The 60,948-nt window shown below is 32.8% G+C and overlaps 8 protein-coding genes and 1 long non-coding RNA gene across 9 annotated transcripts; 3 read left to right on the top strand and 6 right to left on the bottom strand.

Annotated features, from left to right (window-relative positions):
- Nucleotides 1-6,194: 6,194 nt before the first annotated feature.
- LOC146941536 (two-component response regulator ARR17-like) lies at nt 6,195-7,643 on the top strand. The gene is made up of 5 exons (XM_085755348.1): nt 6,195-6,488; nt 6,685-6,764; nt 6,905-6,982; nt 7,093-7,163; nt 7,257-7,643. Exons 1-5 carry the CDS (start codon nt 6,359-6,361, stop codon nt 7,363-7,365), a joined length of 468 nt encoding a protein of 155 aa, XP_085611474.1. The 5' UTR covers nt 6,195-6,358; the 3' UTR covers nt 7,366-7,643.
- A 12,554-nt stretch (nt 7,644-20,197) lies between these two features.
- LOC146941535 (uncharacterized) lies at nt 20,198-22,430 on the bottom strand. Its single transcript, XR_015032427.1, has 2 exons — nt 21,968-22,430; nt 20,198-21,728 (listed from the first exon to the last, which is right to left on the bottom strand). It is a non-coding gene; the product is annotated as an uncharacterized LOC146941535 (long non-coding RNA).
- A 411-nt stretch (nt 22,431-22,841) lies between these two features.
- On the bottom strand, nt 22,842-25,052 carry LOC146941534 (putative WRKY transcription factor 70). The gene is made up of 3 exons (XM_085755346.1): nt 24,623-25,052; nt 24,357-24,458; nt 22,842-23,535 (listed from the first exon to the last, which is right to left on the bottom strand). The coding sequence occupies exons 1-3, from the start codon at nt 25,000-25,002 to the stop codon at nt 23,043-23,045; spliced, it is 975 nt and encodes a 324-aa protein (XP_085611472.1). The 5' UTR covers nt 25,003-25,052; the 3' UTR covers nt 22,842-23,042.
- Nucleotides 25,053-29,931: 4,879 nt separating this feature from the next.
- On the bottom strand, nt 29,932-32,853 carry LOC146941533 (uncharacterized). The gene is made up of 2 exons (XM_085755345.1): nt 32,567-32,853; nt 29,932-30,157 (listed from the first exon to the last, which is right to left on the bottom strand). The coding sequence occupies exons 1-2, from the start codon at nt 32,662-32,664 to the stop codon at nt 30,055-30,057; spliced, it is 201 nt and encodes a 66-aa protein (XP_085611471.1). The 5' UTR covers nt 32,665-32,853; the 3' UTR covers nt 29,932-30,054.
- Nucleotides 32,854-34,248: 1,395 nt separating this feature from the next.
- On the top strand, nt 34,249-37,378 carry TFIIS (transcript elongation factor IIS). Its single transcript, XM_085755343.1, has 3 exons — nt 34,249-34,324; nt 34,425-34,611; nt 36,183-37,378. The coding sequence occupies exons 2-3, from the start codon at nt 34,441-34,443 to the stop codon at nt 37,119-37,121; spliced, it is 1,110 nt and encodes a 369-aa protein (XP_085611469.1). The 5' UTR covers nt 34,249-34,324; nt 34,425-34,440; the 3' UTR covers nt 37,122-37,378.
- A 1,971-nt stretch (nt 37,379-39,349) lies between these two features.
- Nucleotides 39,350-42,073, top strand: LOC146941531 (Nucleic acid-binding, OB-fold-like protein). Its single transcript, XM_085755344.1, has 5 exons — nt 39,350-39,524; nt 39,688-39,898; nt 41,176-41,302; nt 41,457-41,579; nt 41,726-42,073. Exons 2-5 carry the CDS (start codon nt 39,709-39,711, stop codon nt 41,928-41,930), a joined length of 645 nt encoding a protein of 214 aa, XP_085611470.1. The 5' UTR covers nt 39,350-39,524; nt 39,688-39,708; the 3' UTR covers nt 41,931-42,073.
- Nucleotides 42,074-42,226: 153 nt separating this feature from the next.
- On the bottom strand, nt 42,227-46,356 carry LOC146941530 (uncharacterized). Its single transcript, XM_085755342.1, has 3 exons — nt 46,116-46,356; nt 45,498-45,755; nt 42,227-45,043 (listed from the first exon to the last, which is right to left on the bottom strand). The coding sequence occupies exons 2-3, from the start codon at nt 45,616-45,618 to the stop codon at nt 42,552-42,554; spliced, it is 2,613 nt and encodes an 870-aa protein (XP_085611468.1). The 5' UTR covers nt 45,619-45,755; nt 46,116-46,356; the 3' UTR covers nt 42,227-42,551.
- A 2,523-nt stretch (nt 46,357-48,879) lies between these two features.
- LOC146941529 (uncharacterized) lies at nt 48,880-50,910 on the bottom strand. The gene has a single exon (XM_085755340.1). It carries the CDS (start codon nt 50,710-50,712, stop codon nt 49,054-49,056), a length of 1,659 nt encoding a protein of 552 aa, XP_085611466.1. The 5' UTR covers nt 50,713-50,910; the 3' UTR covers nt 48,880-49,053.
- Nucleotides 50,911-57,570: 6,660 nt separating this feature from the next.
- Nucleotides 57,571-59,662, bottom strand: LOC146941528 (uncharacterized). Its single transcript, XM_085755341.1, has 2 exons — nt 58,346-59,662; nt 57,571-58,013 (listed from the first exon to the last, which is right to left on the bottom strand). The coding sequence occupies exons 1-2, from the start codon at nt 59,660-59,662 to the stop codon at nt 57,657-57,659; spliced, it is 1,674 nt and encodes a 557-aa protein (XP_085611467.1). The 3' UTR covers nt 57,571-57,656.
- Nucleotides 59,663-60,948: the final 1,286 nt, after the last annotated feature.

Here is a 60,948-nt window from a genome sequence, read left to right as displayed (position 1 = left end):
TTTTATGCTTATTTGTTTATTTCATTTTGTTTGATAATGACAAAAGGGGGAGTATATGTGACAAGTATTTAAAGGCTCTGAGCCCCATTAATGGCATTTGAAATTTTTGAAAAACTTCTATCATTGTGACCTTATTGGTATAAGCTATGAACGAACTAAGAAGTATCAAAATTCAAGTAAAATTAATTGAACCATTCTTCTTTTCTATAAGTTAATTCTTTCATTGATTCAATTTTTTTTTAAAAGCTCTGATATTTTTTATTATGCGAAAAATGAATTTAATTAACCTGGATAGAACTTAGGGGGAGCTTACAAACCTCACCTTAAAGACTATCAGACTCAGGGGGAGTTTGAGCTTGCAAACCTCAGACTCTGAGCTTACAAACCTCAGAACCCCAAAGTCAACTTGTTAATTAGATTAACAACAATTGATCAATTTTAAATACTTTTGTTTGTCATCATCAAAAAGGGGGAGATTGTTGGAACAAAATGTGTTTAACAATGAACCTTAAAGAGTTTTGATGATAACAAGGTATTAAAAATTGTAAATTGGACTAGCTAATTTTTGTTCAAGTGTACAGGACCATAATTATAAAGTTACATCATCATTGGTTCTGAATGAGCAAATAAAGAGCAAAGGAAACAACAAAAATTTGAAGCTTGGACGCTCCTGAAGGCAACTTGTTGCTGAAGAGAAAAAGCGCTCCTGAAGATAAAAGTCGCTTCTGAAGTAAGGATAATGCTCCTGAAGTTAAGACGCTTCTGAAGTAAGAATAGTGCTCCTGAAGACAAGAAGTCTAGAAGTCATATCATCAGAAGCTGCATCATCAGAAGCTGCAAAAGTCATATCATCAGAAGCTGCATCATCAGAAGCTGCCTCATCAGAAGCTATTTCACCAGAAGCTGAATCTCAACTGGATTTGCAAAAGATTCAAGAATTGAAGAATTATCAATGCAAAAGCTGTCCATTGGATTCGAAAACACAAACAAAGGATTAGTGGAATTTTGCAACGGTCATTTCAAAGGTGTTTGAAGGCTTGTGCTTGCATTTTGGACGAAAGCGTTGACATTGTACTTTGTACGAATTGTACAACCACGTTCTCCACTACTCTGTTTTGTGTCCACGCTTCAAGACAAGAAAACAGCTCCAGAATACGGTCTCGCCTGCATATATGTTCCTTTGGATAAGGAATGGATTTCAAATTGGTTCTTCATAGGACAACAGCCAAATCAGGCAAAAGATCATTGGTGAAAGATCAAGCTTCAACAAACGACTCTTTGGTGTGCTGGCAATTTCACAACGTCTCTTTCACACCTCTATATAAAGGAGTGAAGACCTAGAGTTTTGGCAATGCAAGAACGCTGAACGAAAGACTCACAAGATTTTCACAAGTACCAAACCTCTGCTGAAATTGTTCTGCATTCACTTAGAATTTCTGTGTCTCAAAGTCATATCTTAGAAATTCTTAAGTCCATTGAGTCTGTATCTGATTTGTATTGTGAGCACCTCTGATTGTATATCAAGTGTTCAACCTTAAACAATTTTCTGTGTAATTTTGTTTAGTTAGGAAGTCTCTTGCAGTTGTGCTTGAGCAGGAAGTCTCTTGATTGTGTTCTTGAGCAAAGGAAGTCTCTTGCTTGTGTGCTTGAGCATTGGAAGTCTCTTGCTTGTGTGCTTGAGCATTTGTAATCAGATATTACTCATAGTGAAATCTCCTTGGAAGTGCAAGGGGGACTGGACTACTTCCGGATTGTGGAAGGAACCAGTATAATTGCTTTGTGTCGTTCTTCTTCTCTCTCTCTGTTTTATTCCGCTGCATTTAGATTCTGATTATCACTTCAGAAGCTGTCTCACCTAGCTTCTGATCAGTGTGTTCAGTTTTTAGGAGAAACGAAGAATTTTTCAAAACACAATTCAACCCCCCTTCTTGTGTTTTTCTCACCTTCACATACAAGGAGGTTCATTGGTGGACCTTTTTTTGGGAGGTCCATATTAGGGGGCACCTATATATATATATGGGTTAATATGTCTTTACCCCCCTGTAATATAGGCGAGTTCCGGTTTTCCCCCCTGTAAAAAAGATTCTTTCGATTCCAACCCTGTAATATAAAGATTCCGTCGAAAACCCCCCTGAGCACATTTGAGACCCCCCAGCTGATGACGTGGCATGACGTGGCGCGCTGAGTCACCCTTGTCTGATGACGTGGCATGACGTGGCTTGCTGACTGTATAATTAATTTTATTTTTTATTTTTTTATAGGGTACACGTGGCATTTGTAATATTTTTATTTCTTTACCCCCCTGTAATTTAGGAGAGTTCCAGTTTTACCCCCTGTAAAAATTTTAAAAATAAAAAAAAATCTGGAAAATTTAAAAAATATTTATTTTTTTTAAAAAAATGCTGGAAAATTAATAAAAATAGAAAATAATTAAAAAATACAAAAAAAAATTTAAAAAATTAAAAATCTGGAAAAAAATGCTGGAACGATTTTTGGGTCCTCCAAATCTTTATCACTAAAGTTTGGATTTTTTTTGAAATTTAGAAGATATTTAAAAATACTGGAATTTAATTTTCAAAATAAAAAAGTTTAGATTTTTTTTGCGAAGTTCAAAAGACAATGGAAGAGCAACTTAAGGTACTCACTTTTTAAATTTTAATGTCTCTTAAATAAGACACTTTTTAAATTTTTTTAAGTAAAAAGAAAAATACATTAAAAAAAAAGAGAGAGATACAGAGACTGGGGGGACATAAAACCTAACCCAGTTAAAACCCAAAACGGGCATACATCATTATAAATCAGACCAAGCGAAACAGTCCTAAAATATCCTAACAAAAATTCACTAACCATGAGCATAACATAGCGAACCCGCGTACGGGGACGAAACCAGATTACAAAAAAAATATGAATAGTGAACATTTGCCAAAAACAATTAGGATTTAATTTTAGCGAATGGATTGATTGTAATTGGATTTTAAAAAAATATATATCCAGATTTTTAAAATTTTAAATATTTTCTAGTTTTTTTATTTCGCAAAAAATCTAAACTTTTTTATTTTGAAAATTAAATTTCAGTATTTTTAAATATCTTCTAAATTTAAAAAAAATCCAAACTTTTTTACAATTTTTTAAATTTCGAAAAAAATCTAAATGTCTTTTCTGCTTTTTTATTTTCTTTTTCGAAAAAAATAATCTGATTTTTTGTTATTTTTAAAATTTAAAATAAAATCAATCTTTTATTTTTTTAAAAAAATTCTGATTTTTTGTTATTTTTAAAAGATTTTCAGTTTTTAATTTTTATTATTAAAATGATTTAATGATGTGGTATGTATATACACACATGTCATGCGAAATTTTTTTTCCAGATTTTTATTTTTTTTTATTTTTTAATTATTTTCAATTTTTATTAATTTTCCATAATTTTTTTAAAAAAATAATTTTTTTTTGAAAATTTTCCAGATTTTATTTTTTATTTTTAAAATTTTTACAGGGGGTAAAACTGGAACTCGCTTAAATTACAGGGGGGTAAAGAAATAAAAATATTACAAATGCCACGTGTACCCTTTAAAAAAAATAAAAAATAAAATTAATTATACAGTCAGCAAGCCACGCCAGCAGACAAGGGTGACTCAGCGCGCCACGTCATGCCACGTCATCAGCCGGGGGGTCTTAAATGTGCTCAGGGGGGTTTTCGACGGAATCTTTATATTACAGGGTTGGAATCGAAAGAATCTTTTTTACAGGGGGGAAAACCGGAACTCGCCTATATTACAGGGGGGTAAAGACATATTAACCCTATATATATATATATATATATATATATATATATTCCTTTTATTAAAACTTGTGGTTTCAAAAGGAGTTTTAGGAAAATGAATTTTTAAATTAATCGAATGATATTTTTGGAATAATATCATTAAACATAATAGAACTTGTTTGAATTCTTCCTATATTTAAAATTTAAAACCTGTTTAAAAATTTAAGTATGAAACTTTTTAAACTTTTACAATATTTATCTAGTTTTAAATTGCAATATTTTGTTTGTAAGAATTAACTCAACTACAAATGCCTATATTGTTATGTTAAACATCTTCACTGGGTTCAAACTCAAGACCTCACAATTGTATGTTAGAGTTTGAGATGATGTTTGCCACTTCGTTTACGGATAAAAATTTAAAATATTTTATAAATTGTAGATAAAAAACAATAATGGCCTATTTAGGCAAATATTGTATTTTTTTTAAAAGAATTTATCTTTTGTTTCTTAATTTTTTTCATTAATTTATTGCGATTTTTAATAAAACCACAATTTATATAAAGAAATTTACCACAGTTTAGCTTCAAAGTAGTTTATAAACCAGAAAAAACTAAAAACCACCAAACAACCCAACTCTCATTGTTTTTTTTTATTTGGTACAAAAAGCTCCTAGTTGTAATTTTAACTTTAATGCAGCTTATTCCTTAAAAAAAAACTTTAATGCAGCTTATGTGCTAAAAATAGCTGGCCAAACAATCATTTAATAAGAAAAAAATTCTTATTTTTTCTTGGTTACAGAAAAAGTTCATTAGACGTACACTATCATTAAATAAATTTACATTGACATTCGATAAAAAAAAAGGAAAATGCTAGATATCAAGAATGAATTTTCTTGATGAATTCAAGAATGACATGGCAGAATAATCACCCTTAAATTTTAATCTTATTTATTAAAGTTTCATAAAAAAAATATATATAACACCCACCACCCCATGATTTCCGGCCATGCTGAGATTAATTGGCTAACATTAATTTCGGGACAATTTCTTGATAAAATCTTTCTTGATAAATAGCATTGCTCAAAAAAAAAATGGAATGGGGGCAAAATGCTAAATTTGCATAATATATGCATGTAAAATTGATTAACGGTGCAAATCATTTAAATTTATACTATATATAAAGAGAATGCATGAGTTTAGACAACCTTTTTTCTTATCTATTTTACCCTTCATTTAAGCTATTTTATTTACTATTTTATTATTTAACGATATTATTTTAATTTTTAATTAAAAAATTGAATATCATTAAAATAGGACTATCCCACGACAATAAAAACAATATTATATAAACTATATATATATAAAGGGATATGGATTTTGCGCTCACTATTTTATTATTCCAATTATACCTTTAATTAAAAGATAAATATAGTTTGTTAGATTTGTTACAATTTGAAATTCACAAATATTCGTACTTGTAATTTTAATAAAAATTATAATTTCATATAAAATACTATTTTGAAACAAAAATAAAATAAAATACCGTTCATAATTTACACGTGTTAACGTAATAAAAAAAATGAAAAAACAAATACTCGTCTTTGCACTAGTCATAGTAATAATAACTTTCCAGTCAATCCTTTAAAAAAACTTTCTTGTCAAAAAAATAATAATAACTTTTTTACTCGGATATTAGTAAATTAATAGTAAAATAATTTCAATCGTCAAATTATTTATTATTTTTCTTATTTCTTGTAAAAAAATCCGAAATAGTTCTTAATATATAAAAGAAGAATCGTTTTCAATTAATAATTTTAATTTTATAGTTTTCTTTATACGTCTTAACTTATCGGTATTCAAAACAACGGCGCCTCACGTTTTGATAAGCGGTTTCTTTGACTAAATAATTATGATATTTTGATTCCCTATAAGCGTAAAAGTGTAGTGTTTACTATATCCATCAAAGTTCAATTATATAGTTTTTTTTCCGTTCAATGATTCTCTTTAAGCGTAAAAGTGTAGTGTTTACTATATCCGTTAATGTTTGAACATAGAGTTTTTTTTCGTTCGAACTCAAACCTAGGATCTCAAACTTCTTTAGGTTTATGTCAAACAAGTAACCATATACAAATGAAATGAGACAGATAGAGATTTGATGAGGAGAGTGTAGTAGGATTTGGTTATGTTATTGAATACAATGAGTACAGGGGTGGGGACTGAATCAAATCCTTAGATACCCGAAAAGGATCACGAAATATCTGTGACCAGCTGATAAAAACTTTCTCTCTCTTTCTCTTTTACCAATCTTTCCATAATTTATTTTTTTCTTTCTATAATTCTTCTTCACTCACCAACCACATCACCTTTGAATTCATTTCCATTTCCTTTTGCACTTTTTGCACACACATATATATATAAGATAGGACAGGACATCCTTCATGTATCTCTTGTGACTTTCAAGTCTTTGTGTTCATTTATATGAGTCTGCGTTTTGTTTTTCTTTTTGTCCTCTTCTATTCTCTACATTTAATATTATAGTACCGTCCTCTATTTATTGCAGCTACGTTACCACCTTCTTATAACTTCTTCATTGTCATTACTCATGGCTTCTGATTCCTCTTCTTCAAAGTGGGTGATGGAAAATGGTGACATTCCTCATGTTCTTGCTGTTGATGACAATATCATTGATCGCACACTTGTTGAGAAACTCCTCAAGAATTCCTCTTGCAAAGGTACGTACACCTATCTCTCACTCAACCATTTTCTGTTATATTCTTTTTCACTTTTTCAAACTAACTAGCTTTACACTGCACGTATATCTTCTCTTCTCATTTACACACATGCTTTTGATGTTTGATGTTTTTTTTTTTGGTCAATATTTTGGTGATTCTGTTTGATTGAATGGGCTTTTTGTTGGATACACTACAGTTACCACTGCTGAAAATGGGCTGAAGGCATTGGAGTTGCTCGGCTTGTCAGGTGGTGAACAGAACACTTTGGAGAATGGAGTATGTTTTCTCTTTATGTGCATACATTTTACCAAAATGTTACTAACAAAACACACAATGACACTGAATTTGACATCAAATTTTGATGTTTAAAATTCATTTCTCACTTGCTAACAAGTGACTATTTCTGGTTTTTGTAGGGACCCAAAGTGAATTTGGTCATCACAGACTACTGCATGCCAGGGATGACTGGCTATGAGTTGCTTAAGAAAATTAAGGTACTTGCTGCAAAATCTTGTATATTACTATTTTTTTCACAATACAGTATTGCTGCATTATATATATGATATAGTAACACTAACAACCCCAAATTGGATATTATTTTCAGCAATCATCTGTGATGAAGGAGGTTCCTGTTGTGATCATGTCATCTGAGAATATACCAACAAGGATCAACAAGTAATTATTTGTCTCCAGCACTAACAATGCCATTTTTTTTGTATCTTTTTCTTTTGTTTAACCTACTCAATCATTGTTGTGCTGAAAAAGCAGGTGTATGGAAGAAGGGGCTCAGATGTTCATACAAAAGCCTCTCAAACAATCTGATGTAAAACAACTGACAGGCCAGCTGATGAATTTGGGAAGGTTGCAAAAGAATTGAAGAAAGAAGAAAGCAATGCAAGATATCACCCTTAGGCCTTAATAAGATATGCTTAGGAGTAGGAATGCATATCATTGTTTTGAGGATGTTGTACTCTAGTTTAGGCCAGTTCTTTTTCCTAGAGTATACTTTAAGTCTTTTTTTTTTTTTTTTAAAGTTGTCCTGCTTCACCATGGTGGAGGTTAGTTTTATATGTTACAGTTAAGAATAAAAAATAAAAGGGTGTTACAATTAAGAAGTTAGTCTTTTTATAGTTAATGCAAACATTTTCCATTTCATTTATTCTCGAATCTAAAGTTCATCACGAATTTTCTGTCTATACCTTCATAATACATGAATAGTACAATTTTCCAATACCAAAAGAGTGTGAGTGAAAGAAGTGTTGTGTCTTGCAAATTTTGTGTTACACCATTGGAACAATAAATCTTACCATTGGATTAAGTGAGATGTGATATCACTTATTGATCTAGTGATGTAAAACAAACTATTGCATGATAAACACTATCTTGTATGTGCACCATAGACTTATAGGCTGCTTGGTTTGGCGGTGAAAGAGAGATTCATGTGTTCCAACACCAATTTTTTGAGGTTTTAACAAGCTACAAATAGTAGCTTCTCCTCAAACGCAATATTCCCTCGCGAAACAAACATATCATTAGTCCAAAGAGAAGTGACGATCAACGCAAACACTTTTTAGTTTCACATCTAGGGATGATTATTGGACTCAGGCCCGATGGATACCCGCGAAAAATACCTGCAATGGATAGGGTGGAACCCTGCTTTCATGGGTCCGGGTAAGGGTACTATACTGCCCAAGCCTACAACCCGCATATACATATGTATATTATATGATAAATATTTTATTTATTTTTTATGTATAATTAATTTATTTATTTTGCTATTTGAGCCTTAAACTAAATCTAAAAACTACTTAATACAGTAACCGCTCCCTCCTATTGGTGTACAATTTTTTAGGGATATCTTGGTTTTTTATTTGGCTAAATACTACGATTTGTTCTATTTTATGAGTTGATTTGAAATTTTTTGGACCATGATTTTATTTCAATTGTGATGTTTTATTGTCTTTTCACAGTTAAAGTGCAGGAAATGAATGCGGGTATGACCACTTATGTGCACATAGGATATGGGGAAGGGCACTAAAGTTTGTTGCCCACGAAGGTACAATTGTTTTTTATAGATGCGGGTATGGGAAAGAGCGTTGTAGTACCCTGCCCATAGAGTACCCATTGCCATCCCTATCAATCACATTTCCTGATTCTGAAAACCAGACATGAAATTTCCTTGCATTTGCCTCCGTTGTCCTAGGATAGAAGAAAAATTCCAAAACCAAAAGAGATGGCTACATTAAGAAATGTAGTCATGCTTTTTGCATGATACAACACTATCTTGTTTGTGCATCATAGACTTATAAAATGCTTGGTTTGGCGGTGAAAGAAGGATCCATGCGTTCCAATTCCAACACTAGTTAATTTGTTGTGGTTTTAACAAGCTATAAACAATAGTTTCTCCTCAAACACAATATTCCATTGCGAAACAAACACATCATTATTCCCGATAGATGCGACGATCAATGCAAACATTTTCGTTCCACATTTCCCAAATCTGTAAACTAGGCATGAAACTTCCTTGCCTTTGCCTCCGTTGTCCACGGATAGAAAAAATTTCCAATACCAAAAGAGATGGCTACATTAACAAAACACAATATAGTGGCTCTAAATAGGTAACTCGTTAATAAGTTAAGAAATATCGAAAGAGTTATAAAGAGATTCATAGTTGAAACCCTAAAAATTAGAATAATCACTATCTTACTAACATTTACATGTAAGTAGTTTTAATTTTAAAGAAGATTTAGAGTTTAAACGCCCTTACAAACATTTGTCTTTTCAAAAATAAAATAAAATACAATATCATAACTTACTCTTACAAAATTTCAAATTGTTTACACAATCATGTGAAGAATATGATCAAAAGAAATGAATAAGTGTTGGAACACTAGTCATTCTAGTGAAGAAAATTGGAAAGAAAAACACTATGAAAGAACTAGTGTGTAGGTGTGACTTAAAAATGTCCCACATTGGAGGGTCACCCCAACTAGTAAGTGTTTATATATGGGCAAAGTGACCTCCAAGGGTGTGCCCTTGGGGTACCCAATTTTGTGAACGGGTGAACGCTTACAAAATATATATAATATATCACGCGCGCCGTTGTTCGATCGACGGGCCGAGCTTGGGCTTGGGTCGTGGGTTAAAAAAAAATGATATATATATTTTTTGTCACTTGAAAATGTTAAATTAATTAATTAATTAATTTAATCATTATCCGTAAGCGCTACGCGTAACAAATAAATTTGTTACGATCCAACGCGTATCCAGAAACTTCCGGATATATCCAATTAAGAAACAAAACGCGTTTGCTTAAGGATTAAGCAGACTTAATCCTCAAGTCACTCGTTTTTTTGTTACAAACTCTCCCTATAAAAGGAGAGCTCGCCCCATTCATTCTTCACACCAAATCTCACAGTCGATGCTTCCTGTGCGGTTTCTCTCTTCTCCCTCCGATTTGTGTTAACGAGTCATTCTTCATCTTCTACTCCTTTCTGTCCCGTCGGTTTCGAATAGAGCAGTTATGTACCGTATCGAGTGGCTTCGATCAAACGATTGAACCATACTTTGAGGTGTAATTCTAGAGCGACTATATACTGTGCAGTATATACTCGTAACAGTGATCTGGGCTGTTTTATCCTGGAGACGGCGTGGTTGTTAGTCTACCTTGCACAAACTAGGGTAGTGCCGCGAAACGTCTTAAAGAAAGCCACCTGGTCGTGACTCACCCAGTAATTTCGTTCGGTATATTTTTAAATCGAAAACTAACAATTCAACAATTTTAAGACGTTTCTGAAACCATGAGTACCAACAACGAAATTACTGTATCTGGAGCAGCTGTCGATTTCAACAAACCGTTTAAGTTTCACAGTAGTAACTTCAAGCATTGGCAAACAAAGATGATGTTTTTTCTAACTACTAAAAAGGTTGCCCACGTCTTGAAGAACAACGTACCTGTGATACCGTCGATGTCGGTTCCTATGGAAACGACTAGTAACGGTAAGACAGCAGTGGCTACAGATGCTTCTGTATCTGCGTCAAATGCTGAGTTGGAAAGGCTTACTGCCGAACATGCTGAAAAGGTGAAACAGGCTGAAAAGGATATACTCCTCTAGCAAGATTATGATTGCATGTGCAAGAATTATATTTTGAACTGTCTTGCGGATCATCTATATGATCTGCATCTTATTCATAAGACAGCTAAGGATGTTTGGGATGCTCTTTAGAATAAGTATAACACTGAAGAGGTTGGCTCAAAGAAATTTGCTGTGAGCCGGTACCTAAACTATAAGATGAACGACAAGAAATCTGTCGAAAAACAATCTCAGGAGCTTCAGAACATAGCTAATGAGATTTTTGTTGAAGGGATTCAATTACCTGAGCAGTTTCAGATTGCTGTGATAATTGATAAACTGCCCCTTGCTTGGAAGGACTTCAAGAATGCCCTTAGGCATAAGACTAAGGAGTTTTCTCTTGAAAGTCTGATTACTCGACTTCGTATTGAAGAAGAGGCAAGAAAACAAGAACTGAATGAAGAGGTGTTTGCTGTCTCGAACAACAACACTAAAAAGAAATCTGTGGGTGCTGTTCTGAAGCCTACGGGCAAACAATTTAAGAATCAGAACCGCCCTGTAAATAAGAATTCCAATCGGAATAAGAATGGGAACCCACAAAAAGTCCCAAGAGCTCAACCATCAAAGAATGACCCTGCTCAACCGGTTAATTGCTACAATTGCGGACAACCAGGTCATATGGCACGAAAGTGTAGAAACCCATCCACTAAACCGGCTCTAGCTCAGGCTCACTTGACAACAAATGAGGAGCAGCCGTATACTGCAATGACAACTGAAATCAACTTGGTGGGTGGATCTGATGGTTGGTTCTTATTGGTATACACGACTCTGTCACGTTAATAAACGAATCATTTCTAATATAAGCATTATCGGTTTAATTCCTAAGTTATCTTTGAATGAATTTGAAAAAATGTCAGTTTTATCTTTGAATGAATTTGGAAAACGTCAGTTTTGTAGTCAAGCAAAAATAACAAAGGATCGCATAAATCTGTAATAAGAGAAACCGAACCATTTGAATTAGTACATTATGATATATGCGAACTTGATGGTAACTTAACTAGAAACGGGCAAAGATACTTTATAACTTTTATTGATGATTGCTCTGATTACACTTATGTGTATTTAATGAAAAAAAAAACAAAAGTGAAGCGCTTGATATGTTTAAAATATTTGTTAAAGAAATTGAAAATCAATTCAATAAAAGAATCAAGTGTTATCGTAGTGACAGAGGCACCGAATATTTATCACACACATCCAATGAGTATTATAAAGAGCACGGAACAACTGCACCTTACTCTCCTGAGATGAACGGTAAAGCGGAAAGAAAAAAAAATCGAACCTTTACCGAATTAGTAGTTGCTATCATGCTTAATTCTGGTGCAGCGCCTCATTGGTGGGGAGAAATTTTACTGACTGTTAGCTATGTGCTAAACAGAGTACCTAAAACTAAGAACAAAATTTCTCCTTATGAAATTTTGAAGAAAAGACAACCAAACTTGTCTTATTTCCGAACATGGGGCTGTTTAGCCTATGTTAGAATTCCCAATCCCAAGAGAGTCAAACTAGCCAGTAGAGCCTATGAATGTGTATTCATTGGGTATGCCTTGAACAGTAAAGCATATAGGTTTTATGACCTAAAGGCTAAAGTGATCATAGAATCAAATGACGCTGATTTCTATGAAACAAAATTTCCCTTTCTATCAAGAGATAGTGGGGGTAATAGTGGGGGCGCAAATATGAACTCTACACCTGATCACAATCCAGTGATTAGGGATAGTGATAAGAACATCATAATTGATGTAACAGAACTTCGAAGAAGTAAGAGAGCAAGAACTGTTAAAGAGTATGGACCTGAATATGTGGTCAATACATTAGAAGAGGATCCATCAAATCTCAAAGAAGCTTTGTCTTCCTTGGATGCAGACTTATGGCAAGAAGCCATAAATGATGAAATGGATTCTCTACTGTCAATGGCACTTGACTGAACTGCTTCCAGGCTGCAAACCAATAGGTTGTAAATGGATTTTGAAAAAGAAACTGAAACCTGATGGAACTGTTGATAAATACAAGGTACGCCTTGTAGCCAAAGGTTTCAGACAAAGAGAAAATATAGATTTTTTCGTTACCTACTCACCAGTTACTCGAATCACATCCATAAGGGTACTTATTTCCTTGGCTGCTGTTTATAATTTGATTGTACACCAAATGGATGTGAAAACTGCTTTTTTGAATGGTGAGTTGGAAGAAGAAATCTATATGGAACAACTTGAAGGTTTTGTAGTCCATGGACAGGAAAGCAAAGTCTGTAAGTTGGACAAATCTCTGTATGGTCTAAAACAAGCCCCTAAGCAATAGCATGAAAGGTTTGACAACTTGATGATTTCGAATGAGTTCAAAGTGAATGAAAGTGACAAATGTATCTACTACAAGTATGATAAAAACATTTGCACTATCTTATGTCTATATGTAGACGATCTACTCATATTTGGGTCAAACATTCCTGCCATAAATTCTGTGAAATCACTGTTGAGTAACAACTTTGATATGACCTAGGAGAAGCTGACGTAATTCTTGGCATCAAGATTACTAGATCAGATAAAGGAATTTCCTTGGATCAGTCTCACTACGTTGAGAAGATATTAAGGAAATACAACTACTTTGATTGTAAACCTGCAAGCACACCCTATGATCCAAGTGTAAAACTGTTCAAGAACACTGGAGATGGTGTTAGACAAACTGAATATGCGAGCATCATTGGCAGTCTCAGATATGCCACTGATTGTACTAGACCCGACATTGCCTATGTCGTGGGACTCATATGCAAGTTTACAAGTAGGCCAAGCAAGGAGCATTGGCATGCTATTGAGAGAGTCATGAGGTACCTGAAAGGGACTATGACATTAGGACTGCATTATCAAAAATATCCTGCTGTACTTGAAGGGTACAATGATGCAGATTGGAACACCTTGTCGGATGATTCCAAAGCGACCAGCGGCTATATATTTAGCATAGCTTGAGGAGCTGTTTCTTGGAAGTCTAAGAAGCAGACCATTCTGGCTCAGTCCACAATGGAATCTGAGATGATAGCACTAGCTACTGCTAGTGAAGAAGCAAGTTGGCTAAGATCCTTGCTAGCTGAGATCCCTCTATGGGAAAAATCGATACCTGCTATGTTAATTCATTGTGATAGTACCGCGGCTATTGCAAAGACTAAGAATCGTTATTACAATGGTAAGAGACGACAGATAAGGCGAAAACACAGCACGATTAGAGAGTGTATCTCTAATGGAGCGGTTAGAGTTGATTTTGTACGTACGAATGAAAACTTAGCTGATCCTTTGACGAAAGGACTTAATAGAGAGAAAGTCCGAGAAACATCCAGTAGGATGGGACTAATGTCTATCGCCCACTGAATGATGGTAACCCGACCTATATGACTGGAGATCCCAAGATTTAGGTTCAATGGGTAAAAACAAGTCATGAAGTGGTAGAACATGCTATGAGAGAAAGAATATAGAAAGCATGATCCTGCATCGAAAGAAGGATGATGTAATAGTAACTCTTAATGAGATCTATACTCTATGTTGAGTGGGGTACACAGCTACAGGAGTACCCTTGATAGACTCACCTATACGAATGTGGAACTTAGGCCGGTCCTATGGAATTTCGAGGCAGAATTCCTAGAGCATTCGTTAAAACCGGGATACACGTGCAGGGCCTTAAAACGCACGGGCTTTTAGAATACACCTATGAAAAGGTTTGTGTGTGGATTCTATGTCTGAGATAGAGTTCAATGCTGTAAGCAACTCTTGTTAAATCAGAATACCTTCCACTTTGCAAAGGTTCAAGTTGTTGGCGACATATTTGTTTAATAGCAAATCTTATGAAAACGTTTACGTTATTTCTCGAAACCATTTTGAAGTCAAGTCCATTGTTGGAACACTAGTCATTCTAGTGAAGAAAATTGGAAAGAAAAACACTATGAAAGAACTAGTGTGTAGGTGTGACTTAAAAATGTCCCACATTGGAGGGTCACCCCAACTAGTAAGTGTTTATATATGGGAAAAGTGACCTCCAAGGGTGTGCCCTTGGGGTACCCAATTTTTTGAACGGGTGAATGCTTACAAAATATATATATATCACGCGCGCGGCGACGACGCCGCCGTCCGACCGGCCGGGTCGGGCCGGGCTTGGGCTTAGGTCGTGGGTTAAAAAAATGATATATATATTTTTTGTCACTTGAAAATGTTAAATTAATTAATTAATTAATTTAATCATTATCCGTAAGCGCTACGCGTAACAAATAAATTTGTTACGATTCGACCCGATCCAAAACGCGTATCCAGAAACTTCCGGATATATCCAATTAAGAAACAAAACGCGTTTGCTTAAGGATTAAGCAGACTTAATCCCCAAGTCACTCGTTTTTTTGTTACAAACTCTCCCTATAAAAGGAGAGCTCGCCCCATTCATTCTTCACACCAAATCTCACAGTCGATGCTTCCTGTGCGGTTTCTCTCTTCTCCCTCCGATTTGTGTTAACGAATCATTCTTCATCTTCTACTCCTTTCTGTCCCGTCGGTTTCGAATAGAGTGGTTAAGTACCGTATCGAGTGGCTTCGATCAAACGATTGAACCATACTTTGAGGTGTCATTGTCGAGCGACTATATACTGTGCAGTATATACCCGTAACAGTGATCTGGGCTGTTTTATCCTGGAGACGGCGTGGTTGTTAGTCTACCTTGCACAAACTAGGGTAGTGCCGCGAAAGCGACCTGGTCGTGACTCAACCAGTAATTTCGTTCGGTATATTTTTAAATCGAAAACTAACAATTCAACAATAAGAATGCAATGATTATACTATAGTCTATTGATTTCCCTTGTGCAAATCACCAATCGAAGTGTTTTCCGTAGTGGTGATGTCTATGATCATCCAAACCAAAACACTGCACAACGGGTAACAAGTGACAAACACGAATCGAATCTTCCAATACCTTTAAACATGCATGATGCTGCACGACAAGAACATGAGCAACATTTCATTAAGTTGTTCTTTCTCTTCGATCACCTTAATGCTACTCCTACGGTTCTGTTGCTCCATTTTATCAACAATATCAAATCAACTTAATTAACAAAAAAATCCATAAATTCAATATAAGTACTAGAATTAATTAGAATTGAGAATAAAAAACTACTAAATCATTGAAACAAGTGGCTTTTGGAAAAAAGAAAAGTTGGAGATTATATTAAGAATTGAATGAATATTTAAGCAAAGAATATTCGATTTTAGAGGATTCTACTAAGGATTTAGCAAAGCATATTGGAACGTTTTTTGTGTTTTTGAACTAGCCTGCCTAACTAATATCGGGTCAAGATCCTCTCTATTTATAACTTTTTCCATTTGTTGCAATTTGGAGAGAGAGAGATAGACAAAAAAAATAAGTGGTGGGTCCTATCACTAAGTGAACCCCACCATTTTTTTTTTTTGTGTTATCTCTCTCCAAATTGCAATAAATGGAACAAGTTATACATGGAGAGGATCTTTACCCACTAATATCTTTCTACGTAATTGCGTCTTGGTTTCGTTAATGATTAATTTGGCATTTGAAGTTGCAATCAAACTAGTTTAGTTGATTCTAGTTGACTAGGCCATTTACTTTGACTATGAGTATCAAAATTAGTTCCAACTGATTTTTTATGTTTGAATTTCAATTTTTTATTCAGTTCTATTAATTAAGTTTTTTTTTTTGAAGAAAGTTCTATTAATTAAGTTAACAAGTAACCAAAATGATTTAAAATTTTGATTACTCTTATTTCGAATCGATGTGTTATATCCATCCAACACCAAATTATTCTAGAACGGGGGAGAGGATAATAGTATACACATGTGTCTTTTTTCCTTAATTTAATAATAACGAAGTCAACTTCTTAACAAAAAAAAAATAATAAAAAATAACCAAGGTAACTTTTATTGAATTAAAAAAACGAATCAATGAGAACTATATATTCCAATTCCACACCCGGAGTCAAACCCGGTAATTCAAATCAGAATTTGACCAGGAGTGTTCTGTAGAAGTGATGTTAACTAGTGGGACGTAAATTTATCTAAGTGCAAACCAATTTCTATCATGACCTTTCTTTTAAGGGAAGTTTCTATCATGACCTTATTATTACCAATGTTGTTAGATTTTTTTTTCTTCAATGATGGAACTACATTATCTACATAAACCGGTGGAGTTTACTCCAGGGGAATTATTACAGATGTGAATATCTAATAAAGAAAAAGAAAATTTCATTGTAGTTAAATTGAAAGAGATATAAAGAAAAAGAAAATTTCATTGTAGTTAAATTGAAAGAGATATAATGAGCTCAATGCGCAAGAAGGTTTGAGCATTTATTCGCACCGCCGTTAACATGATGTAACTCAAGATTCATATTTGAAGTCCGAAGAATATGAAAGATGTCTACAAGTCCAGGTTGCAGATAAGAAATATTGATATAATCACGTTGAATTATATTCACTGCTACTTTGGATTCATATTCAATTAAAATGTGTAGAACATGTTAGGATTGAACAAGTTGAAGGCTTGGAAGAATCGTCCACAGTTGAAAGACGTATAAAGATCGACACAAATTTACCAGGTTGATCACGGATCAAATCACCACAAGCCGAGCTTCCATTGCTTGTAAAATATGATCCATCTAAATTGAGTTTGAATCATCTAGGAGGAGGATGGACCCAATTATGCTTCTAACGTGTATTATTGATTCCTTTGGATGTCTTTGAAAGTTGCAATTCAGTTGCAATATCATGTTAACTAAATTCCATAGCTTATCTCTCATATTTGACCAATAAGAAAATATGAGCATGCTCTTGTCCTTCTAAAGAGCCCACACCATTACTCCAAAAAAATATACACGTTAAGTTCCATTCAATCTAAACAAAAATATTGAGACCGAAGAACATTTCCAATGTTCTTCTTAAAAGAGAACAATTTATTTTCCCACCTTCTATGCAAAATTCCCTCTGAACCTGCTTGCTTTACTCTGGCTCTTTGATTCACTTATGTCAAACAACTATATTGATTATTGACATTCAGGATAAGGAGCATATAGCTTTGCTTGTAATTTCCAAAGGCTATATAACTTACATGAGTGGAAAGGGTAGAGGGGTTAAAGTATGTACGTATTTATATGCTGGTCAATGATGTCTATGTGATTTAGCCGGTCAACACTTTTCAATAAAAATATATAATTGATTTTAAAAAAAAAAAGTAGTTTCCGAAGCCGGGAGTCGAACCCGGAAATTCAACTTCAGAATTTACCATGAGAGCTACTTCGGAATTGGTGTCAATCTAATTGGCATAAACCAATATTAATGTAAAACAACAAGTATATTTTCAATTATTTTTCCTCTAAATAACTAAATGATAATAATCGTTCAAAATTCACACAATAGTGGATAGAGACCAACTTAAAAATTTAAATTTTTTTGTCAGTTGAACTATAATTTATAGACAGTATCATTTTCACCTTATTAGTTATCATCACTTTATTTCTGTGTATTTTTGTTATATGTTTAACTTCACTCAAAAATATATATTTATATTATCATATAAAATATTTGTATACAAATTTTAAAAATACAACACTTTTCCTCTCCAAAAAATAAATACAACACTGTTAAACTATTACACATTTTAATAGGGAAATTTACTTGTGTCCTCGTGAGTTTAGCTCAATTGGTAGGGACGATGCATAATATATGCGAGGTCTAGGGTTCAAACCCCGACCACCACAAAAAAAAGGGAAATTTACTTGTGACATATGCAGACACCGGTATGAATATATCACCGGTATGAATATATCAATAAAAATAGCCTGTCAGAAAAAAATATCAACAAAGGTATAAACTTTAGCATGGTCAATAATATTTAGATAACAAATTTAGATAAAAAAAAAAAGCTCATATGATAATTGGATTAAAGTCTTATTTTTTTTTATTTTTGAAAAATAATTCATAACAAAATTATATGAGTTAATAATTAATTTTATAAAAATTCTAACCGTTGAATATTAATTTATAAAAATTCTAACCGTTGAATCGAAAAAAGGATAAATATATATATTTTTTCCAAATATTACTTTGTTGTTTATTAAAAAAAATCAATAAAAATAGCCTGTCAGAAAAAAATATCAACAAAGGTATAAACTTTTTTTTTTTGAGAGAACAAAGGTATAAACTTTAGCATGGTCAATAATATTTAGATAACAAATTTAGATAAAAAAAAAGCTCATATGATAATTGGATTAAAGTCTTATTTTTTTTTTATTTTTGAAAAATAATTCATAACAAAATTATATGAGTTAATAATTAATTTTATAAAAATTCTAACCGTTGAATATTAATTTTATAAAAATTCTAACCGTTGAATCGAAAAAAGGATAAATATATATATATTTTCCAAATATTACTTTGTTGTTTATTAAAAAAATAAATAAATTTCATTATTTTTCTTTTAGTTTCATCGAGTAAAAAATTTTACACATGAAATATAAATGTTTTCCATAAAAAAATGTTTGCATTCTTTTTGAATCATATTTTTTTAGGAGTGGATCAAGGATCCTCTACGTAAAACTACCAAGATTAAATCTTTAAAGTCGGGTGGAACCAAAATTGATGGTAAAACACTCCCACAACATATTTAAGTTTAATGTTTTTACTGGTTAGTCTTTTAAGTTTTAAATTGGTCATTTAAGTCACACAACACTTGCAACGTTACCCTTTTCCGTCCAACCTTTTGAGAGCCAAATAAAGGGTTGCAACGTTATCCTTTTCACTTAAAAGGGTTGGACGAACAAGGACAACATTGCAAGTGTTGCGTGATTTAAATGATCAATTTAAAACTTAAAAGATTAAACCGATAGAAACATTACACTTAAAGGACCTTCAAAAGTATTTGACCAAGTAAAAAAAGAAGCAAGTGAGAGATAAAAATAGAGTTTTTTTTCTTAGGTAAAATAGAGTTATACCGTGTCACGTATAAATTTTGTGTTTGAAAATAACATAACTCTATCAATATGGTTATTTTTCATATTATATATCTACAATGATTTAAAAATCTCTATTTTTAAATGTGCTAGCAGTCAAAATTATTTTGTACAGAACAATTTTGTGACCCCATTGATACAATTATATTTAGGGTAAATACAGAGTTTGGTCCCTTAACTTATTTTTGCGTTTCATTTTGGTCCCTTAACTTTAAACTATCTCAATTTGGTCCCATAAGTATCTCTCCGTTTACCAAAGTGGTCCATTCCGTTAGTTTTTTTCAAAAAACGTTAACTTTGGCAAGGTAAGCTTCCAGGTGGCACATTGGAAGATATTAGCGTCGGCCTAGCCGAGGCTACACATTGGAAGACCTGCAATTCTGCACTTTCTCAACCACAACCACCACCTTCCATATCCAAATTCAACCACAACCACAACCACCACCTTTGATAAATTAAAATAGACAAGTGTTTATCCCATAAATCCCTTTCTTTCATTTCAAATAATCCATAACAACCCAATTTTCAATCCAACTCTACAGCAGCAACCAAACATAATCAAGGTCCAATTATACACACAAATAATCAAAAATATCCCAAGGTGGGCTCTAATTATGAGGAACTTACCATAAGTGATTTCTGCAATAACATAACAGCTTATGCAAACAACTTAATTTCAAACAGCTTCAGCTCAAAAATCAAACACCCAATTCAGCCCTAACAATTTCATAAAAGCATAAACTCATTGCATACTTTACTCATACTTGCATTCACAAAGTACCAAAGGAGTAACAAAAGAAAGAGGGTTCGGCCAGTTAAGAAGGAGGAAGAAAAGTTAAGCTGACATACATTCCCAAAGTCCCAATGATCATGAATTTGTGCTTGTATGTTGCATTTGGCAAGATTTGGCAATTAATGGATGAATGGTGAAGAAGGCAAGGGACACGTGAGGTAAAGAAGAGAGGAGAGGGACAAGTGTTTGTATAATTGGAGATTGAGTATTATACAACCAACACGTGGAGAAAGAAAGAAAGGGTGTGGATTGTGGAGTTAAGGCATTGAGAAATAATGGACTAGAACTTTGGAAATGAGAAGGAGTTTTGTTTTGACAAATATGATTTGGGTATGTTTGTTTTGGAAGTAAGAGCATCTCCAATGATAGAACCATATTTGTGTTCTTGAAGCATTTTGGTGGGGCCCAAAGGTGCCACATGTGTATTAAGAACATCCTTTCATTTTTACTCCAATGCAAAGAACAATATTTGTGTTCTTAACTTACATTATAGGGTCCCACAATTGGCCCCACATATTTTTATTTATTTCAATACTTATTATTTTTCAAAAACTTAAACCCATTTCCCTTTCTCTTTCCCAGCGTGTCCCCACTCCCCACCCTTCTTTTCCTTTTCTTTTCCTCTTTTCTCTCTTTGCTTTCTTTTCTCTGACGCAGAACCTGCAAGAACTAGTTCCCCCACAAGAACCGTTCTCCAAGCTGTCATCCACGTCACCCTCCTCCAATGCATAGAACAAAATTGTTGTGTTCTTGTGCTTAGAGAACAGTGTGTAGAACAAGCACTAAAGTTGCTCTAATGGATTTGAGCTTTTATGATGATGGGGTATAAGGATGGGGTTTATGATGATTGATGAAGATGATGCTGGTGATATAGTGATTAAAGAGTGGGTTTAATTTTATTTGTTTTGATTTTCTGGGTTTTTCATTGTGTAGCCTCGGCTAGGCCGACGCTAATATCTTCCAATTTGAAAACAAAGATGAAGCAGTTAACGTTTTTTGAAAAAAACCAACGGAAGGGACCACTTTGGTAAACGGAGAGATACTTATGGGACCAAATTGAGACAGTTTAAAGTTAAGGGACCAAAATGAAACGCAAAAATAAGTTAAGGGACCAAAGGCTGTATTTACCCATTATATTTACAAGGTTTTGTCTTGTATTCTTAGACATGCCTCCTGATAATGCACATCCTCCTGATTAATAGTTACTGAACCACTCTTTGGTAACTCAGAGATGCCACCACAGCTCACAGGATCTCTTTCTTGGCTCCATTGGTTTATTAATCAACCAAACCAAACCGCTTTAAACGCAATCTGGATACTTGCTATGTAGCAATATTGAAGTTAACGATAAATTGACTCATACATGCACCCCCTCGAATATATGGAAGAAGAATGCAATAGTTATTAATCAACAATGTAGATATATAAAACAAAACCACAAACACTGCTTGCACATAGATTTTGACAGATTCAAATAATAATGCAAAGCAAAGCTAACGACCATATGCCTAGTGTCTACCATGTATTGTACATTTCTCATTTTTTTTATGCCATACCCTACCTTGATTATGATATTTCTTGGTCGTAAGTTTGTAACTTGTAATTGTAAGGAATCCCCCAGAAATTTAAGTGACTCCTACCTCCCACATGCCACAGCACAACTACTCATAAGTCATTGAGACTTTTCTCCATCATTTAATTCATCGGTTGCTCTCCGACCACTTGATTTACAAATTGATAGAACAAGACAAATGTTACCTTTTTTTTATAATTGTTCAAGTATCTATATCTACTTAAAAAAAAAAAAAGTAAATATTAATCACTCTTATAATAAATTATTACTACTTTATAAATTTATTAAGTGGTTTTTTGTTTTGTTTTGAGAATTGATTTTTTTGTTTAGTGTTGTTGATTTGAAATGATTATTTCCTTCATAGGAGTTACTATATGTGCACACATCAGAAATTGTATGATTGCAAAGCCTATCTTTCCCCTATTATTTTAATAAATTATGTTATTTAAATATCAAATATTTCAAGTTAGGTTGATGATATTTAACATCAAATTTTGATGTTTGAAGGATCATTTCGCTTAATCAATTACCCTCTTGCGAGGCATGTCCTTGGACTACATCCCCATAGGCCATAAGGCATATTTCTATCTATCCCACTTGCTCAAATGATCACTCTGTCTCTTAGCTAAACGTCACAATTTGTGTGGACCAATTATCAAGTTTTTGTCTATGACATCCTCTTAAAAAAAAAGTTTTTGTCTCTGAAATATCACTCTCATCATGCTTTATCACAGTACAATGTATTCACCTTCCCACGCTCAAAGTTTGGATGATTGGATACATGTCCCACAACCTTTAGTTTCATTGCATTTTGTGGAGGCCATTAATTTGATCATCATATACAATATCTTGCAAAGATAAATGAAAAGCAAATTGTGCAACATACCTTTATATATGCACACGCCTACATATAATATCATATATGGCAGATAAAACTTACAAATGGTAACTGGTTACTCTAAGTAGAGTCTCTCTCTAAAGCACATTGTAGAAAAACTCTTCTGTACATCAAATTGACAGACGTGGAAGATCAAAATACGTACACACTCAATAAGCTAACTAATTAAAGCAAATGACTTTCATCAAAATATATCAAATCATTGCTGAAATCAGAAGAAAACACCCCAAAATCAATTTCAAGATTTTGAGATTCAGTGCAGGAATACACAATATCCTTGGAGAGTTCAAAATCCTTAAAATCAGACCACAAATTAGGATCCAATAAGTTGTCAGTAACATCACTCCTCGGAGTAGTATTGTCGTCGTTGTTGGGATATTCTTGTTTCACAATTGACCTTTCTGAGCTAATAACATGTGAATCTTGTTGATCATAATTTGTCAGAACCTCCTTTGAGTGAGGATTAGAATTCACAAGAATTGAATCCCAATTAGTATCTTCAGAGAATGAGACCATTTGTGGAGTTTGTAGGGTGGATTTGCATGTGTGAAAGCCAATGTATGTAATTTGGTACATTTCTGGATTCTCTTCTATCAATTGTACCTGTTTGGTTGCTTTGCAACCTTGGTCATGCTTCCGGGTGCACCTGAAGTAACTCCTGCAAATTATCATTGAAAAGGTTTCTTAGAAGACAAATTTCTTATACACAAGAAAATACAACACAAGTTAAACACTATACCAGCTAGCGCGGGTTAATTTGTATACTAGTAAAAATTGAGTGTCAAATGAATTGATTAACTAATTAGTGGGTCTCACTGTAAAAAAAAAAAAACTAATTAGTGGGTCTCAATTACCACTTGATAGTATATAATCTCATTTCAAAATCGGTTTCTTAATCGATTTAGTGCATGTTTAAAATCACAACGTGTCTGATACCATGATTTTGTTGAAACTATAAAGTGTATACAAAATTGCTTTTACTCACCATGATATTGAAACATGCACATAGCGGATGTTTGGTTATGCGGGAATACCAATTGATTTTGTAAGAGTTGATTTTGTAAAACTGATTTTAATTATAAAGTGAGTTGAATATAAAATGATGACATCTCCGTAAAAGTGAACCTAACCATAAATTTAAGTGTAAAATTTACTTTGGGGAATCAAAAGCTACAAATCATAATTTCAAGTTAGAATTAATTCTTAGAGACCAAATCAATTTTAATAAATATCACTCAAATATGTCCAAATCAATTATACACATCTAAAATCGCCTCTAAAATGCTTCTATAATCTGATCATACATCGATTTAGAACCGTTAAAAAATATTTTTTACTAGCTCAATTTTTTTGATGAACTTTTTTTTTTATGAATTTTTACTTGCTCATATTGTATAAATGGAACGAGTAAATAATAATGTCTTCAATTAGAAAGTTAACAAAAATCAGTAGAAAAAAGCAGAGGAAAATAATGATTACCTTGGGAAATTAGAATTGAGGATTTCCTTCTGACCGTACTTTCTCCAGGAATGAGTGTCACCAATTGTTTTAGAGACTATGGTCCTTGTCTCATCTGTTTTCCTGCACAATAATTAAGAATAAAGATTAGTAATTTCTTCTTATTATGTGATGTGTGAGAATAGTGCAAAAATAGAAAACAAAAAAATCAACAGGTTCCCACGTTTTCATTTCATTCCAACAAGGAAAAAAAAACATGTTTCCTTGTGTCCGTACAAAAATAGTACCTTCTTTTGTAGGAACCTCTTCGATCCTTTGTAGTTGGCGACAATCTCTTCTTACTCTCACTTGTATCTTCAGACTTCAAATCATCATTACAAGAAACTTCCACCAATGAACCATGTTCCCCTGAACCTGAATGATTCACATGATTCTGAGCAACCTCATCTAAACTACAATCTTCAGTAGAATTCATCACAGAAATAGTCTCAGAGAAAGATCTCAACACATTAGCCACCAATTCCTTAACAGAAGGAGACCCATCAGAACAAACAGGATTCTTAAGCAAAAGTTTTAGCTGAGTAGCATATTCTTTACCCTGAAGAAGCTCTTTTATGAGTAGCTTCTTTTTGTTGGCAGTGACAGTTTCAGGTAAAATAACACTCATTTGCTATATTTTGGTGTAGTGGATCAGGATCTGTTTGTGTTGTTGTTGTTGTTGGATTGGGTTAGGATTTGGCAAATATAGTGGTGGAAGAAAAGAAAAGGGTATGTTTTTGCTAGGAAAGTGGGATGTAAATGAAAGGAAAATATTAGGAAGGGAGATATGATGTTGAAATGTGAAAATATGATTCAATTTTTCCACAGATAATGATAAATATAACTTTGGCTTGGCTTGTAAAGGGAATAGATGACGTTAGGCTATTGATGTAATGCTTACGTTCATTGATATGCTTTTTGTAATAAGCAACTTGTGTGGAAAATACTTGGGTGACATAATGTCACCGTGACATTAAATCTGGGTCACACAAAGGTGTTGTGTTGTGTGGCACAGATGTGTTGTATGTGTTGTGTGGCCCAGATGTTGTGTGACAATGTGTGTTGTGTGGCTCAGATTTAATGTCACGGTGACATTATGTCACCCAAGTGCTTCCCAACTTGTGTCTAGATGACAATTAAGTACTTTTTCTTTCTATTATTAGTACATCTAATCTAGATTAAGTTAGTGCTAATCCAAAGTGCCGCTGAATTTCGTTGTCATTTCTGATTACCACTTTTTAATTTATATACCTCTAATCAATGCCTAAACGTGGCCACCATCAAGCAAAGGGTAATTTTACTTACCCAACAACTTAATTATGCAATTACATGTATTCAATTCAACTTTCAACTTAAGTAGTACCATGTATTGTGCTAATTACTAATGGCCCACCACCGTGGTGGGAGGCGCAAGTAGTTCACATCATCCACATGGAGTCTATAGTAAAGGAAGGAGATGGATTGAGAAATTTCATTGCATTTCATATATGTACTTTTTATTATTGCAAGTTAAGCATTTCATTCGATCAAGAAATTTCATTGCATTTCATAGTATAAATGTACTTCTTTTATTACCTAATTATTTGCGACTGATTTCAACATCTTTTTCACACATTCTCAAATATGCAACAACTTTTTGCACAATACTATCCAACTTTTTTTTGGTGGTGGCCGGGGTTTGAACTCCAGACCTTGCATATATTATGCATTGTCCATACCAACTGAGCTAAGCTCACGAGGACACAATATTATCCAACTTTACCAAGATCCTTCATGCCAATTTGTTAGTCTTGACAACTCAGGGATCTCTACTAGCCAAAATGTCGCTAATGCTAAAAAAAACGATTTCTAAAGATGGAAACAACAGTATTAAAAAAAAAAAGATGAAAACAACAAGTGTTTAAGTTTGTGGAGACACAACACAATCAAAAAATTATGGGCTTCCCCTCCTTGGTAGATCAAAACAACAAATGTCTGATATTGTTCAAGACTTCACATGAAACATCCTAAAAATGTTGGAAGGAAAACTTGCTTTCTTTAGGTCGTGAGGTGAGCATAACATAATTTGTGGCGTAATCCACCTCTACTTATATTATGGGTTGATTCTTTTTTTCCGAGGGATTATGTGATCATATTGAAGCAATGATCACAAAATTGTGGTGCGGGTTATAACATAGATGAGAAGGAAAAAAAAAATCATTGGTTGGAATAAATGTTGCGAACCAAAAATTAAAGGTGATTAGGGATTTAGAAGTATCAAAACTTTAATATGGCGTTGCTTGCGAAACACGGATACTGAATTTTATCTAATCCTAATTCTTTACCCTCTAAATGTTCCTTTGATGCGCAAGATAAAATAAAGACAAAATAAAATAATGAACCAGGTAATGTATATTTTTTTAGATAAAAGAAAATACTAAATAAAAAGAAATAGATACAAAGATTGAGGACATTAGACCTGCCCCAGGTACGACCCTAGCAGGAATACATCGTGATGAATCAGACCGCGTACGAACATGAAATCAGGTTACAAAATTGTCGATCGACCGTCAACGCGGTATCAAAATCCACGTGCCAACAACTCCTTGAACAAAGCAACAAGCATAAAAGCTCTTTCGAGCGTTAAAACCGTCATAGGGAGTGCAATGGATAAAAAGTTGGTACCATAGTGGAGGCAACATGACGTCTTGAAACCTGCATATCTCAATAGATCCAAAACATAAGAGAATCAAAGAGAATAACCACCAATCACAACAAGTTTCAACCAGACACGTAAAAACTCAGATCGAGGGATGCATCCAATACATTTTTTTTTATTTTATTTTTAAGAACTAGCGTAGAGACTTGTGCTTTGTGCTAAGCACGTGATTGCTCATAATCAATCAAAGATGGCTTTCATATATTTTGACATATACAAAACTAATATGTAATTTGGTGAATGATAGTTAATATAAATCGATGAAACCAAATATAAAAAAAAATAAAAATAAAAATACAACTATAAAAAAGAATAACAATGTATCAATATATTTTTTTTTTTGAAAGAAATATACTAATATATATAAATCAAGATATATGTAACATTTTTTATATAAAAAGATTAAACATCAAACATATGCTTTAACTAAAATTTATTAGGTTACAATCCAATTAATGGTTATATTTAAATGTTTATTTTGTATAGGTCGAATTTAAATATTTTTTATTGTTGGAGGAGGATACAAATAAATATTGAAAATTTCTACTTACTATATCAAGTGAGTCAAGTGAGAGATAGGTGTGTGTAACAAATGAGGTCTAGTCAGTTAGTTCGACATACGCTATTATATTAGCTGCTTTCGACATACACATAAAATTAATATTGATTATACTAAAATAAAGTGTTTATCAAAGGAGAGAAGAGTACATTTTGAAATAAGGGAAGACAGAAGTGTAATTGAAGCAATTTTTTAAAAAATTGGACAGACTAAACCAGGAATCGATCCTAGTTTTTGGCCGAATAGCCTTAAAATTCTGCGAGTTCGTCAAAATCCGTAAAAAAAACCTCTACTAAAACCATCCACAGTCGAAAAATCTGGCGAACTGAATGAGATTTACGTAACCCATCGGCCATAAAATTACAACTTTTCTTTCTTTTCCTTTTGAATGAGATTTATGTAACCCATCGGCCATAAAATTACAACTTTTCTTTCTTTTCCTTTTAATTTGTTAAGCAAAACATCAATATTAACGTTAAAAAAGTTAAGATCTAGGAGAGTAGATGTAGAAAGAAGAAGAGATCATGGCATGTTTGATCTGTGAAAAAAAAAGTTAGGACTCAATTTTTTCTAAAAAAAAGGGTAAGAGCTCGGAGTGTGTTTGGTTTAGCTTTGGATAGAATTGATTTTGGCAGAACTGATTCTGATAGAATTGATTCTATAAAATTGATTCTGACAAAATTGATTTTGAGAGAATTGATTTATGTTTAGATACAACAATAATGTAGAACAGAATGAATGTTGTTTAGATAGCTTTGATCAAAATTGCTTTTGAATATATAATTACTAAAATAGACATAGCTAAATACAAATAAATGAACATAGTTCAATGTATGTGTATAGATCAATATTAAATGTAGATATATTATTTAATTCAAATAAATAAATTTTTTCTATATATTAATTTAAAAAATAATAAATAAGATCATTAAACCAACTATTTTTTGACAAAATATTTGTTCTATGCATTTTATATTTTTTTGATAAAATATATTTAAGTTAAATAATAATAGAGCTGATTGGAAAAAATGATAAATATAGCGTTAAAGAAAAAATACAGTAAATCTAAACGGAAAACCGTAAAGAAAAATCCAAAACTTGGTAACTCTTGACATAAATATTTTTTTGGGCTAATTTGGTTCATTAAACTTTTTTGATTAAATTTGGTTCATCAAATTAAATACAAACCAAAAAGAAGGAGAATTGATAAAGGACAATAAAGAAAAATAATGAGTTGTAATAATTAAAATATAAAATTTAATGAAGAATTGATTCTGGTTAACTCAAAAGTTAGGAATTGTAGCTTCAGCCAGAATTGTTTTTGGAGAAGAGAATTGCTTCTGTAAAGCTGAACCAAACGTGTGAGAAATTGCCTTTTTCAATTCTAGAGGCTCTAGAATTGCTTTTGGACTAGAAATAAGCTGAACCAAACAAGCACTCAATCTAGTCCCTGAAAACTTTATCGCGATCCACTTGGTCCCTACAAACTTTATCGCGATCTAATTTAGTTCTTAAAAAATAATAATATCTAAAACCTAATATTTTATATAGAGGCTAAATAAGTCTCATTATAATCAAGAGACAAATCTTTCTCTAATTTAAAATGCAAACGATTAATTTAATATAATTTTTGTTAAAACTAAATTGATCCGCGACAAAGTTAAGTTATAGAATGATAATTGTGTCTTTACTACAAAATTAATATACCGTCAATGAAAATTGACTCAATTGACAATGAATCAACTCATATGCAATGTTGAGATTCAACTTAGACAACTAATATAAGAATTTTTTCGATAAGTGATTTATAAGCACCTCGATAAATCCCCTTTAAACCTCGAGGGTTGATCTTTGACTAGTTAACTTCAGAGTTCACATAAACTTTTTATTTGCAAAAAAGTAAAAATAAAAGTAAAATATATAACTGGTTTAAAATATATAATTGGTGAATTTAGACCTGAGACCACCGTATGTAAGTCGAGGAATATTCGGAACAGGCCACCCAAATTGAAATAATAATTACTCCCTCCGTTTCAAAATGAGTGTCGTTTTAGGTGTTTACACACATATTAAGAAATGTAATGATTAAGAGAAAGAGAGTGGTTATTTTACCAAATTATCCTTATTAACTATTGGTTAGTTTTAAAAGTAAGTACTATTTTGGAAGTAGTGTGCAGAGTATTAATTGGAGGGTACAATTGAAAAGAAAAAGTTATTATTGCATTGGAAACTGAAAGCGACACTCATTTTGAAACAAATTTTTTTGGCTAAAGCGACACTCATTTTGAAACGGAGGGAGTATAATAAAATATTTCTAGTACCAAACATTGGATTCTAGTACCAAACATTGGAATTAATTAAAGTTGTGTTCCTAGGGTTCTCCTTTCGCATTCGAGATTTGACATTTGGGAAAAATGGCCGGTTTACCTGCGAAGCTTCGTGCTCGATTTTCCGACATCAAAGCCGCCGCCTTCTGGGGCGTCACCGCCGGTACTGGCGCTCTTTACCTCGTTCAGGTATCCATCTCTATTCTCCTTCCATAATTCCGATTCTCAATATTCTTTTTTACTCTTCAAGTTTCCTTCGTAAGATTATATCTGATGTTAAGGATTTGTACGCTATACCTTCTTTGAATCCTCACATTCGATTGTGTTCTATACTGATCTGAAATTTTGCTCTCGATCGTCAATTTTAGTATTTTCGAATCAAAACTCGTTTTTTTTTATTGTCCATATTCTGGAGTAATTTTTTTTTTTTAATTTTATTGTTCTTTTCACTTTAACTTATTGGAATTGATGTTCATTGAATCCACAATCACGTGTTGGAGATTGGCTTTATGGCTTTTTAAGTCCCTATCATGTCATAGATTTCACCAACGCATAGATCTGTGGGCGCAGCATTGCACATCACATTAATTTACTATTGACTTTATGAGTTAGTTTGTTACACTGATTTTTTTTTTTTTGGGTGGCTGTTTCATATATGAATTTTGCATCATTTAAGATTAATGGTGTTTGTTTGATATATTTAATCAATGGCTTGTATGGTGTTTTGTAAATATTGAACTTTCTGGTCTGCTTTATGGTGTACCAAACATGCTGGCATGGATGTTTAGTTTAAGTTTTTTTGTTTGTGATGTTGATGGAACTCTTTGTTAAAAGTTAGTATACTCCATTTTTCAACAAATTTTGATTTATATGATCTTTTGATAGATGTCTCATTGATTACTTGTTTGTTGAATTTGATATTGTATCTTCCTCTCAGCGAAAAAATAGGAATACTGTTGAACATATAGACATTACAAAATTCAAGTGTTCTCATTCTCATTATCAGTCATTACATGTTCTCGTGCATCCCGACTTCAAACATGAGGATGAAGAGCGGGTTTATAGGGTTTATAAACCCGCTCCTTGCGGCTGGATGAGCGGTAAGAATAGACGAGATAGGATTAGGAATGACACCATCAGGGAGAGAGTGGGGGTAGCACCTATAGTAGAAAAGTTGGTAGAAAATAGGCTTAGATGGTTTGGGCATGTAGAGAGAAGACTCGTAGATGCAGTTGTAAGAAGAGTAGATCAGATGGAGAAGAGTCAGGTCAAAAGAGGTAGAGGAAGACTTAGGAAAACTATAAGAGAAACCGTTAGAAAGGATTTAGAGGTCAATGAGTTGGAACCAAACATGATTTATGATAGAACACTATGGCGTAATCTGATCCATGTAGCCGACCCCACTTAGTGGGATAAGGCTTGGTTGTTGTTGTTGTTGTTGGAGTTATTGTTGTATGTAACAAACTATGATACAGATTGTTTTTTAACAACAAAAACCAGCTCCTTACATGTAGTCTAGAACTGAAAATTGCAAATATGAAAAGATAAATTTAGCTATACAGATGCATCAGACCTCTATCCTAAACCCTCACTTTTCCTCTCAATTCATGCCTATGTTTCTACCTGGACCATCGTTGACTATTTCCTTTTTCCTATTTCTTGGGTTAACCAAAAAGGCCAAACCCCTGACCATTGCCGGATTGGATCATATGAACTTGGCATTCGGCCCACATTTGAATGCGCAGCCCATCCTCTTTTTACTCAACATGCACTATTCCTATCTAACGGGAAAACAATCTAAGTAATTGAAAAACATGTACTCGGGGAAAGGAACACGCAACCAAGGATAACAGCCAAAGAAACCACCAAGGGCAGTTACCATTCTTATATATAGCATAATAGAGGAAGAAAATGATAGAGACGAGGTTAAGTTACTCATTGCTCAGAAAAAACACTCGGGCCTTGATCACTGCACATTGTTGGCGAGGTCTACTAATGTTCCACTCTGGAACATTAACTATCCTTCCTTCTTCTATTCTCATTTCTCTCCATCTGAACTCGAACTTGCCACTAGTCTTTTTGAGCTCAGCATTCGGTCATGCTCCGGACTTAACAACATGAAGATGCCTTTCTATTCTGACCTCCTTACCCTTATGTGTGTACCCTCTTTTTCCCTTCCCTTTCCTTGTAGCATATACCTCAGTAAGAAGGGTCTAGAACTTAACTTTTGTATCTGTATAACCTTACTCAAGGATAAAGCCACACATTGGTAGCTGTAAGGAAAGGGCTACATTAATGGCTCCAAATGTATTAATGTAATACAAGCCTTCAAATAGAATGCTTTCATGAGAGGTGGAGCGCTTTCAATAGTCTCTGTTTTATTGGTTCTTTTAAGCATCTTCAGTGATCTTGGGGGCAGTCACAAGTTGGCTTAATCATCCTTTGCTATCTGGGCACATGGCTTTTAATGGATTTCTCTACTTTTGTAATTTGTGTTAATATGTGTGACATTTTGCTTTTATTAAGTATCATATATGGTTTCTTGTTATATCTTAGTACAGTTCTAAACTTCTAATGCATATTTTTTTTTGTTGCTTAAATCACCAACAGCCATGGGACTTTTTGAGGAAGACCTTCTTCGAGAAGCCAGAGCCTGAGGAAAAATAAATTGAAACTTGAGAAGAGTGATTTGAATTTTTGGATCATGTTAATGATGAGTAGCTGAATAACAGTAGAATTATGTTGTTTTCTGCTGAAACATACTTGTTTCTGATATTATGTGGTGGTTTTGGATATTAATTTTAATGCTGTCCACTGGCTATTTTTGCCAGAGATTTTGTCATAAATTATTTTACCTCGTCTTCCAATATATCTCTTGAACGAGTTATAAATTTGTGTCAACTGTAATCCTTTAAATCCATCCACTTAAAATTCTTTTTAAATCCCTTGGAACCAAGTGTGTTTCTTCTGCGTTTGAAATAACTGAGCTAAATATTTTCCCTTTTTAAGTAAAGTTCTTCCCAGCCCACAGGTGATCCACTTTGGAAGTACTAGGTTAATTTTGCACTCTAGAGCACATGACAGGGCAGACGCCAAGTATCTTTCAGGTGCTAAACTCAAGTTAACACCAAAAATACGACCAACATAACTGAAAAACCTGATTGTAGGTTGATAGATACGTGAAACCTACTGATGTCCTTCCGTTTATTAGAAGCAAAAAATAATTCTTTACTTGATGTGGACGACATTGACTAATTCGCCAATGCTTCTTTTTTATTCTACCAATTCAACAATAGTACTTTTTAAGATGAGATAATAAAATTAAAATTATAATTGTCCGCCTCACATAACAGACATTTATCTATACGTATGTATAAAGTAGAAATGGTGAGTTTTTGTACCAAAAAAAAAAAAAAAAAAGAAATGGTGAGTTTTGGTTTTAAATATACCTTTCATTTAAACTATTTTATTTAGTATAATTTTAAATTTGTGTCAAATGTATTTCTTAAATAAATCTCAAGAACTCAAATCTAAACTATCATAATTCAATTTGAATTAAAGAACAATATAATTTTAAATTAAAGACAACAATACTAAATGAAAGAATTTTGTTAAATTTTCAATTTTTTTACCTTCCAAAACTTCAGTTTTAATATATATTTTTTATAAAGACGGATAGACACATTCTACAATTAAAAAATTCATATAGTTTTTTATAAATACGGATAGACACATTCTACAATTAAAAAATTCATATAGTTTTATCTTTTTTTTTTTCTTGACATCCAATAAAAGTTTATTATTTGGTTTACAACAGCTCACTTTTATAACTCTTATATTTTTATTTTCTTTACCCTTTAATATCATGTAAAGACAATATAAACCTAAAATATTTTTCCATTCACCTCACAAATATTTTTTACCGCAATACTATACTCTATAATAATTTTTTTTATTAAGAGGAATGCTCTATAAAACCAAAAAATTAGTCTATCTATAACAATAATAACTACCCTTTAAAATCTCTCAAAAAAATAAAATAAATACCCTTTAAAAAATAAGTTGGAAACCCTTTGAAGAGTAAAAAGACGTGTGTGAAAAATAAAAGTAATAAATTAGTAAAAAGATGAAAAGTGGATTTTATTATTTTTTTTGAGCTGAATTACCGGATCTAGAAAGTTCGATATACCTAGTTTCACACACAACACAACAAACATCTCCAACCGTCTGATCCAGTTAACACACAATGATCCTCCGTTGTTTATATTATGTATCATCTCTTTCAACCTTAGGTCCTTTTCTCTTGTTTCGTTTCTCGTCACTACCAACAACACCGCAGCCGCAGAACACAACAGGCACCATTCTCGTGAGTTTCCACTCTGAATATCAAATCTCTGTTTTTCTTCTTTATATATCTTGTTGCTTTCTCTGTTTTTAACGTTTTTTGTATGGTTTTCGTGTAACAGAGAGTGGTTGGGTTCGATGGAGAAGGAGAAAGAGAAAGAGTTGGTCGAATTGTACGAAGCCGCGAAGAAAGCGGCGGATGCTTCCACCTCCACCGATGATAGTCCCAGCGAAGAAACCCGTTGCCTCGATGCGCTTGAACAGCTCAAGAATTTTCCGGTCAATTACAAAATTCTCGTCAATACCCAGGTTATTATTTTTCTATTCACATTGCAAATTTTGGTTTCTTGGATTTTCAATTATTTCTTATGTAAATTTTTGTATTATTTTTATTTTCACGTTGCATATTTGATATGTTTTGCATGTTATAGTTGTTAGGGTTCAATTCAAAGGAAGGGAAGATATAGATCAGACATGTTGAAAATTTATGACAGTTTTGAGTGATAATTTATTTGATTTAGTCTCTTTTCTGAACATTGAGTTATAGATTTGTAAATTTGGATGCGCTGTGTTGTTCAATTTTAGGTTTTGTTTTTGGTTAAATTGGGTCCCTGAGTTTCTGTTGATGTTAAATTAAATTAGCACATTGCGTGGATATATATGGGTATTGAACCGTAATTGACTCTGGGTATAGGTTTTGGATTTTGCAAAGGATGGATACGGGTAAGGAGCCGTAGTTTAAATTAGCCAGTTGCATGGATATCAGGATATGTATTGTATCGTAATTGAGTCCGGGTATATGTTTTGGATTTTCCAAAAGATGGATACGGGTATGGCACCGTTACTGAGGGTTAGTGTAGGCGTTGGAGTTTTCAAAAGAATTTTACTGACATGCTGAATGCTGATAGTAATTTCCGAAATCTTGTATTTTTTTTTAATTCTTTGATGACGTGGATGTCGCATAGCAGTTCACTTTTTCTTTGTCGGGGGGCAGAAGGTATCATTGTTGTCGTTATCTTGGAATTTATGACCAAGGATATTGTTATTTGTGGTAAATGACAGCTAGTTGTGTTTGGATTCACCAAAGTTAGGATTGGTTTCATTTAACTTGAGTTTATTTCATTTAGAAGTCAGATATAGCCAGATCCCGTTATAGTTTTTTCTGATTTGAATAGATTTTGGAAATCAACTCTTAATGTTTGGAACTTATTGAAACTGGAATGGGTTTGATTTGATCTAATTTGATTATTGCACATTTTTTCCCTACAGATATTTCTAAACAAATCCTAACGTATCCTCTCCATATTTCATAGCAATATTTTTTCAACGCCAGACAAAGTATTTGACCCGTGAAATACTAGTTCATAGTTTATTGGTCTGATTGTGGTCTAATTGTGCGCCACACTATACCGCTTTTTTGGTTTTTGTGGCTGATGCTCCATTTATGAACCTTGCTTATGGCTTCCTTTTCTTACAAGCATACTCACATTGCCACAATTTCTTGTTGCTGAATCTGTGTATCCTTGCTTAATAAATAGTTTGTTTGCTTTTAATAATCATAATAGAAGAACATTATCAACATTGAAAAGTATTTTGACGCTTTGCTTTTATTTTTGTACTTTTTAATCTAAGTTATTAATCTATCTGAGATTGCCAGTTTCAGAGATAAATTGGTAAATGAAAACAAAATTAAATGAAAAATTGAAGAGATGTCCAAACTAGATAGAAAAAACTGTAGTATTTGGAATTCAGGGAAAAGAAATAGAGATAGTTAAGGGTAGACCAAATTGATCTCAAATCTTTACTTTTTTCATGGCTTTTCCTGTACTTGTTACTATTTTCATTTTTTTTTTTTTTAATTTTCTGATGTAATCTTTCAGGTGGGAAAACATCTTAAAACTCTCACCAAGCATCCCAGGGAGAACATTCGGGCTTTTGCTGTTGACTTAATTGCGATATGGAAAGACGTAATTATCAAGGAAACAAGTAAAAATAAGAACGGGGCCTCTGATTCTAAGGTTGAGTCAACGAATGGGGAGAGAGCTAAAGCTGGGAAATTGCAAAAGAGTCCTTCAGTGAAGGTTGAGAAAGGAGAAAGTGCCAAGGTGGAGAAAGTTAATGGGAATGGTTCATCAAAGCTGAGCTCTGGAAATGTAAAGGCACAAAATGTGGATGTCAAAATTGAGAAAACTGATCGTACCTCGAACATCAAAGCGAAGGAGGAAAAACCAGTATCTGCGGCAAAGAAAATTTCATCCAGCGCTGCTGCTCCACCAAAGCTGAAGACTATGATCAAATCTAACGATTCAGCGCGAGACAAAATAAGGGAACTTCTCCGAGATGCTTTAGCTAAGGTCTTTGAAGAGGCAGATGAAGATATGATGGATGAAGTGAATGCATGTGACCCTATTCGTGTGGCAGTGACAGTGGAGTCCGTATTATTTGAAAACTGGGGTCCTTCAAATGGAGCCCAAAAGGTCAAGTATAGGTCCTTAATGTTTAATCTTAAGGATCAGAAGAACCCTGATTTCCGGAGAAAAGTTTTGCTTGGTACTGTTGAGCCACAGCGGCTGGCCGTCATGAGCTCAGCAGAAATGGCTAGTGAGCAAAGGAAGCAAGAGAATGAGAAAATCGAGCAGAAAGCTTTGTTCGACTGTGAGCGTGGACTTCAACCAAAAGCTACTACTGATCAATTTAAGTGTGGTCGGTGTGGACAAAGGAAAACCACCTATTACCAAATGCAAACTCGCAGTGCTGATGAACCTATGACAACCTATGTCACTTGTGTTAACTGCAACAACCGTTGGAAGTTTTGTTAGTACTGTGGTGATTGGTGAGTCTCACAAGAGCTGTTATTCGTTACTGATATATAGCGTATGAACGTGTGATGTCATTGCGGTTCCACACCGCTCTACTGTAGCACCAGAATTTTTCTGTTCAGACTGTTACATTTAGAAATTGTTTAGGACTGAATGTACTTTTTATTCTTTTAGCTTAGAGTTTTAGCGTTTCTGTAGTTTGTTGTTATCTTACAATTTATTTATCTTTTATAAAATTGCACCAATGTTTTTTGTCAGGTTTTACTGGTGATTCAGAATGGCATCCAAGTCCCAACTTATTTGATAACATAACAAAATTGTTAGCTAGACTGAGTTCAGTAGTACTAGCCAAATGCAAGAGCATTAGTTGAGTCCCATCCGATCTTGGAACACTCTAGAGCTAGTATCAAATATATGAGCCCTTTGGGTTGTACTATTTAGTAGGGAAAGACACCCATAATTGCTCTTCCTTTTCTAAACGCTTTGACATGCCCCCTTCCCAAACCTTACCATTCATGTCCCAGCCATCTTTTGTATGTTTGCGTCAGCTTCCAGTTCTCTCTCCAACTCCCACGTCCCAAATCCATCATTCCTTGCTTGTTGTACTAAACACATACATAATTTTGCGGCCACCTCGAGGGCCAAATTTCTCCCGTGGTTTTCACGTGAATTAACTAAGGCTGTGGCTATGCTCAAACCTAGCTCCTCCATTGGCTGCGTGTATTAACATAGACAAGAACACTACATTTTTTCTTCTTCTGTTTTTTATTTTGATTGACTTCATTTTGAATCTGAATGTCTAGGATTCAATCTCTAGAGGTGTTTTTTGTTGAAGCATTATTCAATGTCGGATTTTATCAGTTTTGACAGCTTTGGAACATAAACTAGTAGGCACATCAGAAGTCTATATTCGAACAAAGCTGAGCAAATTTGAGAACGGAAACGCAAAGACTTTTGTAAGTTCCAGACCTGTGTCATAATCTAGCTTCTTGCTTTTGAAAGTTCCTTTCTAGTTTGAGAACGGAAATGCAGAGACTTTGTAATACAAGGTAGTATTTTTCTTCTATAAAACAAGGTGTTTTTTTAATAATACAAAAAAAGTTGGTAAGTTTTATAATACAAAAAAAAAGTTAATATTTTTTTATTTCAAATTTCTCAGTTTATGAAAAAAATTCTGAGTTTGCGATAGTGGTATACGTTTGAGTTTCAAAGATCTACGATGGACCAACAACAAATTCATGGTGACTGACAATGGTGGTTTGTCGACTCGATGGTACAACGACCAACGATAGGTTGCATAGCAATATATAAAAGTACTTATTTTAGTTTTTAACCAATTAAAAGTTTTTATTTGTTTTATTGTAAACAAAATTCATTTTTAAATTTGCACTTCAATTTTTTAATTAATTTTGTGAAAGGAGTTAATATTCATTCATTAAAATTTATTAATGAATGAATCAAATTAAGAGAATAATATTTATGCAGTGACATTATAATAATTTTCACATTCAATCAAATCGTGGCAAATAAATATTTTAGCAACTAACCTAAAAAGACTGTATTATGAAATGATTTGATTGAATATATGTATATATATGTCAAAAATTACACCCTTTATGCAGATTAAATTCTTAAATCAAATAGATGATAGATGGGTTATGATTTTATTTTTATTTAAAAATTGTAGAATTTCACATTTACGCAAGTGTGAGTAGAAAGTTCAACTATTGTGCTGGAGTTCGGCCGAGAGGTAAATAAAATCTGACTATAAATATTCTTTTCAATCAATATAAATTTTAATGGAATTATGGATTTTTCTTTTTGTTATATGATACTGATATGAAATTTTCACAACTGTTTACAAGTGACTAATTTCTATCAAGAAACTTGTGTGCACATAAGATGGGTTCTCCATGCCAAAACAAAATTTTTCATACGAATGGGTCAATGGTCGAACACTTAACCACATACTTAAAAGATTTATGTTTCTTATAACTTTAACCAATCCATTGCTGGTCTAAGCAATCAATTGTTGTTCTAAGTGTTATTTTGATTGATAAAAAGTGTTATTATTTTTAATTTGATGGATAAAAAAAGTGTTACTTTGATTTTTTATTAGAAAAAAATTTTATTTTATATTTTAGTCCCCAAACATTAATTTGTTTTTTTTTTTTTTTTGTTGAGGGACCCTAAAATTAAAATAAGAAAGTAATGGGCTTTTGAAACCCAATTTCAACGTCATCTCTAACCTAGAGAAAGAGAGAGCTGTGCAAAGCTTGAAGCAGCGCCGTGAAACTAAAATTGATCATTAATCGTATAAAAGCCGTACCTACCATAGTTACTGCTTTTCGTTTAGCTATCTCCCGCAGCATTACCCCTAACACGGCCGACTTACTTCAACAGGTATTCCTCTCATCATCTCACTCTAACTTGTTCAAATCCCAATTTCAGTCAGATTCAATTCAATTTGGTGAACCTTATAGAGCAATTCTGTTAACAGTATTTTCTGTACTTTTTTCTTCCCTGCAAAATGTTAGTTTATGTTGATGCCATTTGTAATTTGTAGGGTTTTTTGATTGTGATAACCATGGGAGGAGGAAGGAAGAATTTGAAAAGGGCAACAGAGGAAAAACATGTTACTCTTCAACATGGACAATGCATCATGCGTGTCGTCTCTCTTCGTGGTTCCAATCTCATTGAGATTATGGATGCACGCGGTGAAAAATCACTTGCTATATTTCCTGCTAAGTTTCAGAAAAGCATGTGGATTAAACGAGGTTTCTCCTATTTAACTTAATGATTTTCTGTTTTCATCCATGATTTTACTCAGCTCTTGACATTGATCAAACATTTTTTTACCATATGCTCAATCATATTCATAGTGTCTCACTTTTATTATTTGGGGGAAAAAAAGAATTTCTAATTTAATTATGATTTTGTGGTTATGGAGTTATCTAAAAGCCGACACTCCACAAACCAATTTTGTCAAACAATCCATTGATCTCAAATTTGAAATTTTGTTTGGACTCTCCGCTTGTTCACTAGAGATACAAATCTAACTTACAAGCATAAGGGGGGTGTATTGAATTGGGATTTTGAAGGATTTTAAAAGACTTTTTGGTCATAAAAAAATCTTGAGGTATTCAATCAAGATTTTAAAGGATTAGAAATAATTCCGGTGGTATTCAATTAGGATTTTCAAGAATTTTTAAAGAGTCCAACAAAATCTCGCGTATTAAATCAATTTCTCAACTTAAAAATTATCCCTTGGTATTCAAAAATGTATAGAATTCAATGGATTACTTGATATAATAGATTTTGTGAGACTTTTTAGTTAAAATTTTTAAAACTAACAATCTCATACAAAGACATGAGATTTCTTGAGACTCTTCTTTTCCATTATTATATGATATGTTCTTTCTTTTCTCCCACTTCACAACATACGTTACTGTTGAGTGTTGATATCCTCATTTCACTTTTTTGTTTTTCTTGGAGAGTCATTATGTTTTGGGTTCTTTTCTTTTTTCTCCGGATTCTAATTTTGTGGTTTTCGTCGTTGTTTATTTTCTCTGTCGTCGTCTTTCACATTATTATTTTTTTACTCATGAATACGATGACGTTACTGCATTGTTTATTTTTTTTTTTTGTCCAGTTCTTCCTAAGACTTTTTGTATTGATTTTATTTTTATTATGTAAATCTTTGATTTTTTATTATCTTAGTCATCCACTCTTGTAATTTTGAATTTTTTTTCTAAAATTTGATAGAGTCATTTCAAATCTTAGGAATTCTCATAAAGTACTTTCAAATCTTTAAAAGTCTTTGAGTTAAAATCCCTCAAAATCTTAAAAGTCTTTTATAAAAATCTTGAAAGTTGATACATTCCTATAATTCATGACTTTTTTTGCCAAAATAGTCTTTTAAAATCTCAATCCAATACACCCTCCTAAGAGTTTGATTGAAATACTGTGTATTGGGTTTGTAAACTATTTTATTCTTAGTATGACTTTACTTCATTGATAAACCAACACAAGCTGTTTTTTTCTCAATCTGTAGGGAACTTTGTTGTAGTTGATGAAAGTGGGAAGAAAGAGGCTCTTGAATCAGGAAGCAAGGTTGGATGTATTGTTGTTCAAGTTCTTGTCTATGAACAAGTCCGAGCATTACAAAAATCTCCAGAATGGTGTGTTGTTAACAACTTTGATTCACATAGTTTTTCTTCACATACTTTCTTCATATTCTCTATCATTCAAACTTGGATGTTGTATGGTGGCATATACTGGTATCCCCAAGATATCAAATTCTCATATCTTTTTAATCATGTTTTATGTATATAGGCCTGAAATATTTAAACATGATTTAAAAGTAACCGAGCAACAAGAGACTGAGACGGACATAAGGGATGATGATGAACTACCTGCAATGGAAGACAATACAAACAAGATACAACCTTTTGAGCCGTATGTTGATGCAGATTTAGATAGTTTTACATCACATGCTTTGTTCATATTCTCTATATCAATCAAACCTGGATGTTATATGGTAGCATATAGTGGCATCCACAAGTTATCAAATTCTCATATTTTTAATCATGTTTTATGTATAGGCCTGAAATATTTAAACATGATTCAAATGAAAGAGCCACCGCGCAACAAGAGAATGAGACGGACACAAGTGATGATGATGGACTACCGCCATTGGAAGCCAATACAAACAGGATACAACCTTTTGAGCTGTATGAAGATTTAGGATCCAATTCAGATAATGATGATTATTTTGTTGGCTCCCATAGTTCAACCAACACTATGTAAAGAATGCTCTTACTTTGTATCCATGTGATGATTCTCCTGAGTATTTAAATGTTTGAACTCTACTTAGAATCGAATTTGAATTGTCAAATTATAGAACACAATAATTTATTTGAGTAATTCTGTAAGTTTGTTGTTTGGGTAAATCAATGAGAACCACTGACAAGAAACTTAATTTTTACAGACAAAAAAGTTATTGTTGCCTATGGGTATTATAAAAAAAAAATGCATTTAGAACGGATGAAAGGACATTTCATTTAACTTAAATGAATAATATAAGACTTGTCTAAATACTTCCCTGAAAAAAAAAAAAAATACCCGCGTTATATACACAACAAAGAATAATTTTACAACAATAATCTTAATTTCCGTACATTACATGTGCACAAAACCTATTCCAGAACCTGGTATATACATACATAAAATGAAAAAATGTTGCTACTGCTTATGAATACACCTATTCCCTGTTTCAAGATGGAAAATACTGCATCAAAATTGATTAACTCCCTTGTTCTCTATCTTTTCAGATTTATTTTGGATTACCAAACATTTCAGTTCTAAAGTGAATAACGATTCTTTCTTTACTTCGACAATTTTCTGAATTGAGAATGAGCTCCTTTGCCTTCAACAAGATGCCCCTCTTATCACTTTACTTGGTGTAGAATAACCCATGAGTTTATGAAGAGTACCTTTTTGTGGAGGCTTTACCTCCTTTTCTGCTGACAATTTCCTGGTTTCAGACATACTGGAGGAAAATCCAGTTGATTCATCTGTATCCGTTGGAGCCGCGATTGCATTAAAATATCTTGAAGCAACAATATTTGCCTTGAATGTTGAGCTAGGAGAGACATTTGGGTTAACATATTTACCACCATTCAAGGGATGAATTTGTTGTGTAAGAGAAAGAAGGTCTACTTCTGAAGAGAAGCTTCGAGAGACAGAAAGCCCATAATCATCATAATATGAAATGGGTTTTGCAGGTGAATACTGGTAATAGTTGACATGAGATACTGATGGTATATTGCTGCCACTAACCACCTCGCTTCTACGGTGAAGCTCACGAGATGGAAGACCTATAGTATTCGATGAGAAAGGTACTACATGACTTCCATTCTTCAATGAAAACTTGAGTACCTCTGAACATTTACCACATTTCAGCTTGTGACATACTCTTTTATAAAGGAGAAAATCTGCAGGTAGCTGAAGCAGGTTTGAACATTTATGACAAGTGACAAAAGGAGCTCCACCTGCCACTGGCTTGTGATGTCGCTTAGCCAAGTTATGTTTGTCCCTTAAGTATTTCCTCACCACAGTAGCCCTATGCCTCTGAAAATCAGAATCTGTTTCACTGAAGCATTGTGGACTTGAAGAGCAACAATTTTGCACTGGATAGGACCTGTATAAATCTTCATGTTGGAAATGAACACGTGGAGAAGAATCTGCTAAGACACGGGAACAACAATGGTAACAAGAATGATCTACATGGTGTGCACAACTTGTTGCTTCAGCTGAATAAGGTATCCGCGAGTACTTATGCCTTTGGCGGGACGCAATTCCATGATTACATCTTCCGATACATCTAGAGTGATCAAGAGCATGAGAAAACCTTCCCTCATGAAGGTCATGGCTATGGTATTGGTATGCAGAACTACGGATCCCCTTGTAAGATACACCAGCAGAAACTCTTCCATTTGTTTCCTCACTCATACAGCGAGTCTTGTTGAGTTGATCCTGCAACTTCAAAACCATTCTCATCAGTTTCATTTTTTCCTGGTCAGTGTCCTCACGCGAGTCGTGTGAAAGAAAGCTTGAGCCCTCATCATGCACTCCATTTGATGGCCTGCCACTTTCATAGCCTGATCTGTAAGGCATTCTCGATGGAAACTTGTGATCTCTTTTTGTTTCTATCCAACGTGAATTACCATGTTGTGTATTGTCCAACACTTTGTTTTTATTCACTGTGCTGTCTTTCATGACATGGTTTTTTTCATGTGGCATATGTGACTGATGTTGTGTTCCAAGATCCCCATACGAGGAGCTATTAGCAAGGCCTTTACCTTTTCTGGTCATTCCTTCAGCAACGGTGTAAGCATTCATCAAAGAACCTGTGATATATGAGCTTCTTGTGGTTGAGGATTTAGACAGTTTTTCTTTTCCAAGAACACCATTAAACTTTGAACTATGATCTCTTAATTCTGTGGTATCTAATGTATCCACAATCTCATTGCTTGCATTTTTTGCTGTAGTACCTTCTGTTGTGTCCACTTCAGATTTGGTATCCTCTATAGCTGATTGGTCATTGTTAGGATCTTCTATATTTAAATCCTCTCCTTCTCCCTCTTGTGGCCACTTTCCATTATTTAATTTTTCTCCTGCTATATTGTTTCCAGTAATTTCCCCTTCAAGGTTCGTACCAACTGGAGCTGATTTATCACTATTGGCATCTTCATCAATTCCAGAATTAAAATCCTCTAGTGGCAAATTGCCATTATTCAAGTCTTCTACTCCTTCTAAATCATTTCCAATAATTTCCACTTCAGGATTTGCACCTTCTGTAACTGGCTTCTCTTTATTGGTATCTTCTTCATGTGATCCAGAAATCAACACCGCATCTGCTCCCTCTAGCGACAAGTTTCCAAAATTAGTTTCAGTGATTTCCATTTCAGGTCTGTCCCCTATCAGAGCTGATTTGTCATAATTGCCATCTTCATCAGATGAACAAATTAAGTCCTCTTTTGGTCTTTGTAATGAAAAGTCTCCATTATTACTTATCTCCTCAATCTCACAGTGAGTGATGTTATTTGGACCACCTTTGTTGGACACTCTATGCCTTCTGAGTGACAATTTAGGTATATCCAACTCACTTTCCAGTTCTTCTTCATCTGTGAACTTGAATGGTACTAGCTGACCGCCATTGTACTCACCATTTCCATCTAAATAACACTCTCTTGAAGAAGCAGTTGCTTTAGCCTTCAAACTATCTTTCCGAGGAAGAACCTGACGTTTTCTATCAATATGCTGTTTACCTGCAAAAACAAGATCCGATGCTTTTCCAGGAGCTGCATTGATTTCTTGCATACTGGAATCTGAGTTCACAACCAAACTTTGTTTCTTAGCTGTATGAAAAGAAAAGAATGAAAAGATATCAGTGATTCAGAACAGAAAGAGGTAGATATACAGAATGCAATTAATATCATTATTTGAAACCGGATATTCATAGAAATTCTCATGTAAATGTTTTTTTAAAGAAATTCTCATGTAAATGTTGTTGGACAACATGGTTAAAAATAATGTTCTATTTGCTGTATACAGTTGACAGAAGAAATTTATATCAATCAAATAGGAAGAAAGAATGAAACTATAACAGAATACATGACATTGGTTGGAAAATTTCACAATTGATATTGAAGTTTATATTGTAAACCAATGTCAAACTATTACAAGAGTTCATTAAGTAAGACAAACATAAACTTCACATCAGATTTTTTATTTTATTTTTTCTGCATAATTTTGAAACAGAGTAAAATTGAAGAGTACAATGGTATACAAAAATAAAATTAGATTTTTCACCTTGAAGGTCAGTGCCACATCCACCACACTTGTACACAGAATATCCTTGAGGCTCTGGAAGAAGTTGCCGGCATTTAGGACATTTAACTATCCGAATTTTGGTAACCACCTTACCAGACATATTCCTTCAAATATATATTTAATCAACTATAGTCCAAATGTAGAGTCTTGGCCCCAAATTTTGCAAGTTATAGATGTCAAAGTCAAATATCAAATTCAGAAAACAAAGCTCTCCAAATATACTTTCAGTTTCACTGTCTGCATATAAAAAGATCAATAAGAATTAGTATAAGACAACTACTAAGTTAATTATGCAAAGAGGAGAAGCAGCATGATGTTCAAAACAAGTGAAAATTGTACAAATAAAATAATTTATAAAAGATATCATATCATAATATAATATTTATACTCTTATCATGTTCAAATAAAAGGTAAACTAGCTATATACTGGAAAAAGACAAGCAGTAAAATGACAAACAAAATTAAAAGGTGAAACTTACATTATAGTAACAAGAAAGTTTAATCTCACATGCAAACACACAGCACAAACAATCATAGCAGTCACATATAACTCAAATATTTTAAATAGTAGTATATATATGCCGAATTTATTTATACCTTGGTTGGATCGGATTGGTAGTTGAAGGTGTGCAAAATCTCATGAAATGGTTGAATTTAATTGAAGATCATAAAAGTGGAGAGGAAAGAATAAAGAATGAAAAGGGTCTTAGAACTTAGAAGGGTGTTATGTTATAATGAAGAGAGGGAGGGAAAATAGAGGAAATGGTAGGAACATGTTGGGAAAATGAAGAGGAAAGAAACTTTTCTTTGGCGCAAAGAAAAAGACCAAATTAATAATAACTAGAATATGAAAGACATATCAATAAAGTCTTGTATGAAAATGTTGTAGTTGTTCCTGCGTGGAAGTGAAACAGTAGCAACAACAAAAGAGTCTTCTATTTCGTGTGTACTGTACATAGTCAACTCGTTTGTTTCTCTTCTAACACGCGTGACTGTGTTTGTGTTTTGTGAAAAAGAAAGTCAGCGCCAAGAATTATGGGTCCTATATATCTCGTCTTCTTTGAATTGGTCAATCACGTAGCTGTTATATTTTTGAGCAATGATATTCTAACAACCAAAAATCAACAACTTTTGTGACAACCACCAATTTTCAAAGGAAAAGTAGATAGTGACACGAAAACCAAAGCAATAGAGAGAGTAAGTAAAAAGATAATGTGAGTATGAGAGATAAAGTTGTCACATAGGTTGTCACAAAATGGTTGTTAGAATATCATTTCTCTATATTTTTTGGACAAATATTTTTCTTTCTAGATCTTACAAATATACGAACATGTCAAACTTGTTTTTTCTATATTTGTTTGAAACTTGAAAAAACAAAGAAGTAAGTTAGAAACATTTTATTAAACTTTGTCAAAAGAAATAACTATTTATTAAAATAAATTATGTGAGGGTTACATTATTCAACCCCAAATCATCCGGTGGCATATACCAAGTAAAAGAAAACGCGATTATTATGCATTTGAATTGTTCAACTTGAACCATCTGCAACGGAGTATAAAAGTAAAAAAAATACGGTATTGATGGCCTAGTCTTTCAAAACAAAGGCCAAGTGATATAAAAGTGGCAAACACAGAAGAGTCAACCTCAAATTAGCTAGATGGGCAATGAGAGCGTTGTTATAGAGTTGATATTAGCATTGAAGTATACAGTCATTTCATTAAAAAAAACAATTTTCGTGTGTTTTATTAAGTATCAGTGATCCTTCCAAAAAAAAAAAAAAAAATTAAGTATGAGTGATAAATGTTTCTCCCATATTTTTTTTATATTATTGATAAGTGAAATGTATTTATTAGAATTTAATTTTATGAATAATCTTTATAAACTATATTAAAATAATTGTCATTTTTCACCAAATTGCCTAAAAAACTCATGTAAATGTAATTTTATTGCATGAAATAGATCCAAGGTGAGATAAAAACATGTGCACATCACAAAACTTATTTATAGTAAATGTAAATTAAATATACGCTTGTTTGTTGCATATTAAAAAAGTGGCTATGTCATTCAATAATTTTAAAATTTTTTTTTTAAAGAATTTCTAAAAATTAAGAATCTATTTTGTGTTTGTTTATTGATATAAAAATTGTGATTTCTTTTTGTTGAAAAATTGCAACAAACGAATACAAAACTCTGTAAATGATTTTGTCATTTAATAATTTATAGATTATTTTTTAGAGACTTATAAAAAATCAGAATATATTTGATGTTTGTATATCGTAGTAAAAATCATTTAAAAAAATAAAAATTTAGTTTTTTTTGGGAATAACTATATAAAAGAGATTTTTCCCCTAAAAAAGGATTCTTTTGTGACAAAATTATCTCAATAACATTTATTTTCTATCTCTAAAAGGGTTTTTTCTACAAAAATTACAAAGCAATTATTGTTGTGGGGAAAAGACACAAAATGGTAAAAAAAATGCTAAGATGTCAAATGATTAGAATAGAACATATTGTGTTTTTGCTGGTAATTAACTTTCAAAATTAGAGAAAGATTAATGGTAGATTGTGTTGACCTACTTGAGTTCGATTCCTAGAACAATTTGATCAGACTTACTTATCTTTTCTTTGAACTCCGGATTACCAGGATTCTTTTTCCTTGAGAACAGGAGGTTAACACGGAAAAAAGATTGTGTTGATCACATAATCTCTGACATACTAATCTTAACACATTGTCTAAACATTGTTAAAATTTAAATGAGTATAATTAGTTGATCACATATATTTCTTGTTTGATGGTGCAGAGTATGTTGTTAACGTTTTTCATTAGTATTGGTCAAAAAAACATTTCTCATTAATAAAATAGTGTATAGACACATTTCTCATTAACGATATATTACCGAACAATTTCAAGGGTCAAAATTTGGGATGACAAACAAATAACTCAACCAAAAACAGGTAGAAACATGGGCCAGAATTTGGGATGAGAAACAAGTAACTCAGCCAAAAACAGGTTACAAACATACTAGAGTATAAATATATTTGCATCACAAGTGTCTATATAAGCAATTAATTTCATTTTCTTGGAAAAGAACAGAAAGCGTTGTAAATACTGAGTAGCACATGCAAGCTACCACCATTATGTAAAAAACGAAATGAATAAATAATTTTGATAATTATAATTATAACTGTTAAGAATTGAAACAAAATTTATATTGCCATGGATGACGTTCTCCATACACTGTAAGGGGGAATATATACATATAAATAACGATCCAATTATTAAAACTAACTACTTTTAAGATTATGATTATGATGTAGTGTGAATATTGTGTTCTAGTCATTTTTTCAGAAATCAAGACTATACGAAAATGAACATAAAACTTCAATAACTTCAATTGTCAATGTTTGGCCTATTTCAATCAATAAGAAAGACATCTATTTAGGTGCATAATAGCAGAAATGAATAAGAAACCAGTATGAAAAACTAAAAAACCAAAGACTATAAAAAAAAAAACAGACACAACTCAATGTAACCTTAAAAGACCGCCACTAACGCCTGTAAATCATTACATGCTTGAAGAAGTTCATGATATTGACTCTTATAGTGCTCAAGCGAACAACTTAGTTGTCTAATTGCCTCCCTCTTCTCCTCAGCCGCATCTGAAATCACACCATTCTGTCTAGCCACCTCCTTTTCAAGTTCTTCCACTCTCAGTTTCAATTTATCAACTTCATTCACTGCAGATTCATATTCGACCACCAGCGTCCTCAATGATGCATTTGTCTCGTGAATATATTCCCTCTTCTTTAATATTTTAGCATCGCGGGAGCATATCTTTGCCTTAAGGTTATCAATCTTGGCATCCAAATCATCTCTTTCAATCGTTACCATGCCCAATTTCCTATTCACATCTTCTATAGTATGCATTTTTTGACCAAGTTCTTCCTTCAAAGAATTAACTTCATCTTGCAAAATCATTTGTTGAGTAGCATGCAATTCTTCTTGTTTCAATTTTTCAGCTTCATATTGTCTTAGTTTGTTTTCCAATTCCTTGTTTCTAGACTCACAATCCTCCAATTTAGAGGTCAATTGTATTTTCATGTTTGACAAACTTGCAATATTAAAATTCAGCTTACCTTTCTCAGAAGAGAACTTAGCTTGCAAATTAAGCATTTCAGACATCAATTTTTGCTCCTCTTTTTTATGCATTCTAACCAACTCTCCTAATGAGTGCATCCCTTTTTTCCTTGAATCTAACTCCAATTCTAATTTAGCAATATTTCTTTGTGCCGCTTCAAGCTGACTTTGCAATTGACGAGTATCATGTGACTTACTCTTAAGTTCCTCTGTTAAAAATTCAATTTCATCTTCTGATATCTTGAGCTTTTCATTAGCTACCTCACACTGTTTCACCAAATCAGTAATTTTGCAGACATTAACAGTTTGTTTTTGCAACTCCTCCTCTTTCAAATTCAATGCTTCCTGCACATTAACAAGCTGATACTCACTTCTCTCAAATTGACTCTTCAAATTGAAAATCTCTTCTTTTAAAAGCTCCTTTTGTTTATTCAACTCCTTCTCTTTCAGGTTCAATTCTTTGATCACATTATCCAGCTGATTCTCACTCTTCTCAATTTGAATCTTCAACTTGAAAATCTCCTCTTCCGAAAGCTCTTTCTGTTTATGCAATTCTTTCTCTTTCAGCTTCAATTCCTCACATAAATCATCAAGCCGACCCTCGCTACTCTCAACTTGAACCTTCAACTTTATATTCTCTTCTTCCGAGAGTTGAAGCTTTAAATTGGTAACCCTTAGCTCTTCCTCCTTTTCCATGAACTTTTTGAGCAAATTATCATAACTTCTATTGTCTATCTCCCACGATAAATCATCTGTGTTTTCCACCCCAACAAACTGATTTTGTTCTTCCATATTAACATAGTTCTCTTCTAGGTTGATATCTTCAAAGGATCCGTCAGACTTGATTACAGATGGTGTATCATTTTCAGGTTCAGAATCCCAGGATGATAAAGGTGATTCAGAATCCTGCTTCATAGAAGCCACTGAGGTATTATCACCATCAAAACTAACATTGAGAGGTTGGAGATTAGACTTCAGCAACATCAGATTTTGATACGGAGTCATCGATGCACTCTCCTCGCCACAACTTACATCAAAATTGCTAGAGTCCTCCATTAGTGATTCTGAGAATAAACTCAATGATTAGAACTCTACAATGAAAAGAAGTATGGACAAGTATAGAAATAATGTTGAAAACATGCCTACAAAATATACAACGTTAGATGTTTTATCTGGTTGCTAAGAGTTTATTTTTCTTTTATTAATACTGGCTTAAAATTTAGGAATTTATGTTGCTGTGATTTGCATGTCACTTTCTAAAAGGGTAAATCTTTTTTCTTTTACTTCTCCTCTTAAATTAACAAATGATTGGGTACAATCTATCTTGGTTGTTGCCTAATGCCTAATGCTGTTACTTTGAGACAATGGAGTGTGTTTCTCAAGGTGTCAAATTGGATTCTCTTTAGTGTTGATTTTGTTAGGTTAAGTTCATACAAAGTTGGAGCGAGCCCCACGAATGGACGGTGATATTGTACCTCTTAAATTAGTCGGTCATTAAATAAGATACCGAGGTTTCAAAAAATTAAATAAATGATAAGGTACAAGTTTTCACTTTTGTTTACTTCTCGTAAATCAACAAATAAAGAGTTTATTTCTAAATATTCTAATTTTTTGTTTAGTTCATCATGTTTAGTACATTATAGAATTCTCTTTGCAAAATTTAATTTTTTTTAACAAGGGTAAATTAAATATGAATTTTTGTGTTTTTGAAGCTTAAAAATTCATATTGAATTGTTTTGTTCAAAATTTCTATTTGTATACGAGAGTGATTCTTATAATATAATAAACATTCATACAAAAATTCATTAAAAATCAAAAGGATAGACTTGTTACAACCTAACTTATATGCAGAAACCAAAAACCAAAAGTGTGGACATAAAACGGACTAAAAGACGAAGAAATCTTTTGTATGAATGTTACTCCTAATCTTGACTTTTGATTCTAATATTAATTAATGCATATGATTAATTAAGCCTATTGTGATATTTTTATACACCTGCAACACTCATGATTCGCAAATCAACTTTGGTAGAAAAAATCCCATACCGGATACCTTCAAATCATCACTCCGGAAAGAACAAATCGATACAGGTGAACAAACAATTTTTTTCTGGAAGTAATTTATAGGGTTAATAGTGTTTTACACCCTTGTAATATAGGTCATTTCCGGTTTTACCCACTGTAAAATAGTTTTTTTTGGATTTCATCCTTGTAATTTATCCTTGTAATTTGAAGATTTTTGGTTTTGGACAGTACAAAATCGAAGATATGGTAGGGGGTAAACCAAAATTTGCTCAAATTAACAGGGGTAAACCAATTTTTTTTCAAATTACAAGGGGGGGTAAACCTAAATTTGCTTAAATTATAGGGGTTGAAATTTTTCATGAAGGTCCAAAACCAAAAAATCTTCAAATTTCAAGGATGAAATTCAAAAAAAATATTTTACAGGGAGAAAACTGGAAATCACCTATATTAAAGGGGGTAAAGCACTATTGACCCTAATTTATATATTATAAACTTCCATCATCTAAAAGTTAAAAATTGATGTGTCTAAATAGGAGTGCCACAACCACACGAAGCAGAGGCTATGGGACTAAAGGAGGCGATAAAATGGCTTGGAAGTATGGGTCTATCTAAGGTGTCTATCGAACTTGATTGCAAGCAAGTGGTTGACGGCATAGCTAGGGGACTCAACACCAATTCCATGTTTGACGCTATTCTTGATATTTGCAAAGCTTCACTTAGAATCTACCAAAACTTTAAATAAGTTTTATTAGGAGACAAGCAAATAGTGTTGCCCATCTACTAGCAAGGGCGTCATTATCTTATGTTAATACCCATGTTCATGATCATATGCCATCTTGTATTGAGACTGTTATCATTAATGAAATGAGTTAAGTTTGTTTTTGTCAAAAAAAAAAAAAAAAATAGGGATATAACCTAAACTATAAATCGCGATTGCAATTTAAAAGCAACTTAGTTAACCATCATCACCTTTGCTTTTACTTATTATTATTATTCATCCTATGATATGATTTAAGTCTAAAATAGAATCATAAAATTAACGATCTAAACTAGTTATCATCGTGACACAAACAAATTGAATACTCACATTCAAAATCCTATAGTTTCAAACGTAATGATAAAAATTACCTGGTTGAATAAACATCGCTAGTATTATAACGATTATAACAGTTCAAGCAATATTAATACTTAATTAAACATCCGCAAAACAAAACAAATTAAAAAAGAGAAGGTGAAGAAATCGTACGATAGTAGTGTTCACTGACCTCAAAGAATGATTAAAGAAGTGAAGATCACACTAAGTTACACGTTTCACTGAAGGCGCATCTGACAAAGGTTTTTTATAAAGACAATAAATAGGAAAAAAAACTACTACTATTGTTATCTATTGTTTCAGAAAAACAAAGTTTGTTGTTATGTTTATCTCCTTTTTTTCTCAACAAACATTTTGTTACCTTTTATCTCCCTTTTTTTCTCAACAAACATTAATTTTCCTCAAAAAATTAATTTTCCTGTATTTTCTACTTTATCTTCTCCTCTTTTTCCTTCGAGAACATCTTTCTCCTTTTTTTAGTAACAAAATTAATAATTATGTAGTGTTGATTTTGTGCAGTTAATTGAACTAGGTTTTTTTTGGCTGGGATTGGCTAGTATTTGCGAGACTTAACTGTTTTTTTTTTCTTTTATAGATGCAAAATTTGATTCTTGTCTATCAAAAAATGTAAATCTTAAATTTGATATATGTAATATGTTATTTTTGAGGGAATATGTTCATTATTTTGGAAGTCTTCTGCCCTAGTTAGTTTTTCTATTTTTTGGACTGAACCGTAGTTTGTTTAAAACTCATTTCATATGAACATATTTAAATTTTATCTGTCCGTTTTTTTACCGTGGTGAAACGTATACATTATAAGCGATTTTTTTATTTATTTATGAAATTTTGATGAAAACTATATGCATATTTCTGACAAACTATTGTTAACTTTTACCAATAATATAACAAAATTAATTTTATCCTTTTCAATTTTTATTAAAGAATTCCAATATTCTTCTATAACATCAACAATATAACATTCTTAAAAGCAATTTTGTTCAAAGGTATAAATAAATGGAATAATGAAAAATTCAGCTGAAAAAAGGCACACATTCCATTTATATATACTTGCGTTCATGCAGGCACCGTGGCCGTCTATCCGTTTTTCTATTGTGCTAACGCGTGTAAATTGTAAGCAATGTTTTTTTTTTTATAAAATTTTGTTTTTAATTAAAATTATATGTTTAAATGTTTGTGACTTTTAAACAGTAACAAACTATGCTTATCTTTTACCAACAATATAAAAATATAATTAAAATTCTTATATTTAAGGGTATACTTGAAATAATAAAAAATCCAACAAAAGAAATCATGTATTCCCTTTAGTGCTGACTGGACGGGGTTGAGACTCTCTTGGTTGCAATCAAGAGAGTCGGGACTAACCTGACGATGAATGAACCAACACTATCCAAGATAGTGCTGAAGGAGAACAAACACAGCTTGAATCCCAATAAATACAGCCAAACAAACACACCAGCTCTTGTCTGGTTTGATGTGTATGAAGTTGTTATGGCAACCAAATATATATAATGGGATTGCGAGCCGAGTAAATATATATATATATATATATTTTTTTATGGTGGCCGAGGTTTGAACCCAGAACCTTGCATATTTCATGCATTGTCCATACCAAATGAGCTAAGCTCACGAGGGCCGAGTACATACATTCCTAATATATAACGAGGATGCAAAGGTATGTGTGAATCATGAATAACATTGCTGATTATCTAAGGTATCCAAAAAGAGTGCATAAGAAGAAGAAGAAGAATTATTCAGTCAACACTCTTGTTATTACTAATTAAAGAAGATAATTAATCCTTGAATTCCCATCTATTGGAACAATGATAAGAACCATACAAATAACAATCAATGTGAATGCATACATAGCTCTACTTTTTCAACAAATATAATAACCTTCACCTAATACAACACCCCTGAAAAGAAAAACTGATCTTCTAAATTATTCTATCTTACTAACTGGTTTTCTCCCAATCTCCATTTGTAAAATGCAAACATGGACATTCCTTATCGCCTGTTGACCGATCATTAACATTCAAACCTTAGCAGCTCCCTGTAAAGGCATTTTGAATCATATTCATCTTCCGTAATCATACTTGTAAGTTATTATTAAGTTACAAAATCTATCTATGATGTGAATTTTCAAATAATGTTTGGTACATTTATCCAAATATTGAAAAATTCATGTTAATTTCATTCCTTAAGTTTATTGCAAGATAAATAATGTTTGACGAACCAACAGACTTGCAAAAAAGAGACCTGATATATTTATATCAAGGAGCTTGCGCTGTAAGGAAATTAACAGTCATAAAGCCCTAAGATTATTCATGAATGAAGGATACAAAAGTAACCATCAAGGTATAGTCCACTGCTTTGTTATGGAAGACCTCAATTTTATAAGAAGTTGCATTTAATAGTAATGGTGACAAGCAGTTCCCGCCATCATCCACCGAGGGACTCACCGTTGACCCTTGTAGAGTAAAGTGATCATGCTCACCTTCATTAAGAAACAATGCAAAAATGTGATAAGATAAATCATAAGGACAAATATATAATAATTTTCATTTGTGACAAGAGTGCACTTCAATGTATATAATATGGTGAAAATGCATAGAGTAATGTATATATATTTCTTCTTAAGTTCATATGGATTTAATACCAGAATTTGGTAATACTAAATGTAAAAAGGGATTGGTAATTACATGAAAAGGAACACAGTATATTATTTCAATTGCCATTGTTTGATGGTAGCAGGTCTGAAATTTTTGCATTAATGTCAGCATTACAGTGTTTTTCCATGCAATTAATACTTCAGAGCTGCAGTGAGGGGAAAAAGAAAATTGTGAATAACAACTTAAAAGCAAGATCTCCCTTCAAAGCATACAGATTACTTGGATAAATTACAATGTTTTCTTCTCATCATCTCATTTCACAATGAATCTTGCAGAACCTCCTGAGATGAGAACTGTAAACAGCAAGACATATAAGTAAAAAATAAGTATTCTTAATGATCACTATTTTTTCCAAAAAATTTACTCTCAGCCATTAGTTGCAAAACTTACAAATCAGAGGAAATATGATGTGAAATAGAAGAGAATCTATTCTTTTTCTATGTTGTTTATTTAAATTATCTTGGCCCTTATTATACTATATTCTCAGGGTACGATACATTGACCTGCTAGTTCTTTTCATGGAGCACAAACAAGAGAAACTATATGACACATGAAAGAAGAATCTCTCCGAAATTAGCTATAGAGATCAAGATCTCACATGGACATAATGTACTCTGATTATCGTCATAGGTGTAGTGCTTAATTTCAATAAGGCATTTCCATTTGTTTTTCTGATGTCTGGAAATCTTGAAGAGCTGTTTGCAGCATCTTCAACTTTCTAAGTCCCTGAATTTCAAGATGTGCATTTCAAAATGTAAACAGACAAATTTCCTCAGACTCTGATAAACTTGGAGTACAAATAAATGAAAAAAATTTAAGTTCATTCAAACATAACATAAACCATCTCTAGAAATGAAGCATATTTCAGTAAATTGCACAAAATTCGCCTTGAGTTTGTTGAGTTAGCATTTTTTATTCAACCATAAATCCTCTAAAGATATGACAACCCATGCATGAAGCAAATTTTAAGGAAGACTTTAACTGTGCAACTGCTTACACCAAACAATTAAACAACAGATCTCAGCTAGAACTCAAAGATAAAAACAAACCACACATACACAATACAAACCTTCGTATGTTCCTGTAATGTTTCATTGTGAAAATGGACCTACGTTACGTCACTCTCGACCTTTCTTGCAAATAGCCTCTGAGAGAAGCAATATCAATAACATGCAAACTAATGAGTTCTGCTTCAGACAGATTTTGCCTCAAACCTAACAATTAAAATGACTCAATTCAAATAACTGTTAATCATAAGCCAATGTTTTGAAAAGTTAAATATCAGTAAATATAAAAGATAATGCCTTACAGTCAAATGATAGTCCTTAGAGGTACTAACGACAAAACAATAGCAAATTAAAGCCATGGATTACATGTATTATGTATACATTAAGCGAAATGCTAATTACAGCGAAAAACATGCTCACGATATTATCACGAGTGTTCAATTGATATTGTAGCAAATTATCTTATTTATATCCATTGACCCCTGTATTCCACCAAAGCAAAATCTAATGGTTGCCATGTATTCGCTATACATTCGTGATACTGTTTGTCTCGCTACAAATAGCTACCCTCATACATTAAAATAGCCAAAGTTGGACACGTGATTTATGGAATTTGATAGAATTTACCATCTCCAAAATACTTGAAGGGTTAATCATGGAAGATAAAATAGCATATAAATCATTCCAAATATAAATAAAGTATTTCAACAAACAGTTCAGTAAATAGTACATTTATGCTGCTTTATGCACTTTCTTTCTGGATATACAACAACACAACGCACAAGTACTATAAATTTGTTGAAGGGTTGTCTATTTCTCAAACATGTAGAAAACTATTTATTAATGTTTCACAGAAGAAAAAATCGATAAGAAAATGAGTTGAATATGAATTTTTACGTTTCGACGCTTAATAATTCATACTTAATTCATGTTTTGTTAAACAATTATAATTCTTTTGGAGAGATTTTTATAATATTCTAAGCATTCCCGCAAAAACTCATAGAGATAAAAGTTGAAGAAAATTTTAGCAGAATTAAAATGAAAAGTTGGAATACGTATAGAGATAAAAAAAACACATTTTATTTTACCATACGATGAATGTTATAAGTAAACCAAATCATATGATTTGGCTACACTCTGTTAATGATTCCAAAATCATTAAAAAAAAAAACAAATAAAAATAAATCATAAATCAAAATTAATTAGTTCCAGCATGGCATCAACAATGTCCCCATTGTTAGTCTTGAGAGCTTTGACAGCCTTGCTTCTTGACACTCCTGCCTGTATCATTACCATCTCAATATTTTGGGCCTTCATGCCAGTTTCATCAACCTCTTCTTCCTCTTCAGGTTGTGCTCCATCAGCTCCAGCACCTTGTTCTTGTTTTGCCATTATAGATCCCATATGTGGCGTTCTGAATTCTTGAGCAGCTTGCGTTTGCAACTGAGAGTTCAAGTCCTCTTTTTTTGCCTCCTCAAACATAATGTAGGTATCAGAATTTGAACTCTTGATGACATCAAGTTTTGAGATGAAAAACATAATCTAACAATGTATAAAATAATTTGGTTAGAAGCCTCCCATCCACCATAAATCACAGGAAGTAAACATACATACACATATATAATTATAAATAGCAGTAACTAGTTAATCTTGTCAATTGCAACTCGCAGAAAATAACGGTTTGATCAAATTCAACTATTCTACAACAAGATTATAGCGCCACAATAACCGCTATTTAATAACACTTTATAATAAATGGCGTACTGCGAAACACAAGTGATTAGTTCAAATTCTACTACACTATATGATCTACTATTTTTTTTTTGTTGAAGAAATATAGTTCTACTATTTGACAACGCTAATAAACAACTCACAGTTTTTGTTCTCTTGATCACCTGCTCTTTCAATGATGCTTTAAGATTGCGAATGTATGTCTTTGTATTTGTAATTTGATCGTCGCAAGAGCATATCTCAACCTTAAGCTTATCAATCTTGACATCGGCTTCATCTCTTTCAATCATTACCATGTCCAATTCCCTGTTCGCATCTTCTATATCATGTATTCTTTGACCAAGTTCCTTCAAAGAACTGATTTCATCTTGCAGAACCATTTGTTGAGTAGCATGCATCTCTTCTTGTTTCAATTTTTCAGCTTCATATTTACGTAATTTGTTTTCTAATTCCTTGTTTATAGACTCACAATACTCTAGTTTAGAGGTCAACTGTATTTTCATTTTTGACAAACTTGCAATATCAAAATTCAGTTCATCTTTCTCCAAAGAGAACTTAGCTTGCAAATCAAGCATTTCCGAGTTCAATTTTTGCACATCTTGCTTATGGTTAGTTTCATTATTCTCATACACTGTAACCAAATCTCGTAGCATTTGGTTCTTCTTTCTCTCTGAAACCAGCTCCAATTCTGATTTAACCATATTTTCCAGTGCCACTTTAAGCTGACCTTGCAATTTATGAGTCTCATGTGACTTACTCCACAGTTCCTTTCTTAAAGATTCAATTTCAACTTTTGATATCTTGAGCTTTTTGCTGGCTACCTCAAGTTGTTTTACCAAACTTGTAATGTTGGAGACATACTCTGGAATATACTCTGGAATATGAGTACTCAATTTAGCACTTCGTTTTTGCAACTCCTCATCTTTCAAATTAAATTCTTCTAAAAGCTCTTTTTGTTTCCTCAACTCTTTCTTTTTTAGATTCAATTCTTCGCTCACATTATCTAGTTGACCCTCACCATTCCCAACCTGAACCTTCAACTTTATATTCTCTTCTACTGAAAGACGAAGCTTTGAATTGGCAACCCTTAGCTCTTCCTCCGTTTCAATAATTTTTTTGATCAAATTATCATAACTTCTATTGTCCATCTCCCACAATAAACCATGATCTGTGTTTTCCACCCCAACAAACTCGTTTTGTTCTTCTATATCAACATAGTTCTCTTCCAGGTTGATATCAATTTCAGGTTCGAAATCCCAAGACGATAAAGGTGTTTCACAACCCACCTTTGTAGAAGCCACCGAGCTACTAGTATCATCGTCAGGGCTAAGAGACAAATCAATATTGAGAGGTCGAAGGCCTGATTTAAGTAACATCTTCTTCCAATATGGAGTGTAATATTGAGTTACCGATACACTCTCTCCTCCATCACCTACATCTGAATTGCTAGGGCCTTCCATCTGAGAATACATTCAATGGTTAGAATTTTTCAATGATAAGAACAATGCGTTAGAAAAAAAATAAAAACCATAAAAAAGGTACAATTTTTCTATTCCATAATAAAAGGTCATGAACATATAGATATAATGACATGAAATGTAAATTTGGATTGCAATTTTGAAATGTAAATTTGTTTTCCTAGGGTATAAAACAAATCTAAATTGTACCCTAAACAAAAATAGTAAAGTATCACCATGAAAGAAAATCAATTTAAAAACTGAGATACATAATGAAATTTTAAAATTCCACTGGTTGAATAAGTAACATTAACTAACACGTAAAATTGACTACATGACTTTCTTAATAACAGTTCAAGTTCAAGCAAAAAGAGAGTTATTTATAAAGCACAAGGACACTGGGTGTAACTACAACGTTTCGGTGTCATGTCGGTGTTTGACAAGTATGTGTATAAAACAGCGGACACGCTTTAAATCAAAGTGTTCAGCTTAAGCAAGGAATTACGAAGAAACAGATAAACAAAATAACAACTAAAAACAAAATAAAAAAAAACAACAACAGTGAAAAGAGATCCTATATCCTATGAATAGATAAAGAACACTTTTTTTTTTTGAAGGGAAGAGTTTCTAATTGTTAAGTCAGTGAGATTTCGTGCTAAAAAAGGTTCAATGAGCGAGGAGAGAGAAAGGTGAGCATGTTTCTTACAAAAAACTCACTATGGGAGTTAATGAAATAAGGCTTAATTACTCATGGGTTAATTATGTTTCTAGTCCCTATAAAATAGCGACCTTGTAAGTTTAGTCCTTACTTAATTTTAATAGCATTTTTAGTCCCTATAAAAAAAAATTTACTTATAATTTTAGTCCCTGCTAAAACAAAGTTTGATTAATTATCCTTAAACTCTTAAATTTTTGAACGATTTTTTTGAGACAAGATTAGAACACTATGAAAGGTTCGTTTACTAAAATTTAGAATTTTCAGACATGAAATGAATTAAATATGAATTTTTTAAAACGACAAAAGTTAAAGATAAAAAGTAATAAAATCTGGATGTAGAAATCAAATTTTGCGATAATTTTTTGCGGAGGAACTTTTAGTAATGTTCTAAACATGTCTGCAAAAAATTGTTCAAAAATTTAAGAGTTTAAGCATAAATTAAACAAATTGGAATTGAGTAGGGACTAATACTCAGGGCAAAAAAACAAAATTAGGGACTAAAAATGCTATTAAAATTAAGTAAGGACTAAACTTACAAGGTCGCTATTTTATAGGGACTAGAAACATAATT

Source organism: Medicago sativa, chromosome 3 (genome assembly GCF_051527215.1).
Source record: "Medicago sativa cultivar Bolivia chromosome 3, Bolivia_mono, whole genome shotgun sequence".
NCBI classification, from domain to species: Eukaryota; Viridiplantae; Streptophyta; class Magnoliopsida; order Fabales; family Fabaceae; genus Medicago; species Medicago sativa.
The sequence above is the reverse complement of the archived record's forward strand: the minus strand, read 5'-3'. Positions and strand labels throughout refer to the sequence as shown.

Excerpts from the sequence above, each read along its gene's own strand:
- TFIIS (XM_085755343.1), top strand. The coding sequence starts at position 34,441 with ATGGAGAAGGAGAAAGAGAAAGAGTTGGTCGAATTGTACGAAGCCGCG. Across the intron at positions 34,612-36,182 it reads AAATTCTCGTCAATACCCAG|GTGGGAAAACATCTTAAAAC; the intron begins GTTATTATTTTT and ends GTAATCTTTCAG.
- LOC146941528 (XM_085755341.1), bottom strand. The coding sequence starts at position 59,662 with ATGGAAGGCCCTAGCAATTCAGATGTAGGTGATGGAGGAGAGAGTGTA. Across the intron at positions 58,014-58,345 it reads TGATCAAGAGAACAAAAACT|ATTATGTTTTTCATCTCAAA; the intron begins GTGAGTTGTTTA and ends ATACATTGTTAG.
- LOC146941530 (XM_085755342.1), bottom strand. The coding sequence starts at position 45,618 with ATGTCTGGTAAGGTGGTTACCAAAATTCGGATAGTTAAATGTCCTAAA. Across the intron at positions 45,044-45,497 it reads ATGTGGCACTGACCTTCAAG|CTAAGAAACAAAGTTTGGTT; the intron begins GTGAAAAATCTA and ends CTTTTCATACAG.
- LOC146941533 (XM_085755345.1), bottom strand. The coding sequence starts at position 32,664 with ATGATCCAAAAATTCAAATCACTCTTCTCAAGTTTCAATTTATTTTTC. Across the intron at positions 30,158-32,566 it reads CCTCAAAAAGTCCCATGGCT|AGATGGATACCTGAACGAGG; the intron begins GTTGGTGATTTA and ends GAAGGAGAATAG.
- LOC146941534 (XM_085755346.1), bottom strand. The coding sequence starts at position 25,002 with ATGAGTGTTATTTTACCTGAAACTGTCACTGCCAACAAAAAGAAGCTA. Across the intron at positions 24,459-24,622 it reads AGAGGTTCCTACAAAAGAAG|GAAAACAGATGAGACAAGGA; the intron begins GTACTATTTTTG and ends ATTATTGTGCAG. Across the intron at positions 23,536-24,356 it reads CTCAATTCTAATTTCCCAAG|GAGTTACTTCAGGTGCACCC; the intron begins GTAATCATTATT and ends GATAATTTGCAG.
- LOC146941531 (XM_085755344.1), top strand. The coding sequence starts at position 39,709 with ATGGGAGGAGGAAGGAAGAATTTGAAAAGGGCAACAGAGGAAAAACAT. Across the intron at positions 39,899-41,175 it reads AAGCATGTGGATTAAACGAG|GGAACTTTGTTGTAGTTGAT; the intron begins GTTTCTCCTATT and ends CTCAATCTGTAG. Across the intron at positions 41,580-41,725 it reads AAGATACAACCTTTTGAGCC|GCCTGAAATATTTAAACATG; the intron begins GTATGTTGATGC and ends TTTTATGTATAG.
- LOC146941529 (XM_085755340.1), bottom strand. The coding sequence starts at position 50,712 with ATGGAGGACTCTAGCAATTTTGATGTAAGTTGTGGCGAGGAGAGTGCA.
- LOC146941536 (XM_085755348.1), top strand. The coding sequence starts at position 6,359 with ATGGCTTCTGATTCCTCTTCTTCAAAGTGGGTGATGGAAAATGGTGAC. Across the intron at positions 6,489-6,684 it reads CAAGAATTCCTCTTGCAAAG|TTACCACTGCTGAAAATGGG; the intron begins GTACGTACACCT and ends GATACACTACAG. Across the intron at positions 7,164-7,256 it reads ATACCAACAAGGATCAACAA|GTGTATGGAAGAAGGGGCTC; the intron begins GTAATTATTTGT and ends CTGAAAAAGCAG.